The following is a 60,948-nucleotide window of genomic DNA, read 5'->3' on the forward strand; positions in this document are numbered from 1 at the left end:
AATCAATTAAATATCTATATGATTAAAACTTGTTATTGGTATTTTAACCGGTCTTTATATAATTTCGTTCACCTGTTGGCCGATTGGAAGGGGAAGAGAAAATACCTCCATCGCCCTTCCCATCTTTGAGTGGGGGGGGGGCGGTTCTACTTTTATAGAGAAATCATAGTATGTGAACAAAATTAGTCGAATATCTATATAATATAAACAGGTGGAAGTGCGATACATGCAATCACCTTCCCCCCATCTGAAAAACCAATAATTTTTCTTTTTGTATTATAGTAAGAAATTACAAAATTAAAAATATCCATCACTAATATAATTTATATATGCTATAAAGTAAATTCTTATATCGAGTCGCCCAACCCCTATTCTTTAATGCAAAATGCAATCATTAGCAGAAATTATAAAAAGGAGCGAAAATTAATCGTTTTCATTTTACCGCCCTTCCCCTTTCCAGACAGAGTTTGTGTAATTTGACATGAATTTATCATAACTATTTTAAGAAAGACTTTGCTTTGGAAAAGTTATAATTCAAACGAAATTTTTCAATATAACAGTCACGGTTGAGATGAGTTCAAAAGTCAGATAATCTTTTCCTAGTCGACTTTTTCCAACCTTTACTCTATCTCATATGTTTCTAGTTAAATACATTTAGGACTATAACTCACAATGTATACTAGAATTTTATTGAATATTATTAATCGAAAATTTTTTTTTTCGGCGGCGATCCTCAAAACCTTAATCTAAATATGTGGGGTATCTAATCTTTTCAAAGAACAAATCGATTTTATTTGCAATGTATTAAGGGACTATAAATTCATATTAGAATATTTTTCTCATTATTCAAAAGGCACTTTATAATAGAATGAATAATGAGCTGTAGGGCACGAGAATGCGTTATTGCAGTGAAGAATGCCAGAAAACGCTTTTAGCGTCGAGGCTTCGCCCCGAACCTCACTGATGAATAATAAGCTGTAGATGTCAGGAGAATGCGTTTCTGCAGTGAGAAATGCAAGAAAACGTTTTTGGCGTCGGGGCTTCGCCCCGAACACCACTAATAAGTAATGAGCTGTAGATGTCAGGAGTAGGCGTTTCAGCCGTGAAAAATGCAAGAAAACGCTTTTGGCGTCGGGGCTTCGCCCCGAACCCACTGATAAATATGAGCTGTAGATGTCAGAAGAATGCCTTACTGCAGTGAAAAATGCAAGAAAACGCTTTTGGCGTCGGGGCTTCGCCCCGAACCCAACTAATAAATAATAAGCTGTATATGTCAGAAGAATGCGTTTCTGCTGAGAAAAATGCAAGAAAACGCTTTTGGGCGTCGGTGCTTCTCCCCGAACCCCACTGAGGAAGCTTACAGCGCTCTCCCAGGCCCCCAAGCTTGCAAGAGAAAGACTGTTTTTTTTTTTGTTTTTTTCGCCGAAGATTGAGAAACAGTCTTATTTTATTCTCATATATCGAATATATATATATATATATATATATATATATATGCTGTACGCACGTTTATGCATAGGGTTAGGGTTTACTGGGCGTTAGGGTTAGGGTTTGGAAAAAAAATCGCCCCCCCCCCACTCCAAAGTTCTGGATCCGCCAGTGCAACCGCCCAAGGCCCGCGCCTGAAGGGGTGGGCAGCGATAGGAGATTTCCTTGTCACCGCCAGGTTCGAAAACCAGACCAGTTCTCATAAATTAGGACTTGTCAACATTTCCTGGCATCTAAATGATACCAATCATAGGCGTAGTCGGAGGGGGGGGGGGTCGGAATTTAGAGACTGTTTTTTTGCGACTCCTAAAGGGGAGAAGACGCTACTAGTTTTGTGTGAAATGTCTGTCCGTCTGTCCCATTTAGATCTCGTAAACTAGAAAAGTGAAAATCCGAAATCATTATATTTTAGTCCATTCAATGTTCTGATGCAACGGCTACTTTTTTCTTTTCTAAAAGCGAAAAATCTAATTTTTTAAAATCATTTATGCAAGCAGTTTTATCATAAAAATACACCACTTTTACAACGATTCACTATTAATAGTAACAAACAATAAAGGCTCTTTAGTAGGGAAGAGGAACACTTGCCATACCTTTAACACATTTATGGTAACGGTTTTTAATTTTTTGTAAAAACATTCTTTTTTCTACAATTGTATTGCTAAGTTAAGTAAGATCTGTCATAATAAATACTACAATTAAACGGAAAAAAAAGGGTTACTTTTTTAAAGAGAACAAATCTATTTAGTATGCATATAAGTTGGACATAATTTAAAACAACAATTAATAAGTAATTTTTCATATTATCGCGTGAACTGCGGCGCTGATCTATAATTGTAAGACACTGAACTAAAGGAATTTTTTTTTTTTTTACGAAATGGTTTTTTTTTCCTTTTTTTTAAATTGATGAATTAGAGATTGACCCTTTACAAAGCAATTAGATCAATTAGATATTCATTATAAGACATCAGTTAGGTCAGGTTCACATTCACTTTCACCTATCCTTTGGATTGCTGAACCGCTGGGGCGCCACACAAGATCTGTCAACCTTCTTTCCCAATTCTTCATTTGTCTTTGATCGAATTTAATTCCGAAAATATTGATACCGGCCTTTATACCAGCCTGGGTAGACCACGTCGGGGGCCGATTTTGAGTTTGTGTTTCCACACAAACTGTCTTTGTAACCTTGCTTGCTTTGATTTTGTTTATTTTAGGAGAGATTTTAATATTTAACCATCACTTGCCCCAGCGCAGCCAAAGGGATTTTGAGTTTAAAACCCCCTACCAGGGGCTTTGCTGTTAAATCCCCCTCTTCTGTAAACAAAAACAAAACAATAATGTAAACGACAATTCCCAAATTCTAAGAGCATAGCTAATTTAGGATAAAACCGCTTCTTCAATATACATCAGTCACCAGATTCTATGATCGTAGCCAAGAGGGGTTTCGTGTTTAAAACCCCCCTGCAGCGGGTTTTCAACTAAAAACCACCTCGTCAATATAAAAAAAAAGCAAATTACACACTCAAAATTCTATGAAAGTAGCCAAGCCAAGGGATGCTTTGAGTTTAAACCCCCTCCTCCAGAGGGCTTTTTTAAAAAGTTTAAAACCCCTCCAGATGGTTTTGAGTTTAAAATCCCCCTACAGAGAGTTTTGAGGTTGAAAACCACTCTCTTCAATATTATTCTAAAGCAAACTAAATTCATCTAATTCTATGAGCGTAGCTAAGTGGGTTTTGAATTTGTTAAAAAAACAACTCCAGATATTTTTTATCAGATAAAATCTAAAGCAAACTAAAGACTAAATGTGGCTCAACAAAGATGGCTAAGACGGATTTTAGGAGTCAGTCATAGAGATCGGGTCTCAATCAAGGAAATCCTTTGCCAAACTGGGAGTCGATCCCATAGTAAGGTTGTGACAGAGCGTCGCATGAGGTTTGCGGAAACAAGATCTCCGACAAAATGAATTACGCATAATAAGAATTGGGATGACATAGAGACCATTACGAGGAAAGCGCAAACAAGGAAATCCTAGTATAACTTGGCCTGATGCCACACTTTCATGGAGGACCTCAGAGCAGGTGGGAAGAAGCTTCAGACATTGCCAGTGACAGATTTTTGTCGAAGCATCTTGACGCCCAATGCGCCGAACGGCTCCTGGGGATCTAAGTAAGTGAGAATAGCAGATTAGGTTTTTGAAATAAAACTTTTTAATAGCGGAATAATGCACTGTAAATACCTCAGAATATGCATTTTGTTAGCTTTCAGTACCGGAAATAGTGTTTGGCTGCGGGGCTCCGAACCCCGCTGTGGAAGCTCGCAGCGCTCCCTCAAACCCCTTGCTAGCAAGGGTGGGGAGTCTACAATTTTTTCCACTAACTACAGGAAGAACCTATTCTAGGGTACAATAAACGTCTTCCGAAAGAATAAAGGGTAAGAATGTAATAAAAACTAAGTATGTACACACACACATACGCGCGCGCGTGCACACACACACATAGGCTACATACATAAATACATACATACATACATAAATATATATAGGCCTATATATATTTGGCGAAAAAAAATCCTGGCTCCGCCCATGATACCAATTACAATGTAAGCTCTTAACATGGCATTTTTGGTTTCGAAATACCGTTCAGTTTCTGTAACGACAGCATCCCATGCTCCTATCACTGTTTAACATTTCATCTTGGCATAAAAAAAAAACAACAGCTCGTAGCCGGAAGCAACCAATCAAAATTGTTGGTTTCGTTAATAAAGAGTCATACAGTACTGTTATGTCGCATAACAGTTTAAAAAGAATCGGTACGTATATAACAAATATACTGTTGCATTTGTCCGCCATAGAGATCAAGGGACGCGGGTGTGAGAGAAAGATTCCTTGTTTTTTTTTTACTGTGGGCGACTGTGGCCTAGCTCGTAGAGTTAATTCGGTCAATCAGCATATGACATTCGCCCAAGCACCCACGCACTGCTAAGGCCGCCTCTGCCATTGACAAAAAGTTAAAATGATTAATTTTTAGCAGCGGTAGGGCTAGATTGATAGAATTGTATAAATCATTTTATTGTTCTAATTAATGCCGAGTAAAGCAAGTCTTTTTGATGTATTTATTTAGAAATTCGTTAAATATTCACGAGGTAAAGTTGTCTTTGTAAACTTACCTTAAAAGTAGGAACTTTGGTATTTACAAAACTGCAGCAATGACTTCTTCCTGGAACTCTGTACTTTTATACTCTCTGACGCAATGTTTTTTTCAGATTTCAGAGGCACGTGACTTTTTTTGTTATAAATTAGTCTACTGTTTGGATGGTCATTTCTTATTTTAGTTTGCCATGATCAATGTGGACTTTTGTGAAGGTCAAGGCCCTGTGTGTAAATAGTCCCTGTTAAATTACGCAGATTTTTTTTCAGGTAAAATTCTGTTTAATCTTTTTGTTACTTAGCAAACAAGTCAATAAGAGATAAGATTCAAAAGAGCATATTTTTAGACAATGACGTAATGCCTTTCTGAGAATATTTTTAAATAACAGAGCTGCTATAGTACAAGTACTGTAAGGCAAAGTCTATTTATATCTACCCTCCGTACCCACAGTGATATAGGCCTATAGTGACCTATATACACACACACCTACACTCTCGTACACATATCTCATTACTTTCAAACAACACAACAAGGAATGACAAATATTCTTACAGGATAAGAAAACATATTTATTAATACGAAATTCTGTGAACTATCAAACCTTGACCCCAGATCAAATGATATACATCTCATTCTATTAGTTCTGTATATACATCTCATTCTATTAGTTCTGTATATACATCTCATTCTATTAGTTCTGTATATACATCTCATTCTATTAGTTCTGTATATACATCTCATTCTATTAGTTCTGTATATACATTCTCATTCTATTAGTTCTGTATATACATCTCATTCTATTAGTTCTGTATATACATTCTCATTCTATTAGTTCTGTATATACATTCTCATTCTATTAGTTCTGTATATACATTCTCATTCTATTAGTTCTGTATATACATCTCATTCTATTAGTTCTGTATATACATCTCATTCTATTAGTTCTGTATATTCATCTCATTCTATTAGTTCTGTATCTACATCTCATTCTATTAGTTCTGTATATACATCTCATTCTATTCTGCCATGTTTTTGAAACAATTTTATTTCAATTGGGGCAAAGTAACTGAGGACAAATATAGAGGCACTACTATTGGTTAGGGAGGCGGAAAGGGGGGGGGGCATTCTGTCCGGAAAATAAGAAAAACAAATATATGTATAATACAACGTGTATTCCCAGTTATTGTACCATAAGAGTGTGAGGAGACACTAAAATTAGTAATAACACACTCCCCTCTTATCAGGGGCGGACTGGCTATATGGGCAAACGGGCAAATGCCCGGTGGGCCTGTACCAAATGGGCCGGTCTGGTCGCGACCAAAGAAAAAAAAATTCAATGCAGACAACTTAAAAAAAAAAAGTGACAGCAGCAAGACACAAAGGCCGAACACGTTTTCTTTTCTTTTTTTTTTAATTCTTATTACAATTAATTTTGTTTGAAATTCAACAAAAATAAAAATAAAAAAACACTATTCACTGTACGTATCATCATTTGCAAAACGTTAGACTGTACGTTCTGCTATGCACGAGCGGCATGGACCGGCGCCTTCGACATGTCCATGTCTCGGTGCCATACAGAAGGGTTGAGAGAACCACCGCCTGGTAGACACTGATTTTTGTAAGCAGGCAGAGCGATCTGTTCCGCCAAACTCTCGCGAGTGACCGTGTCGAAAGCCTTGGTGAGGTCCACAAAGGCAGCGTATAGGTTTAAGTTCTGCTTTTGCATTTTTTTTGTAATTGTCGCAAAACAAATATCAGATAAGACCTCGTCTACTAAAGAGTGTGTTAGTCGTTCGAGCAACTTAGTATGAAGTCATTAATGATAAAAATTATTACAATAATTTATATAGCGCTATCACATCCGATATTTAATGAATGGAGATTTATATTTTAAATAATGGGCCATGGTATATTCATATACAAATCGCGTTTTTGAGAATGTACTAGGAGTAAGCCAGAGCTTTTCACATTAAGTAAGTGCGTCTCTAACCGTTCTGCTTTCTCTTATCTTTTAATAGAATGGGTTGCCTGAGTCAGCCAGGAAAACCAATGATTTAGCATATTTTAAGTCAAAGATCAACATACATGAATAGATTGACACATGAAATGCGTAAGACGAAACAATCTTATTTTTTTGAAGAAACGTCTGTAATCTATAAGTAATACCAAAAAGCTTCAAACTCATTAGGCTGCTATTGTATTGTTTATAGTTTTCAGACAACATACATGTTTAAATAGAATACGTTATGTAATCCTACGAATGCATACACCCAGTTTTCGATGCGTTATCAAACTTTATATATTTTGTAGAGAAGTAGGCTTACACATATAATATAACACATGGGCGTAGCCGAGAGGGGACGGTCTTCAAACCATCTCTTGCCTCAGACCTCTTTGTCTGCAAGGGAAACTTTACTTACTGCCCCAGTGCAGCCAACTTAAGCAAACTACAGTCACCAAATTTTATGAGCGTAGCCAAAAGGGTTTTTTTTGGTTTCCCTTCCCCCTCCAATACAAAAACCAAAGCATTTTACCATTTTCTATCAGTCGCTGGACTCCATTGAATAGCAGATTTGGTTTTTTAATTTTTTAGCGGAAGAGTAGCAGGCTAATTGCATTGTAGATACCTCAGAATATGCATTTTTAAAGCTTAAAATAACGGAAATAATGCTTGGTTCTGGGGCTTCGCCCCGGACCCACTGTGGGGAGCTCGCAGAGCTCCCCGGACTCCCTAGCTGCCATTCGGCGGTGTGTACTGTCTTTCCACTAATCATAGGAAGAGCGTATTCTAGGGTAGAAAAAAAACGTTTGAAAGAATGAAAGATCAGAATGATTAATTACATATACACACACACTAATATATATATTGCGGAGTAGGGTAAATATCCCGCCCACACCGAAAATATATGACATGCCATTTGTGGGCCGGTTTATATGGTAATGCCCGGGCCGATTTTGATACCCAGTCCGCCCCTGCCCCTTATATTCATAAATTCTTTTACCTCTTTTAAATACAATTCAGTGGCTTATTTAATAGCAATTATAGTAGTTTATAATAACGCAAAAGTGGGGAATATCCATATGATATATGTGTAGGGCATACGTACATGTATCTACAACAGAGAAAGTTAGACAACCTAATGATTATGAAGTAAGTAAGTAATTATATGACCTCCTCCTTGCCCAAACTGGACAGCAGGTGGTGACGAAGGGAAAGGTTCGAACTCGCGATCTTCATGACGATAGTCCCAAGGTCATGAACAACCAGCATTTATAAATTGTGGATTTTCAGAAAAAAAAGTAAAACAAACAAGAAAAATAAAAAGTTTATATTAAGTGTAATTGTATTAATTAGCTTGGTTCAGTCATGTAATTACACTTGTAATAGATCTACACCAGTGATGCCCAACCTTTTTCGGCCGGCGGGCCATTTTAATTTCCGAAACTCGTGTCGCGGGCCACATCATCGAATAGATAAAAATGAAATAGAGAATAAACCATTTCAAATAGTTTAATTAGAAACCCGTAGCACTACTTACACAAATAATTAGATAGGTCTGCTCAATGAAGTGCATGTAAACATTGTGATCGTCCTTAACACTTAATTTCGGAAATTCGAAAAGTTTCTTCATACAACACGGCAAAGAAATCAATTGTTTGCATCGCTCTAAATTTCTCAATTTTGGATGTTTGGCTTTGTAAGTCAATCAGTTCCAGTTACAGATCTGTCGTAGCAATCCTCAGTGGCAATAGAAAACAATTCAAAATCTGCTGCTCTATCATTGAGTTTTGAATGGATATTTGTACTCAAGACAGCAGCGGAATTCTCCAAGAACCTAAAGCAACTGTCAACACTTGTCACCGAAACAAATAGACATTGTGTTCATTAAAAAAAATAATATGAAAATTAGAATAACATGGATTGGAATGAAATTCATCAAAGAAAAAGTATATGAGTCTGTCACAGTCTTAGTTGACATTGCATGATCTAAAGTTCACGTCATGTTAAGAGTTTAAAAGACACGTGGAATTCCTGATGTAGAAAACAGGAAGTAGAATGAATAAGTTAGACTTTGAGTTCAGTCAGTCAGTCAAGTCAAGCAGACAAGTGAAGTCAAGCTAGAAGTCAAGTGTTATTCTTTGGACCGAGTGGTCAAGTATATTTTGGTCCGGGATGGACAGTAGCGACTTAGAAAAGTCTGTAGTAATTTCAGTTAGAAAGTAACTTGTGGGCAGTTGTTGCCAGTGGTTTTTGAGACATGTATTAGTTGATCTATATTTCTACACAGTGTTACCCGCGGAGATGCGGACGTGATTTGTAACTAACATATATTGGATACTTTTGATACCGCTGTTATGCGGATAGGATTGTTTATTATTTCTTGACTTGTAGCACTAACAAGGAGTGCAGTGTATTATTATTATTATTGTAGTAAAATAAACTTCATGTTTGTCTGCTGAAACGGACTTAGGTCAGTTTATACTATTTGTCTTGTCACGTGTCAAGAGTACCTCAGGAAGCAAGAACTCAGTAGGCTATTACACGACATTCGCATTCTGCAACCTTACACCATTCAACATTCATTGACAGAGTCCTAAAGTTGGGAAAATACATTTTTCAACATTTTAAAAATTTTTCTTCATTTTGTGCAGGATGGAACCACGTCGCGGGCCGGATCTGGCCCGCGGGCCGTAGTTTGGGCATCACTGATCTACACTAACAATAATAAATTTGTGCGATTAGAAATAGTTTTACCAAAAGTTTTTGTTTTGTTTTCATGCTTTTAGCATTCTCAGTGCGCTATGATCCTTTTCAATTGTCTGGATCAGTTGGGAAAGGTGTTGGGGGGGGGGGAGGAGAGAAAGAAAGAAGTATCGCTGTAAATGTTGCCGTGATCGCCTTTTAAATGTATTGATACCAACTGGAACTCAAGTCTCCTCAAGCCAATACACTCACCACCAAGACAGCGAAGTGCGAACTCAAGTCTCCTCAAGCCAATACACTCACCATCATGACAGCGAAGTGCTTATGAAAATGAAGGTTTTATAGTTATCTATTGTTATTTTCTAACTACCTCTACACAAAATATAAAGGAGACTAATTCAACTTATACCATCACATCTGCTAAGTACAATTTCTTTACCTTGTTCGCTACCAAACAAAATAATTAATTAACAATAGCTAAGTAAGTAACTGTTTTTTTTTTATGCTCCTTTTGTCTGGTATAAGAAAATAATAGTTCAAAATTTCAACTTGATCCGAGGTTGGATCAGTTAGGCTTACTTATCTATCATATACATTAATTATTACCTTCTTGCGTTGAGTCGTAGCATCAGACATGTGACGTGCCCACAGGTGGCGACGTCCAAATTAGTGCTGAGGCCTACATAACGATTGGTCTCCTTTAAACTGATGTGTCAAATAGTTCATTTTAAAAACTACAATTTTTTTTTCTAGTATTTTCCCAACGAAAGTTTTCTATTTTGCAATGTGTGACGTGCTCCAAACATAGACAAAGAATAATATTTATAGGTCTGTGGACTGGAGTGTGTGTGTGTGTGTGTTTGTGTTTCTATGGTAATGGTGGGAAGAGGTTAACTATTGGTTGTGAATGATGCAAGATAAAAAGCATTGTCGTCAGTGGTCTTAGGTTGGATAGACGACTCCATATTGTCAGACTTGAAAAGACGTGTTTTTGTAGTGATTTGGATTTTGTTCAGAATATCATTTTATAGTATTACTAAAGTCTACTACACTTATTTATTCTTTTATCTCAAGTTGATTTTGTCTCTATTGTAATAAAATTTCTATTTAGTTTTGTTCACAAAGAAGTTATTGAAGTTATTTTAAGTTTTAAAATTTAAGATAAAATATATAAGATATCACGCCTATAGCGATTTAGTTACCGGCAGTTTGATGCTACAAGTCAACAGCCCTCAACAACAGGTTCCTAACTTTATTCCTTTTTGTTTTCTGTTGTATGTCAAAGACCAGTTCATGCCCAGGTATTACCTGACCATACGGCCCACACCACAAATCGATTGCCATATGATGTACATCTATTGTTACTTGACCTGTTATCTTTGATTCAATTCCGGTAACAGTGAATCTATAGATTACTGTATACAATACTGCCCCATTTTAACGAGAAATTCGTGACTAATTTATAAGCTAGGCGTCTCGTTATATATTCACGCGAGTATGTTCAAACTTATGCAACCAATACAGGACTATACAAAATATGTATGTTGTTTGTTAATCATCACTTAGTGTATAGTCCTATAGAGGGTTGTTTATCACCAGTTTCATCGTATGCGGATATAGGTAATTCCATTATTACGAGAGTATGTGGCTAATACTACACACTGGTAAGTTTGTAAGGTTCTTTTATGAAAGGTATAAGAATGCCAATTATATTTATGCAACAAATTGTCATTCAAAAGTGGCCAGTTCGGATACCCCACAGGCTCATATGTGTACCACCCAACAGGCATTTTCCCGGATGCCCATATAGCCAGTCCGCCCCTGAGCTGCCTGGTCTAATCTTTTGTCAACATGAGGGACGAGAAGGGTGTCTTTTTTTTATTCCAGACTAGATTTGAACTCGAGCTCCTCGATTTGGTAGCCAAGCGGTCATAGTCACATTCCCCACTTATAAAACATTTTTCATTAGATCTACAACTAAAGGCTACATTATAAAAACACCTTATAATTTCGTATTCATAAATTTATAATAGGGGATTTTCTTCAATGGATACCGGTGTATCAGGGGTAGAGAATATGAAAGTATTGATACGTTATGTATTTTAAAAAGCATATTTTACCATTTTACCTTTACCTATTCCTTTGTCTGTTGGACCGTTGGGGCACCATGTAAGATTCGTCGACCGTCTTTCTCCATTCATCTCTGTCTTTTGCCTTAGTTAGAACCTCTTTCAATGGCAGGCCCGTCCATTCTTTTATGTGTTCCTCACATCGCTGTATCTGTCTGCCTCGTCTTCCTCTATAGGCCAACATATAATACATTTTTTGTTCACTATTTAACATACACCGCATATTTAATTTTCTAAGATCTTATGGATGCAGCACAGAGTTGGTTTTTTTTTATTTAGATTGCAAAAATGACCTTATGTTGTAGCGTCCTTGACATTGATTATTTGTTTCAAATCTTCCGGAATCTTCCACTTTTTGTTTACTTACTAACTTTTGTCTTTACATTTCACGATATCTTCCCCACATCTCTATATCTTCTTTTTACAAAGCTTATGTCAACTCCCTCTGTCTGTCTGCTTGGCAATAAGTTTGTACACGTTATTTCTCCGACACACAATCTCGGATCAAGCTGAAATTTTGCACAATTATTTCTTTTACCTGACAACACAAGAATCAATTTAAAAATTTAACCAACTAGTTAATTAACAATTGTTATTAAATTATTTTGTTTGGTATGTCAAACAAGGGAAAGAATTAGTACTTAACTGAAGTGATGGTATAAGCTGAATTATTCCCCTTTATATATTGTTGTCCGAGGTTTAGTGAACACAAACATGAAATAAAAACAATAGATAAACTATACAATCTTCCAAGTTTATACACTCTTCGATGGTAAATTAGTTACTGTGTTGGCTTGAGAAGGCTTGAGCCCACAAGTTCGAATTCAATACAAATAAAAGGCGATCACCCAGATACCCTGTTCTCCCCCTACCCCTTGCCAACTGGTCCAGACAAGTGATAGGAGCATAGCGTAGTGAGATAGCTAAACAAATGTAAATGCGCTAAACAAAAATAATTTGTAAAAATATTTCTGCAGATTTATTGTTGTGAATCACGTGGGACGGAGAGGCCAGATCAGACACAATGGTGACCTCTCTGATCACTTCCCAATAGAAAATGGCGTGAAGCAGGTTCAAGCAGGGCTGTGCACTTGCTACTACTCTATTCGCTATCTTCTTTGGTGAAATGTTGGGTCAAATGAGGTAGCGATTGCACGAAGGCATCTACATTAGGTTTCGTTCGGACATAATGTGTTCAACCTTTGACGTCTACTATCCCATAAAAAAAACAAAAGAAATTGTCATAACGGAGCTTCTCTATGCGGCTGATTGCGCCCTGCTAGGGCGAATTTGCATATGCCGCCGCCTCTTTCGATTTATCCATAAACCTTGGGAAAACAGAACTCACCCAATAAAACATACTCAGCCCCAAAGATCACCGTAAACGGACAGCCCCTTAACGTGGTAGACCACTTCATATATCTAGGAAGTATAGTGTCAAATGACGTCTAGCTTTCAAGAGAAGTTGATAACCGTCTGGCTAATGCTTTTGGACGCCTTCAGGCGAGAGTTTGGCGGAATAAATTGCTCCGCCTGCCTACAAAAATCTTATGGCCCGACAGTTACGCTTGGCAGGGCACGTAACTCGTATGGGAAACGAACGTATGCCGAATGCAGTCTTTTTTGGTGAGCTAAAAGGTGGTCAACGTAACAGAGATGCCACACGAAAACGCTTTTAAGACCAGCTTAGGCGCCAAATGACATAAAAGAGAGCAGCTGGTTGAATGCGGCCTCAGAACGAGACAACTGGAGGTCGCTCACAAAGGCCGCGGGATACACATTTGAGACCAAAAGAAAATCCGCTGCCGAGGACAGACGCAGACGGCGAAAAGAAAATCTTAATCGACCACCGGCGGACAATGATTATGCTTGCCCTGGATGTGGCAAAATATGTAGGTTACAGCTGGGGCTGAGTAGCCACGGGAAATACTGCATTTCTCATTAATCTTTGGACTGGAAGACAAGCCTTATTATTATTATTATTACAAATTTAATTACATGATTGACCCAAACTAATTGATACATTTGAATAAAGCTTTTTTAAAAAGTATTTTGTGTGTAGCTTCCCTTGTTTCTCTCTGTTTTTATTGCTCACAAAACGTAAACCGGGTTTTAGAAAATCTAAATGTAAACAAAAAGGGAGATAAATAGAAATGAAACTTGCTTTTGGTGAGTATGTACATTTAGCCCTATTATTATAAGAGAAATAATGTATGTTTTTGTAACTGCATGTTGGTGTTCACATTTTTATAACATCACAACTTTCAGCTACATAGAGAGATTACCTAATTCATCACTTGACAAATACAATATAGTTACGTTATGAACCAAAGAAATGTTGCACAGTTACACGCCCGCAATTTCATAGGACCCGCGCTAATTCTCGGTGTATAGATTATCACATTAAACCATATTATAACTTAAAACGGATTTCAAACTAATGAAGAATTACTTGAGGTCAACAATTGTCAAAGATAGATCGAAACAATTGGTAATTCTTTCTATTGAGCGTGATTTATGTAGGAAACAGAATTATTTTGATATACTGTATGACTTTGTTACACGCAAGGCTCGTAAAGTAATTCTGAACGTGGTAAAGAATGAATACAATGCATAGACGAATTTATTTTCTTTTACAAACTCTTAAATTTCACTTATTATCCGCTTCCCTACCGAAACTTGGCCCCGCGAAATCCGTTTCGCATAGGGCCCCACAATTGTTAAGTCCGGCCCTGCTATTTAGTGACCTGTAAATATACATAGTAGATTACTTGTTCTGTTTACATGACTTCTTGGTCACAATGGTTAAGTCCCGCGCTGCTAGTTAGTGTATGTAAAATGTTTGTTAATAAATGTTTTACATGTTTCGGATGTGCCTTCAGAGTTGACGATAGTTTACCTCCTAGTCCAAACCTCCAACAGGACGAAGGGGGATGGGACAGTCCAGCGCACAAGCCACACGACCAGGCAGCCATCCGTAGCGAAGGGTGAAAAAATACTTGTTCTCCCCCCCCCCCTCTTTTATCCCTGAGTCGTGCTCTCTGTCGCCTCGATAGTTCCTTCAGAGTAGATGACTTGTTTCCCCCCCCCCTTTCTCTTTTTCGCGTCAGTTAGAAATAGAAAAAAAGAGTGATCTTTCTTGGTTACAACGGTCCGGCCCTGCTATTTTGTGAATACTTGATCTTCCCCCCCCCCCTTTCTTGTTTTTTCGTAGGTTGACTATCCGCAGAAATAAGAGAGTATCTTTCCTTAGCTTCTTGCTCGTCCAAACTGTTGAGCAAAGACGAGAATTATATAGATAGATATTACAGACATGTTGGAAAATACCGATACATAACATTAAAGATATAAAAGTTTAATTTTGACAAAAATAGCATTTATAGTCTATGGTATTATGAGACTATTAACATCTAGATCTAGGGTTAGCTCTAAAAATGATAGAAATGATACTAACAAAAAGAATTAGAATAAAACATTGTTGTTGTCAAGTTTTTTTTATTCGTTGAAGAAAAGTTTTCTGAAAAAAAAAGAAAGAAAAAATATACTTGTTAGTCCATAAAGACAGAACAATGGTCTGCATAATGTTTCCCCATCCATTCAACCATCTTTCCAGTGCTGGAGTTACCCATAGTCAACGTAACTTATAGCTTAGTGTCCCCACTGGCTTGGGGTCCCTAAAAAATAGTACCAGGGATATTTTCAACTGTTTAGAATACAGAGCAAAGGAAAAAATTGCCTTGCGTTGATTACAGGGGAGGGGGCTTTATCTCAAATAGATTAAGGTCAAAATCCAATCCTACATCTTCCTCTTTTCTGATAGACTACATTGGTTGTGCAAGCTGGAATCTGGATCTTCACATCTGATTGATAGTTTACACTTGTTATATAGGTCATATACTTCTAATTTGAGAAACAACTCACCTTATTTATTTTTTCGGTGCTTGATAGCGTGTGTTGCTTGGATTGAGTTGGTTGCTGTGGTTATTTAGGTCAGACGTGGTTCCAGTTCCCTGACAAGAAAATATGAATAAACTAAACTTTATGTGAGCTATCGACCGTATTAAAGATTTTTATTTATAGCGGATTTCTAGAATCAGCTAGCTGTTTGATATATACGCTGTACAGCAGATGTTCTCCAACTTTTTTCAGTTCACGGACCCCCTTTTACACGCCTTATGATATTGGTGGATCCTGACACAGCCTAATTTGTCTGCCCAAATCGCATATTTCTAAAGCCTCTGGCATAATCAAACTCTCCGCAACCTTGTGTGCTTTTTTGCTCTGCGTTATTCACAATGCTATAATAAATGAAGCTTTAAGAACTTTTTCATTCACAGTTGTCAAATGGCGAATACGTTTCTGCTGATCTACATACACTGACGTTTAAAGAACTCTATGGGTTTGTCTTTTGGTTCATTATGATTTGATGCTTCAGTTTAGCAGGTTTCAAACTTTCGCTTTTTAACGCATTGAAACATATAACACATTGTGGCTGATCACTGTTGCCTTTGTACGGTAGAAATCCAATTCGTAAATATTCAGGAGCATATTTACAGTATTTTGTGCGGCCTCTCAAACGGCATCGTGTCTCAGTTCATTGCCTCTAATTCCATCAATTACACTCTTGCTCTTATCAGATGCCTGCTTACATTTTCAAATATTTATTCCTAATCTAACAGTTAGATGAAAGTGTGAACTCTATACTTCCACTAGAGTCACTACCTGTGAACTCTATACTTCCACTAGAGTCACTACCTGTGAACTCTATACTTCCACTAGAGTCACTACCTGTGAACTCTATACTTCCACTAGAGTCACTACCTGTGAACTCTATACTTCCACTAGAGTCACTACCTGTGAACTCTATACTTCCACTAGAGTCACTACCTGTGAACTCTATACTTCCACTAGAGTCACTACCTGTGAACTCTATACTTCCACTAGAGTCACTACCTGTGAACTCTATACTTCCACTAGAGTCACTACCTGTGAACTCTATACTTCCACTAGAGTCACTACCTGTGAACTCTATACTTCCACTAGAGTCACTACCTGTGAACTCTATACTTCCACTAGAGTCACTACCTGTCTTCGCTTTTACAAAATACTAGACACTGATGAATCGTTTTTTTTTTTTTTTTTTTTTTTTTTTTTTTTTTTTTTTTTTTTAAAGATTTTTGAACAGTTTTGGTTTTATTGATTTTGAACAATTCAATCTAGATAATGTGGCCTAATCTAATGTAACATATATTAACTTGCATGGGTTCAACCCCCCCCCCCCGAAATGAAATTAACGGAATTAAGTGACATATTTTTGCTTTCATTTTGTTTATTTTAGGTGAGATTTTAATACTAAATCATCTCTTACCACAGCACAGCCGAGGGGGTTTTGAGTTAAAAACTCTCTACCAGGGGGTTTTGAGTTAAACCCCCCTACCAGGGGGTTTTCAGATTTAAAAAACCCCTATCAGGGGGTTTTGAGATACAAATCCCTCTACCAGGGGGTTTTGAGTTTAAAACCCCCTACCAGGGGTTTTGCAGTTAAATCCCCCTCTTCTATAAACAAAACTAAAAAAATGCAAACGACAATTCCAAATTCCAAGAAAACAGCTAAGAAGATTTTAACTTTAAAACCGCCTCCAAAAATTACGATAAACCCCCTCTCAATATAAAAAAAGCAAATTACACACTCACAATTCTATGAGCGTAGCCAAAGGGGTTTTGAGTTTACCCCCCCCCCCTTTTTCCAGTTGGGGTTTGAAGCTAAAAAAAAATCAAATTACATACTATAAAATCTATGAGCGTAGCCAAAGGGGGTTTGAGTTTAAATCCCCCTCCTCCAGATGGCTTTTTCTTTAAAGTTTAAAACCCCTCCAGATGGTTTTGGTGTTTAAAATTCCCCTACAGAGCGTTTTGAGTTGGAAACCTCTCTCTTCAATATTATTTTAAAGCTTCAGTTACCAAATTCTATGATCGTAGCTAAATGGGGTTAGGGTTAGGGTTAGAGATTTTTTAGTTTAAAACGCCTCAACAGATGATTTTGACGATAAAACTTTCCTTTTCGATATAAAATCTAAAGCGAAATACAGGCATGTAATTCCAAGAGCGTAGCCAAGAGAGGTTACAAATTTCTACCAGTGACTTGGGCTCTATTAATAAAGTGTGAATAGTGTGAATAGTGTGTAAATAGTCTTCTGCCGAAATTGAAAAACACTAAATGTGGCTCAACAAAGATGGCTAAGACAGATTTTAGGAGTCAGTTATAGAGATCGGGTTTAAATCAAATAAATCATATGCCGAACTGGGAGTCGAACCCTTAGTAAGGTTGTGACAGAGCGTCGCATGAGGTTTTGCGGGACATGTTCTCCGACAAAATGAATTATGAGTTGCGGAAACAGCTTGCCGGAAAATGCGCCGAACGGCGCGAGAGGATCTAAGCCAGTAAGAATAGCACATTAAGTTTTTGAAATAGAACTTTTTAATAGCAAGATACTGCAATGTAGATACCTCAGAATATGCATTTTGTTGGCTTTCAATACCAAAAATAGTGCTCGGCGGCGGGGCTTCGCCCCGCGCTGGGGGAGCGCTACGAGCTCCCCCAGACCCCCTTGCTAGCAAGGGCGGGGAGTCTACAAGTTTTCCACTAATTCCAGGAAGAACCTATTCTAGGGCACAATAAACGTCTTCCGAAATGGTCAGAATGTAATAAAGATTAATTATGTACACACACACACACACATATATATATATATATATATATAATTTTTTCCGCGGGGGGGGGGGGCGGAACAACTTATCGTTCTAGATTTATGAGAAGTCATTTTCACATTGATGCATCAAGATCCGCACAGGAGGTTTTAAAAGTATTATCAATAAGCGACATTTCGATTCAAACATTTATAAAATACATTTTTATTATTAATAGTTTAATATTTCATTTACAATTAAACGAATCAACATTTATTGATAATTCTTCATTGAGATTTGTTTATGTAGGCTACGATATTTCATTTATTCATGAGAACCTTTTTTTTTCAGGATGACTTATCTGTGACACAAAAAGTAAAACTATTTGACTGTTTACTTTTTAGTTAACAATTTGGTTTTTAAATTACGTTTTCTCAGACATTGACACTGCATACACTTTATTTTGTAGATGTACTGTGCCTATGAAAATGTGTTTTAAAAAAGCCGATAGTTTACATAAAAGTTACATACGAAGTTTTATGACATAAAGGAGGTTGGTTATATTTAGTACGTTTCCATTGAGAATGAAAATTAAATAATTTAGATATAGTCTATAGATTCAGTACATTGTTTACTTGGGAGCTCATAAAACATGGTCATTGTAAATAAATAGAAACACACTGATATAGGTCTGAGCATTAACTGATTAATAATGGATGGAGACAGAATTAGATTAAATATTTTAGTCAATATTTAACAGTTCTGACATATACTATTCTCTAGAATATAAATTTGAATAAGAAAATGTCTAATGTCGAATAAATCATCGGTTTGTTCACGGGAGACATACGAGAGTCTCTTAATACGTCATTTGTTTCGACATGGAGTGTAACTAGACTATTACGTGTAAAAAGTATTTCAATGGAGTGTAACGAGTCTGTAGCTACTTCTTGCCTGAAAGTACTTGCATTAGAATGGCTCATTGGCGGATCCAGAATTATGAATGGAGGGTGCCCTTCCTCCTTTTCGACAGAAAGGGGTTTTGGCATAGCGATGTGGCTCAGCCCCGAAGCAATGCGTTTTTTTTCATTCTTACACGCTCACTCCAATGCATTCTTTTGGTGTCTACAGTTCATTCTCCAACTATTAAAAAGGGAAGGTCAAATTAAATGAAATAAAGTAAAGTGGGGGAAAGCTCTCTTACTGGAGTCACAATAGAGACACATGTAGCGTAAATGTCTTTGTTTGGTTTGGTATATTCATCGTAAGAAAATCTTTATGTTATGGGAAAGTGGAGAGAGCGGTAGAATGTCATCAATTAATCAGATACAGGTACTCTCTCCATTTTATATTTATTTATTACTAATGATTGTATTTGGCATTAGCGGGGGGGGGGGGACTCGACCTAATAAGATAATATATTGCAAGTAAAATTTATATTATTGACAGTTTTTTTGACCTAAATTATATAATTTCTCAACTAAAACATGCCCTCATCCCCAAAGAAAGAACCTATCTGGAGGTGGGAGGGGGCGATTGCATAATACTGCCCCTCTCACGGTTCATCCTGGTAACGACAACCCGACGTAATATACAAATGGGTGAAATATTCATAAGTAGCATACATAGATACCTATATAACTACCTCTATATAGCACTAAAACCAACCCCCCTACCCGAAGAGTTAGGGTGGGCGGGGAGGATGGGGAAGACGTAATCGACCACTCCTTCACCCCACAGAATCGGTCAACATATCAGTAGTGTGGGAAGGGCCGACATAAGAAAAAATGAGTGATCGCCCATAGTCCCCCAGATCCGCTAGTGGTCAATGGCTTTATAGGTCTAAATATCATACAGTATGGCTCGATATTGTTTCTGTTAGCGGGCTGTTATATTCTTGAACTCAGGCGCACGGGTATCTTGCTAGGCCACTACATCTTCTTGATCTCAATCCACATTTGGTATTCGTGACTTAAATAACACTCTCTAGAATCTGAATTAATTTGATTAACGTGATATGAAGATCTAGTTGTACAGATCTATACTATATATGTATATGGACAAAATTACATGGTGACCAGAAAAACTGATATGATATTGTTCAACACTGGTGTTTATGATTTATGTATATGTTAAATAAATTACCTGGTATCCAGGCTGATGACCCTGGTAATTTGGATTGTTTGGATTGCATTGGTTGGACTTGTTGTCGTTGTTAGCTTGGTACTGTTGACTTCCGTGACCGGACATTGTGACACTATTGAAACAAATGGACACAGGCGTGTTAGCAGACAAACCAGTATCAATGATACTATTTAGGTTAGGAAAAACTTAAATTATTCTGATACTTTTTCACCCTCATATTTATTAATGATTAACTTGAAAAAAAAATTAACGTATCTATATGGACGACACGCGGGGTTATGCTCTAGTTTCAGCTCGATCTTAGTTGTATTTATTGTATTGAGTAAAAGAACTGTAAAGTAACATACAATGGAACAATAAGAAATAAAATGACGCGAATGCCTGGGAGACACTTAGCACAACCAATATTGATATAAACATATTCAACTACATGTTGACCATATACTAATGCATCCCTGGATTCTACAATCGACGTGCACATGAATTGCATATCACAATAAACGCATAGCATTATTATTAGAATTAAGAAAGAAAACAGGAAAGTATTTCGATATTTGATAAAAATACCATAAATTAACGCACAAACACACTCAAACACATTATTTTGATATTAGCTATGAACACTGACTTCAGTGAAATTTAAACAGAAAGAGAACAGAGTGATAATATCAAATGAACTGAACTTAAAATGTGAAGTTGTTGTCTTCGATTGTGTAACTATGTTATTTCCTGAAACAACTCACGAATCATGTTTTCATTAACGACAATCACGAAGTGACGAAGGAAAATAAATGAATACAATAAATAAAAACATTCGCCTTTTAAAAAAATGTCTTGATTTTGCTTTAGCTAAAACCAAAGACACTATAAAATGAAAGTGTTTGGCTAAAACTATGTTTCTAGGAGTTTTGAAAATCAATATTAAATGACCACATTGTTTTTATGTATACTGCGGACAGAATATTTTTTTTGAATGATCCAGATATTGCATAGAGATCTACATTTAATTTAGTTCTAATAATTTACAGAAATCATTGATGCAAAAAAAAAAAAAAAAAAAAAAAAAAAAAAAAAAAAAAAACAGGGGGGGGGGGGGGAGAAAAAATAGTTTTTAAAATTTTTTTCAGTCTTTAATTTAAAAAAAAACTTACGATATTTTGTTTTTTGTTAAGAATAAGATAAAACGTCAGGATCAAGTGTACTGACAATGATTGCCCCTGTAGCGCTAGGAATAGGAGGTAACTCTTATAGTCATGGGGATTGTTTGTCATGTGATTGGTTATCTCATTTCGCAGAAGTTGTTCAATTTTCAATTTCATTCTAGATCTATACTGAAACACTAAAACAAGATAGCATACATAAGAATGTCAAGTTCAAGGACTATTTGGGGCAGTCCCATGACCAGCTTTTGACGTGTCGATAAATTTTGGAAATTTGGGGACATGGGCGTCAAGTCAATCTAAAGATAAAAGGTAACCTTAAGAAATTTTAGGTCAAGAATTGTTGAGAAATACTGAAATAAATGGAAATTATTTATTATGAACGTATTCGTATCGCTAAGCAACACCCACACACAAACTTATCTAAATGCTTACTAAGTTCTATAGAAAATGTTGGCCTATATTTTAGAATTGAAAAGAGAAAGTTCAGCTTTTGCTTTCAACTCTGACAAATATTTAGGTCTCGTTAGTAAAACAAATTTGAACCAGGGTTTTTGATTGCATGATTTTTTTTTTTAAATACATTTTTCCGACCCTTAGTTGCCTGTTTGTTCTACCTTACAACTTTGGCGTAGCCAGGATTTCTTTTTTTTTTTGGGTGGGGGGGGGGGACGAGGCCGATTCTCCACCCTTTTCTTTGCATACGCAACCACACATACACACACACACCATATCAGAGAATTTTTTCAGAAGCTAGTAGAGCGACATTTGATACTCCTCCCTTGTGAGCAAGGGGGTCTGGAAGAGTGTTTTTGCCTTCCTCTATGGGCTCCATGGCAAATCCAAAAGTTTTTTCTGTGTTTTGAGTTTCATAAAAGGCATTTTCTGAAGTGTCTAGACTCTAGGGCTTATCCTGTGACTCTTCTAACACTAATGGTACATAGCAAAATAAGATGTCTGCTATTCACTGCAATTTGATAATATGTTGCCATTGATTGTTAAGTCAACAGATCAGTGTGTGAAACTTGACTGTAGCTTTACTTTCGTCTTGTTCATGTTTGTTGCTTGAATTCTTGTAAATTTACTTTATTAATGGAGTCCTGTTACTTTTTTTTAAGGGTCGGGGAAGGTACCTCACATCCATCTCCACAACCATCCGTAATTTGGTAAGTGTAGCTTGCTTTAGTTTTTCTCAGACTGTTGCTTGCTTTTTGTATACTGATAGACAGAAAACAGATGACAATCATCAGCCCCATAGACGGCAAGCTCTAAACGGAAAATTTAACTTTTTTGTTTTTTAGCGAAAGAGTTAAAACTTTGATACTACGGAGTTATATAGTAAATAGTAAAGCTCCCCATTCAGAGCTTGCGATATATTGGGCAGATGATGTAAAGTTAATCTGTTTCTGTGGCATGTGGCCAGCACAAAGACGAACCGCCTTTACTTTTCTCCAACATTAGAGGCACCCTAAAATCCCAAAATTGAAAATCCCAGTCATCACCAGGATTCGAACCTGAAACCCTCGATTCGGAAGTCAAGCGCCTCCAAGTTAAATAGTGCTTACAAATATTTATTCGCTTTATTTAAAAACTTCGCCAATTAAATAGTTCCCTTTTCTGCACACCGGATGCATCAAAGAGCTAGATGTTAAATAGACTTCCCACCAATAATGACAATCTCTAATACTTCAAGCTTCAGTCTGGCGTGTTCAATGAACAGTGAATATAGAAAAGAGTTCCACCAATTCCTATGGATAACAACATCACGTGGTTTGTGTTGAAGTACGTACATATGTCAAGTTGTACCCTGATTAGAAAGATGGCCGACTTATCAGCATTCATCTAAATTTTTTTGACATTAGCTGTTTGTATCTCAGAAGTCCCTTACCAAGATGCAATGACTTTATCTCATGGTTTTTATTGAGATAGCTATAGGGCCTATATCTTTCTTGTTTATCTTTGAATGTAGTAGAACTTGTCAGAACTCAACTAATAGCTAAGAAAAATGTTTGATTTTCAGCATTAAATGTTACACTTAGTAAAAATAAATGTAACAGTTATATAATACTGATAATACAGAAAAGTGAATAGCAACTTTTGAAAATAAAATTGATACCTCGAATGTCTCTCACAGTTTATTATCAACGACCCAAACTTTCTTATTTCTATTTGATTTGTCATCTTCTAATGAGAAACATAATACGTTGTAGACGCCAGGAGAGTTTCTATAGCTCAGAAATGTAGACAAACACAAAGACTTAAGCCCCCCTCCCCCACGCCATTCGACACATAGTGCTGCAAGCTTCCTCGACAGAAATCAGTCAAAGGCGACTTTCACAGCCACTTCTCAGCTGGTGCCCACGAAAGTCAGCACTTCTAAAAAGGTGTGATGCCATGTTAGACGTGGACGGCCATGTTTTTGCGTTCTAGTTTTCCTGGCTAGCTCAGGCAACCCATTCCATGCTCTAATAGCACTAGGGAAGAAGGATCATTTGTGCAAATTTGTCCTAGCATATGGAACGAGGAGTGTGCCTTTATCTCTGTGTCTTTCTGAGTATTTTATTAAATTTTGTTTCTGGTTTAGTGTTTTATGTATGACTAGTCGACCGGCGGCGTACCGGCGGCGTAGCATACGCCGCTATTTTGCAGAGCCGGCCTTAGGCCACTGCAACCTATGCGACCGCGTTGGGCCACTCACTTTCATAGGACCCGCGCTAATTCTAGGTGTATAAATTATTAAATTAAACCATATTATAACTTAAAACAGATTTCCCGCGCCCTCCTGTCGATTTACCAGGAGATCCTGGTAATCTCCCGAAATTACAAAATATACGAAAAAGTCCTTAAAATATACGGAAATGTATAGACAAAAATTGTCATTTTGGGGTGTCATTCAATATTTAAAACGCCAATCCTACGCGCGATAAATAAAAACGGCATTATGCATTAGCCGTAATTGTGTAATCTGGTGAGAGAAGCTTCTCGCGCCTCAAACTAATGAAGAATTACTTGAGGTCAACAATTCACAAAGATAGATTGAAACATTTGGTAATTCTTGCTAGCAATGTGTGTTTTGAAAATGCTTGACAGACCAGCATAGGCGCCATCTTGCTTATACTGACATAGACAAGAGCACGTTGATGCGAGCAAATTATTCAAATAATATTATTACTTATTTCATTAACATAGTGCTGTTAACAGACGCTGTGTACGTCTATGGCGCTATCATACTGTTAAGAATCTCATTATCCAGGCTCTCTGCAAACTGCACCTTACACCACCAACTTAAAGAACTTGACAACTCAGGGCTCCAAAGTAACGTAACACTTTAATAGTTGAATAAATAACAGCCAATACTGTACAATTGGCAACACGTACACTACAAATATCTCTCCGATAACACCGTTCCGCCGTATCAACTCTAGCACTGGCCTCTCCGTCTCGTTCCGGGCTTGCACTGGGTTCAACAGTTCAGGACTGACTTCACACACTAGGCTCGTTGTGTCGGACTCGATCGCAGACCAAGATCAAGACGCCAGTCTTCTCAACTGTACTTGACAGTACTCCGCACTGAACCGTCGTAATGCTCCGTACAGAACCACACCGCTGAACTGTGCTGTAGTCGACCGGACTGTAGTGAACCGGGCTCTGAACCCCTGTCGTGAACCACACTGACTGCGACACCTCCGCTCTTTATATAGGGTCCCTACTGGCCTTCTATAACCGGACAGAACGCCGCTCAACGTTTCTAGGTGGTCAGATGACTACAACTTTCGTGACGCTCCAGAGCTCTGTTCACGACGGCGATCCTTCCCGAACTGTCCTGTTGACTCTCGACTCGGCTGACCGTCGTAGCTCGTCACGGTTGACCGCTCGTCTAGCGCTGGCGTGGTGCGATTTGCGTCGGCTGACTACTATTATTTGAATAATTTGCTCGCATCAACGTGCTCTTGTCTATGTCAGTATAAGCAAGATGGCGCCTATGCTGGTCTTTCAAGCATTTTCGAAACACACATTGCTATGCCTATCAACTTTCATCTTGCCAAAAAAAAAATTGCCTTTGGCTCACGGTCGTCCCCCTCAAGGAAAAGAAAAGTGATCTAGTGGCCAATGGCTATAAGGCCTCAGCATTTTGACATTCAACATCATGAAATGAGATAGTGGTGTATTTTTTTTAATGTAAAACCAAACTTTAGGTGGGGGCCCGGAGACCCCGCCCCCCCCCACCCTAGCTACGCCACTGGTAGTGGCGACAATTGTTATTTTTTTACGTATACTGTGACGAGTATTTCAGAAAGACAAGCGTCCTGTTCAACAGGTTAACCGACCTTTTCAAATGGATCGCACAGAAAGATGATTTTATCTTGGCAAAACTTTCATAAAGCCAGCATTTATTTAAATTATTTTGTGTGTATATTATATGTAAATTGTGTGTGAGTGCGTGTGTGTACATTGAGGTGTATTGTACTAACGTCTAAGTTGGGGAATTAAATATTTCTAAAAAAAAAAAAAAATCTAAACGTGTTCCTTGTACGTCCCCTGATCGACACGTGTCCCGCCCCCCCCCCCCTGGTCTCCTTATCTTGACTGTCATGTACAAGTTATATTTTGTTTTGTTCATAAAGAAGTTATTCCAGTTTGTAATTTTTTTTTCAAGTTTTAGAAGTTAAATTATACTTTAATATAGGACAGGGGCGGACTGGCTATATGGGCATTTGGGCAAATGCCCGGTGGGCCGGTACCCAAATGGGCCGGTAGGGCCACCGAAATGGCCTGATCGAAAGTCACTATGGCACATATCAAGTTGTTAAAGGTTTTATAATATCCTTATTATGTTATTATTATTTTTTTTTATAAAAGGCCTTCTGAGCGTCGTGTTTAAACAAAAAGTCTTTCACAGACATTACAGTGTAATATTCTTTTAATCAAACACATTTTCCGAAAATAAAATGTAGAATGTAGACAGTGCTACTAGTAGGCTTCATCTTTTTAGGGCCTACATAATTGCTGATTTTAAAAGACGCTATATTGCTTATTAAGATATAATAGAGTTCACTGTATGCATGCGTATCGATACATTATCAAACTTAACAATGATTTTTAAGTACCGATACACCTAGACATGGATGCCCATCACATGATAGAGAATTTGTGGGCCAAATTTTATAGAAATGCCCGGGCCGATTTTGACACCCAGTCCGCCCCTGATATAGGAACTATATCAGCCTCTGGCAGGTTTAGTTATAAAAAGTAAAAAAAAAGTAAAGTACCCCTTTCAGACCGTGCGATGCATGGGACAGATGATGTAAAGGTCATCTGTTTCTGTGGCCCACTGTTAACGAGGGTTTCACAACGACCAACCACCTTTACTTTTCCCCAATTAATGTCAGGTACCAATTAGAGCTGGGTGGACTCAGAGGCGCCCAAAGATATCAAAATTAAAAATCTCAATCTTCACCAGGATTCGAACCCGGGACCAGTGGCGTCACTAGGCAGTTGCGGGGGTGCGGGCGCACCGGGTGACATCCAACAGGGGGTGACACCCAAGTCGGAAAAATGCACTTTTCCAAAATGCAACTGTTTTATGTTCTTATTTGATTTATAGAAATTTCTTTTAAAAAACCCTAATGCTTTGTTTGATTTTTTGATAATGTCATTACCCGACAACACAAAATAACATTTCTGGACCCACAGAGCTTTCGTTAGCTCTGCATAGTGAGCTTTTTTCACAATAAGAAATGTATTTATTTGAGTAAACAAGAGAGCGAAATGTTTTAACTCAGTGATGCCTAAACTACGGCCCGCGGGCCAGATCCGGCCCGCGACGTGCTTCTATCCGGCCCGCCAAAGCATTGGAACAAAATGTTAAAAACAAAGGTAAAAAATTATAATGTTGAAAAAAATATTCTCTTGAAGTTATGATTCTCCCTCATTCTTTGATGAATTCCATCTTTTTGTTTGGTATTTTAATATTCATAGTAAATATTTTTTTATTGTAAGAACACTAGTGTTGTTTTTTTCAATGGCGATAAAACTTGACAGCTATTTTTAATTCTTGGAAAATTCCGCTACTGTCTTGAGCTAGCCGTGTTCTTGACAGCTTGTGTGTGCAACACAGAGCATCATTGATGCATCGTTTGGGGTCGTGTTCTTTTCATATCAACGCGATAGGTACCGTCAGTGTTTCACGTTTATGATTGAATGAAATGAGAGAGAAACGAAATGTGGACTCTGAATGTAGAAACTTTCAGGAAAAGTTGGACAGATCTTTACTTTTGTTGTGGAATATGATAGTAAGCCAACATGTTTGATTTGTAAAGAAAGTGTGGCTGTTTTTAAAGAACATAAAAGGCATTATGAGACCAAACATATAAACACATATGGTGGCATTCTTGGTTTGAGCCCCGAAGACAAGATTGCCAAGTTACGACTAGAGATTGGGGGATTGACAAGAATATTTAACAAAAAGAGACAAGAAAATGAGTCTGCGATAAGGGCCAGAGTTTCTCACATCTTAAGTAGAGCAATGAAGACTTTTTTCCGATGGCGAATGTGTAAAAAAAAATGCTTGCAAGCAGTGATGGAAGAAATGTGTCATGAAAAAAAGAATGCAGTAGAAGCTGTTAGCCTTTCTCGCATGACAATTACAAGGCGAGTGGAAGATATGGGGGTAAATCTTCATTTACAATTAAAAGACAGAGCAGCAGAATTCGAAATGTTTTCTATTGCTGCTGACGAGTCCACTGACATAACTGATACTGCTCAAATCTTGTTTTTTTTTTTTTTGCGGAAGAAATAGCAATTTTGATATATCAGAAGAGCTAGCAGCTATGAGGAGCATGCATGGGACTACAGCTGGAGAAGATCTGTTCAAAGAAGTGTCAGCCATCATAGAGGACCTTGCTCTTCCTTGGAATAATTATTTGGAGTGACTACTAATGGTGCTAGAAATATGGTTAGATGTCACAGCGGACTGACAGCAAGAGTTATTTAAAAAGTTGTTGAATCAAATGGAACTGAACCCCTGCGGCTTCACTGCATCATTCACCAACAAAATCTCTGTGGAAAGGTTTTGAATTTGAACCATGAGATCATGATTGTCCTCAACACTGTAAATTTTATCAAATCATAGGCGTTGAATCACAGAACTTTCAAAGATTTTCTGACACAAATAGAGTCCGAATATGAAGACGTTCTATATCCCAGTGAATTGCGGGGTTAAGCCAAAGGAGGGTATTAAAACGTTTTTTTATAATATGAGACACGAAATTGAAATATTTATGACCGATAAATCAAAACAAGTGCCACAAATGAACAACTCCTCATGGCTGTGGGATTTGGATATTTTATGCGAGATCACATCACATCTAAATGAACTCAACACCAAACTACATGGGAAAGACAAATTAATTTCGCATGTGTATGCAGACATATGTGCTTTCCAAACAAAATTGGAACTCTTCATTTAACAGGCGGAAAAGGTGCATCTTGTCCACTTTCCAACCTGTACCACTCTACAAAATGATAAGCAGCTAAATATGTCTTTCCCTAAAGATAGAATGATCAAACTTCTGAGGCTCTTGATGGATAATTTCAGTGAAAAATTAGTGGATTTTCAGAATGTAAAAAATGAGATCCGTCTTTTTGAAAATCCGTTTGCTGCCGATGTGTCAAGTGCTCCGACAGATCTACAACTGGAACTGATTGACTTACAAAGCCAGACATCCCTGCTTGTGTCAAGTGCCCCGACAAATCTGCAACTGGAACTGATTGACTTACAAAGCCAGACATCCCTGCTTGTGTCAAGTGCTCCGACAGATCTACAACTAAAACTGATTGACTTACAAAGCCAGACATCCCTGCTTGACAAATTTCAAGTGATGCAGACCATTGACTTCTACTCTATGTTACCTGCAGAAACTTTTCCAAATCTTCGAAATAAGCGCTAAGGATGATCACAATGTTTTCAAGCACTTATTTGTGTGAACAAACTTTTTCAATGATGAAACGGGTGAAAACCAAGTTACGTAATCGCCTCACGGGTGAACATCTAGATTCAGTGCTCCGACTTTGTGTTTCATCTATGCAGCCAGATATTCAGAAGATGGTTTTGGATAAACTTCATGCATCACATTCATTTATGTAAACTATTAAAAATAGCTTATTGTATATATTTTTTTACTTATTGGTGATATGGCCCGCGACACGAATGCCGAAAATTAAAGTGGCCCGCAGACCAAATAAGGTTGGGCATCACTGTTTTAACTGACTGCACTCGATAACCAACAAGAAGAATTACTATACCTCAATTAGAAATGTTTGAATTTAGCAATGCTAATGAGCTTTAGCTGCAATGGATTTGATATAATCGCTAATTCCATTACTTTGCAAATGTTTTCAAGACATGTCTTCACACATGTCTCCTTCTGAACACTACAATTATAATAATAATAATAATAATAATAATAATAATAATAATAATAATTTTAATTTGTTCGGTAAGGATACTCTTTTTTCCTTCAGAAGGAGGGAGTGGGGAAGTTGTTATAATACATATTTGATAGTTATTTGTGTAGTAATCTCGGGACTAAAGGAGTAGATAGAAGTAGACACATAATGCGACATATTTAGAGTAAAAGACTCGACGACCATTTTCCCCTGTAAATCAATATTTTAAAGGTGTACTAAAATGTCATCCAGTTCTTTAAAGAGAGTCTGAAAAACCGAGCAGCTGTACGAACTCGCATGTATGTTAAAAGTCTTGATTGGAGCATAATAATATTTTGTATATAAATAAATAATTACATATATATATCAAAGGCAAACAACTCAACTTTCATCCAAAAACAAAGATGGCATACTTCATCCATTTAGAAGGGCTCTGTATCTATGTTCGACATGAGCCAAAATAAAAGAAACATGCTAGCACAAGTATGATATTAAACTGCATTACAGACAGAAGGACACATAAGCCAACACAAAAGTTTAAAGGAGAAAAAGTTTATTTAGAAAGATAAATCAACATTTATCATTTATTAGAGAGATCTTGGCTAAAAATTGTTTTTAATAGTTTCATGTTGTCAAGATGTTTGCTGTCAAGCAAAGGTTTCTGAAAAAAATAAGAAAGAAAAAAACTTGTTAATACATGAAGGAGGGGAGGTGGTTAAGCGATTGGCTTCAGAAGTGAAAAGTCTTGAGTTCAAATCCTGGAGAAGACAGGAATTATAATTTCGGGATCTTTACGGCGCCTCTGAGTCCAACCAGCTCTAACGGGTACCTGACATTAGTTAATGAAAAGTATGAGCGGTTGATCTTTGTGTTGGTCACATGATACCCTCGTTAACAGTGGGTCATATAAACAGATGTCCTTTACAACATCTGCCCCATAGATCGCAAGGTCTGAAATGGGAATTTTACTTATTGATACATGATGACAACACTTTTCTGCAAGATGTCTTTCTACTGATGAAGTATATTTGATGATAATATGTGCACAAAGGAACTTATTGATAGTTAACACTTTTTATATAGGTCATATACTTCTAATTTGAGAAACAACTCACCTTATTTATTTTTTCGGTGCTTGATAGCGTGTGTTGTTTGGATTGAGTTGGTTGCTGTGGTTATTTAGGTCAGACGTGGTTCCAGTTCCCTGACAAGAAAATAAGAATAAACTAAACTTTATGTGAGATAGAGCTCCCCCAAGTGACCAAGGGGGTGCGGATCACTCCAGGTGACGCCCATCAAGGGAGAGATGGGGAAAAATTATTGGCCTTTGATGCTTTCAATAGGGCGTCTCCAAGTTTGTCCATCTGGCCAATGGTCTATTTATATCATTGTCATTTCAGTAGCCTCTAAAGCACGAGGTGAAATAACTGCAGATAAGCTTAAATATACATTGAGTGTGAGGAGGAGGAGGGCTTATGGGATAGAATGTCACGTGATTGAAGTTGATACCGAATAGTCTTGTAACGTTTGCAACCTTTGCGCTGATATTCTACTAGATCATAGATCAACTGTCGTCAGCTCTTTGTTGTATTTTAATCTGGGAATGCTTCCGACTTGGGTCTAATTAACCAGCCATCTCATCTAGCGCTTTGCTCCTTATTTCCGCCCCAAATGTTTGTAAAATGTTTTACATATTTCGGATGTTTCTTCAGAGTTGAAGATAGTTTACTTCCTAATCCAAACCTCCCGCAGGACAACGGGGGATGGGAGCGGGCAGGGTTTGAACCCGGGACCATCGATAAATCCAAACGACAGTCCAGCGCGCAAACTGCACGACCAGGCAGCTATCCTAATGACTTATAAAGCTCGACTTTGTCTAATCCTCTTTTCATTGGGACAGCAGGAAGTGATCGTCCCTAGCAGCTAAATACTCTTGTATTCATTATTTCACCTTGGAATTACAAAAGCGAAAGGATTGAACAGCACACTATTCTCTAAATCAGTGATTCCCAAAGTGGTCTATATAGACCTCCAGGGGTCTACGAAGACTTCCAAGGGGTCTACGAAAGTGAAAAAAATAAATTGGGGGTCTATGAGGTGTCCATGGGGGTCTACGATAATGAAGTTGATAGTTTGTGAGCGTCTTACAAGATCTCTTTACTTATAGCCAAATACAGAGACACCACAGGGTAAGCATTGATTTTACCAGCTATTGAAATATTTTTAAAAACTGTTTTACATAAACCTCCTTATTTTTCCTCAGGGTTGACCAACGAAACATTTCCCATGTTTGGGTATAGCTGCAAAGCAGCAGAGGTTTGCATTCAGTTTTCCTCCTTCTAGGTGGGTAGCAGGTCAAGGCTTATGAGTCCCTCCTGCCCGAAGCTTACTGGTTTAGGCACCAGTTACTCGCCTTCGCCCCTTCTGTTAGTGGAAACAGTTCCGCGCACCCATTATTTGAGCCACTCGTAAATATCAAGAGATACACGAGAAACCTCTTTTTACAAAAACTTTTACAATGATACTTAATACAAATTAATTAATTAATTAATATTTAATGTTTAATTGACTACTTCATAGAAAAATGAATTCTTATATGAAACATAACATCCGTAGCCACGCATGATGAACCTACAAAAAACATAATTTTCCTGTGTGTTTGGTGATTCCAGTAATACATATTAATTGTTTTTTAATTGGTTAAAACTTGAATTTTATCAATAAAAAAAGATAGTTCTCTATGGCTGAAAATGTAGCTACCTTTTCACTCTTCGACTCACTACAGTTAGGAATTATTTTTTTTTAAATTGATGTTGATGAATTTGCAAAAATGCAATATAAGTTAAGCAGGGGGTCTACCGAAAACTAGAAAACACGCCAAGGGGTCTACGAGACTAAAACGTCTGGGAACCACTGCTCTAAATGATGAAGTGTATTCATGTATGTTATGTATAATTTCTCACTTCTGTAATTATGTGAAGATTTGACCACTACCATTTTACTTATTTTACCACGTGGGTGTTTGTGTCATATGTTACTGTATGTACATATTTTCTTGTACTTTTCAACTACATTCGACTCGTGTTAACACTATTCTTCTTTCTATATTGCTTGATTTGCGATCAGCAATATTTTTTTTATCAGTGTCATTGACCATGACACCCGATCACTATGTATATATTTGAACATCATATTTTATGTCCATATCTGTTGTGATAGCCCTGCTCCTTTCTAAATACATTGACTCACACACACACATACTTTTTTTATTCCCTTCACAATGTGTTTCTCCTAAAACGAAACTCTGTTTATTTATTTTAGGTCTCTATCGTTTATGGCTAGTGGTGATATCCACGCCTAAGACAGCGTTAACTATTTCACTTTTCCATTCTCATTATTTGTTGTCTTACTTGCTGCATTATTTTTACAAAGTTTATATCAACTCATTCTGTCTGTCTGTCTGTCTGGTAAAAAGTTTGTACATGTTATTGCTCCCACACCCAATTTCGGATCAAGTCCAAATTTTGAATAATTATTTCTTGCACCTGACAAAACTAGAATCAATAAAAACAAAGATACAAAGACAGTTTGTATGGAAACACAAACTCAAATCGGCCCCCGAAATCCACCCAGGCAGGTAAAAAGGTAGGTTTCAATATTTTCAGAAAGAATATCAGAATGAAATTCTACAAAGGCAAATGACAGAAGAATGGAGAAAGAAGGTTGGCTGATCTTGTGTGGTACCCCGACGGTCCAGCAGACCAATGGATAGGTGAAAGTGAAGGTGAAGTTAGATGTGAACCTGGCCCACTGTTGTTCTATAATGATTATCTAATTGATCTAATTGTTTTGTAAAAAAGTCAATCTGTTATTCAAAGCCTCAAAACAAAAAAAAAATAAATGAAATTCTCTAGTTGGGTGTGTTACCTTTAAAAAGCGACCATTGTAACATTCACTCAGACATCACAGTCTTTCTTCCTCCCCCTTTTTTTTCTTAATCGGTCCAAACAAGTGATAGGATCATAGCGTACTGAGACAAGTGATAGGATCAGAGCGCATTGAGAAAGTGATAGGATCACAGCGTACTGAGACAAGTGATAGGATCATAGCGTACTGAGACAAGTGATAGGATCATAGTGTATTGAGACAAGTGATAGGATCATAGCGTAGTGAGACAAGTGATAGGATCATAGCGTACTGAGACAAGTGATAGGATCATAGTGTATTGAGACAAGTGATAGGATCATAGCGTACTGAGACAAGTGATAGGATCATAGTGTATTGAGACAAGTGATAGGATCACAGCGTACTGAGACAAGTGATAGGATCATAGTGTATTGAGACAAGTGATAGGATCATAGCGTAGTGAGACAAGTGATAGGATCATAGCGTAGTGAGACAAGTGATAGGATCATAGTGTATTGAGACAAGTGATAGGATCATAGCGTAGTGAGACAAGTGATAGGATCATAGCGTAGTGAGACAAGTGATAGGATCATAGTGTATTGAGACAAGTGATAGGATCATAGCGTAGTGAGACAAGTGATAGGATCATAGCGTACTGAGACAAGTGATAGAATCATAGTGTATTGAGACAAGTGATAGGATCATAGCGTAGTGAGACAAGTGATAGGATCATAGCGTAGTGAGACAAGTGATAGAATCATAGTGTATTGAGACAAGTGATAGGATCATAGTGTAGTGAGACAAGTGATAGGATCATAGCGTACTGAGACAAGTGATAGAATCATAGTGTATTGAGACAAGTGATAGGATCATAGCGTAGTGAGACAAGTGATAGGATCATAGCGTAGTGAGACAAGTGATAGAATCATAGTGTATTGAGACAAGTGATAGGATCATAGCGTAGTGAGACAAGTGATAGGATCATAGCGTAGTGAGACAAGTGATAGAATCATAGTGTATTGAGACAAGTGATAGGATCATAGCGTAGTGAGACAAGTGATAGGATCATAGCGTAGTGAGACAAGTGATAGGATCATAGCGTAGTGAGACAAGTGATAGGATCATAGCGTAGTGAGACAAGTGATAGGATCATAGCGTAGTGAGACAAGTGATAGGATCATAGCGTAGTGAGACAAGTGATAGGATCATAGTGTATTGAGACAAGTGATAGGATCATAGCGTAGTGAGACAAGTGATAGGATCATAGCGTACTGAGACAAGTGATAGGATCATAGTGTATTGAGACAAGTGATAGGATCATAGCGTACTGAGACAAGTGATAGGATCATAGTGTATTGAGACAAGTGATAGGATCACAGCGTACTGAGACAAGTGATAGGATCATAGTGTATTGAGACAAGTGATAGGATCATAGCGTAGTGAGACAAGTGATAGGATCATAGCGTAGTGAGACAAGTGATAGGATCATAGTGTATTGAGACAAGTGATAGGATCATAGCGTAGTGAGACAAGTGATAGGATCATAGCGTAGTGAGACAAGTGATAGAATCATAGTGTATTGAGACAAGTGATAGGATCATAGCATAGTGAGACAAGTGATAGGATCATAGCGTAGTGAGACAAGTGATAGAATCATAGTGTATTGAGACAAGTGATAGGATCATAGTGTAGTGAGACAAGTGATAGGATCATAGCGTACTGAGACAAGTGATAGAATCATAGTGTATTGAGACAAGTGATAGGATCATAGCGTAGTGAGACAAGTGATAGGATCATAGCGTAGTGAGACAAGTGATAGAATCATAGTGTATTGAGACAAGTGATAGGATCATAGCGTAGTGAGACAAGTGATAGGATCATAGCGTAGTGAGACAAGTGATAGGATCATAGCGTACTGAGACAAGTGATAGAATCATAGTGTATTGAGACAAGTGATAGGATCATAGCGTAGTGAGACAAGTGATAGGATCATAGCGTAGTGAGACAAGTGATAGAATCATAGTGTATTGAGACAAGTGATAGGATCATAGTGTAGTGAGACAAGTGATAGGATCATAGCGTACTGAGACAAGTGATAGAATCATAGTGTATTGAGACAAGTGATAGGATCATAGCGTAGTGAGACAAGTGATAGGATCATAGCGTAGTGAGACAAGTGATAGAATCATAGTGTATTGAGACAAGTGATAGGATCATAGCGTAGTGAGACAAGTGATAGGATCATAGCGTAGTGAGACAAGTGATAGGATCATAGCGTAGTGAGACAAGTGATAGAATCATAGTGTATTGAGACAAGTGATAGGATCATAGCGTAGTGAGACAAGTGATAGGATCATAGCGTAGTGAGACAAGTGATAGGATCATAGCGTAGTGAGACAAGTGATAGGATCATAGCGTAGTGAGACAAGTGATAGGATCATAGCGTAGTGAGACAAGTGATAGGATCATAGCGTAGTGAGACAAGTGATAGGATCATAGTGTATTGAGACAAGTGATAGGATCATAGCGTAGTGAGACAAGTGATAGGATCATAGCGTACTGAGACAAGTGATAGGATCATAGTGTATTGAGACAAGTGATAGGATCATAGCGTACTGAGACAAGTGATAGGATCATAGTGTATTGAGACAAGTGATAGGATCACAGCGTACTGAGACAAGTGATAGGATCATAGTGTATTGAGACAAGTGATAGGATCATAGCGTAGTGAGACAAGTGATAGGATCATAGCGTAGTGAGACAAGTGATAGGATCATAGTGTATTGAGACAAGTGATAGGATCATAGCGTAGTGAGACAAGTGATAGGATCATAGCGTAGTGAGACAAGTGATAGAATCATAGTGTATTGAGACAAGTGATAGGATCATAGCATAGTGAGACAAGTGATAGGATCATAGCGTAGTGAGACAAGTGATAGAATCATAGTGTATTGAGACAAGTGATAGGATCATAGTGTAGTGAGACAAGTGATAGGATCATAGCGTACTGAGACAAGTGATAGAATCATAGTGTATTGAGACAAGTGATAGGATCATAGCGTAGTGAGACAAGTGATAGGATCATAGCGTAGTGAGACAAGTGATAGAATCATAGTGTATTGAGACAAGTGATAGGATCATAGCGTAGTGAGACAAGTGATAGGATCATAGCGTAGTGAGACAAGTGATAGGATCATAGCGTAGTGAGACAAGTGATAGGATCATAGCGTAGTGAGACAAGTGATAGGATCATAGCGTAGTGAGACAAGTGATAGGATCACAGCGTAGTGAGACAAGTGATAGGATCATAGCGTAGTGAGACAAGTGATAGGATCATAGCGTAGTGAGACAAGTGATAGGATCACAGCGTAGTGAGACAAGTGATAGGATCACAGCGTACTGAGACAAGTGATAGGATCACAGCGTACTGAGACAAGTGATAGGATCACAGCGTAGTGAGACAAGTGATAGGATCACAGCGTACTGAGACAAGTGATAGGATCACAGCGTACTGAGACAAGTGATAGGATCACAGCGTACTGAGACAAGTGATAGGATCACAGCGTAGTGAGACAAGTGATAGGATCACAGCGTACTGAGACAAGTGATAGGATCACATCGTAGTGAGACAAGTGATAGGATCATAGCGTAGTGAGACAAGTGATAGGATCATAGCGTACTGAGACAAGTGATAGGATCACATCGTAGTGAGACAAGTGATAGGATAACAGCGTAGTGAGACAAGTGATAGGATCACAGCGTAGTGAGACAAGTGATAGGATCATAGCGTAGTGAGACAAGTGATAGGATCATAGCGTAGTGAGACAAGTGATAGGATCATAGCGTAGTGAGACAAGTGATAGGATCATAGCGTAGTGAGACAAGTGATAGGATCACAGCGTACTGAGACAAGTGATAGGATCACATCGTAGTGAGACAAGTGATAGGATCATAGCGTAGTGAGACAAGTGATAGGATCATAGCGTAGTGAGACAAGTGATAGGATCACAGCGTAGTGCGACAAGTGATAGGATCACAGCGTACTGAGACAAGTGATAGGATCACAGCCCATTGAGAAATAAAAAAGCACGAAGCTGCGCTAAACAAAAACAAATGTTTAAAATATTTCGTATATTTATTATTGCTGTCTAGATCGATTACAAATTTACTCAATGAACGATCGAAAGTAATTGATATAATTACACTTACTATAAACTTTTTATTTTTTTTTAATTTAAAAGAAAATTCTTGTTCATTTTGTTTAGTCTCATCTACTAGCATCGTTTCTATTTCAAACATTATGTGATTCTCTCTGCTGCAGTCTGCTTGGCTGCTCTAAGCACAAAGTAGGTTCACGGATTTTTATTATGTACAGCTTGGTTCGCGGCATGGGCGTAGCCGGGTGGAGTAGGGCTCGGGTTTCAACCAGTGGCGTAGCATCCATGGCGCGAAGGAGTTGAATGAACCCGGGCCTACGACCATTTAGGGGCCCACGCCCGATGGTTTAACAACCATGGGGCCATGGGCGGATTTACCTCTATGCAACATAAGCTCTAGCTTAGGGCCTCCAAGAAATATGTATTAGTTACGGTACATACAATATCTGGACTTATATGGGCCCCCATATCTCAAATAGCTTAAGGCCTTTTTAACTCTAAATAAGGCGCTGCATGGCGCGTAGGGGTTTCTTATCGCCTGGTCCCATGACTTATGACCGATTGTGACCTACCCTACAAGGCAATTTTGTAAAATAAATGGTTAAAATTTTTAAAAGTTTCCTTAAAATATCCTAAACGTCACAACAAACTTTACATTATTTTCAAAACATTAACCCGTGTTTTCACTTAGAGTAATTGTAAGGAACTGCTTTCATCAGGTTTATTTGTACTGTAGTGACTGCGTTGAGGGGGACATTTGGGTTCCATACTATACCATTCTTTCTTCCCCCCCCCGCTTAATTGTTAATTAATTTGTTAATTAATTAATTAATTTTTTAAGTAAGCATATTTTTTTTTCCATTTTTCTATTAACAAGATTTAGATTTAGACTTCAAATTAGACAATAAACAAGAAAAAGAAAACATCATTGAAACGTATTGGTATTATATGTACAATTGCACACTAGCGCGTCGGTGCGACACCGCTTGTGTTTACGTCGTAAATGGAGTTCCTAATAGGCGTCTTCCCTCTAAAACAGTCTCGTTTGTTATGTGTGTAACACAAATATTCTACAATCATGTCTCTGTTTGTTACTTAGGGAAACGTCAAAGGTGTTGAGCTACTTATCGTGACTCAAATGGGGGGGGGGGGGAGGGGGGAGGCTTATAACAAAATATTTTAAGATAGAGTGATAATTAGCCTACATTATCATGGAATAGTGTCTTTCACTTGAATGACTGCTTTGGCGTCTGGTATGTGCACTGGAAAGTCGTGCGGATGATCTCGGGTTTACACCCTGACACAGCACCAAGGTTGTTTCCCCACCAAATAAAAAAAAGATTGGCCTACTAATGACTTCATCAACAAGCTTGTCAAACCTACAGACACCATGAACGACTGAGAACTGTGGATAGTGTAAACAAGCTTGTCAAACCTACAGACACCATGAACGACTGAGAACTGTGGATGGTGTCAACAAGCTTGTCAAACCTACAGACACCATGAACGACTGAGAACTGTGGATAGTGTAAACAAGCTTGTCAAACCTACAGACACCATGAACGACTGAGAACTGTGGATAGTGTAAACAAGCTTGTCAAACCTACAGACACCATGAACGACTGAGAACTGTGGATGGTGTAAACAAGCTTGTCAAACCTACAGACACCATGAACGACTGAGAACTGTGGATAGTGTAAACAAGCTTGTCAAACCTACAGACACCATGAACGACTGAGAACTGTGGATGGTGTCAACAAGCTTGTCAAACCTACAGACACCATGAACGACTGAGAACTGTGGATGGTGTCAACAAGCTTGTCAAACCTACAGACACCATGAACGACTGAGAACTGTGGATAGTGTAAACAAGCTTGTCAAACCTACAGACACCATGAACGACTGAGAACTGTGGATGGTGTCAACAAGCTTGTCAAACCTACAGACACCATGAACGACTGAGAACTGTGGATAGTGTAAACAAGCTTGTCAAACCTACAGACACCATGAACGACTGAGAACTGTGGATGGTGTCAACAAGCTTGTCAAACAGACAGACACCATGAACGACTGAGAACTGTGGATAGTGTAAACAAGCTTGTCAAACAGACAGACACCATGAACGACTGAGAACTGTGGATAGTGTAAACAAGGAGCACATTGAAGAAGTTGACCATTAGTGACTGAAAGTAACCCATCGCATAGTGGACGTTAGTTTTAACTTCAGCATGCAACAACCTTTCATTTAGCGGTCATCGCGAAGAGTATCAATTAGGTGACACAAGTAACAACGAAAATGTCTTAGCAGTACATAAATTCTTAAGAAAAGAAAAACGCAAGCCTTTACCTCGACCCACAGATTCAAATTGTTGGGCAATACAATTTAAGTAAAAATAGCCTACTAAAGGAGGTCCAATCTGCGCCATTTTTCTCTCTCATGGCTGACATCGCTGAAAGAGAATTAAAAATTTAGCTTTTTTTTTCTGAACATGTTTTGTGAACTCCAAAGAAATTTCAATCAGAGAGTCATGTGTAGGTTTTCATATTGGTGAGAACCAGAAGTCTGCAGAATTGACTAAACAAATACTATTAACCAGGGCTTTTTTTTTTGTGACGGTACGCACCGGTACGGCGTTCCGGCAGCTTTTTCAATGTGGGGAAAAATTATTTCTTTTCTTGTATTTTAACGTTTATTATTAATTTATTAGTAGTTAAAAGTTAGGCAATCCATTACTGAGTACCGGCACCTATTTTTTTTTTACAAAAAAAAGCACTGCTATTAAGTACTAAAATATCACTATCTTTCTTTAAATTACTTACAAATTCCAAGGCAATGATGGTTTTTCAATATGAGCGGAGAGTACAATAACTTTCATTTATTGTTTCAATAAAAGCAGCCACCTGCGCGATATGTTCACTGTGCTCAACAGTACTTAAACATGGAACTCAATGACTGTCAGCTGTGCTCATGGACTTGCTCTGGAATGTCTTTTAGTAAATGTACCGATACACACAAACTACTGGATTTCTTTGTCACACAAAAATATTTGTAATTCTGAGGGGGAGAGGGGCCCATCAACATATTCTTGAACCCGGGCCCACGGGTACCTTGCTACGCCACTGGTTTCAACCCACCCCCTCCGGAATGAAATCCCCTGTCTGTTGTTTTGCTTTAATTTTGATTATTAGAGGGGAGATTTTAATGCTAAACCGTCACTTGTCAAAAAAAATAATTCCATGAATGTAGCTAAGTCATACCCCCCCCCCCCCCTTTACATGGTTTTTAGTTTAAACCCCCTCTCCAGTGGATTGTGACGTTAAATCCGCACTTTAAAAAAAAATTAAGAAAACTGGTCACCAAATCTCATGAGTGTAGCATTGCAAAGCAATGGACCAGAACCTCCCAATATCGACACTATCATCATGGCGTCATATAATATAAACCAACACTATGGCACCGCGGTAATAATGCAGAGGGCACAGAATCACATAGATGATTGCTGACTACTAGTCGTACCTGACAGGAAAAAGCAACACCCACCGAGAAGGCGGTGAGTTTCCACCATGTCTTGGCAACAATTCAAAATAAAATATAAAGCAGTAGTACTAAGCAGATGTAGTTGTAAAGGTCAGTGCTCTCTATGTCTTTGGACAAAAGTCCTTGGTTACCAGAGAAATGCTGCTAGGATATATTGTGGTCGATGTGCGTGTCAACGTATGTGCAGTCTATAGGTTAACAAAGTACCTGGTTACCAGATATGTGTGGGTAGGATTATAGTAGGATATATTCTTGTCTATTTATGTGTCAGCATAGGAGCCATCTCAAGGTGGATAAAATTACCTGATAACCAGTCTGGTGACCTTGGTAAGAAGAATTGTTTGGATTGCATTGGTTTGACTTGTTGTCGTTTCCAGCTTGTCCTCCGCGGCCAGACATTGTAACACTATTAGGAGAGATAAACTCAGACGTATTAGCAGACAAACTAGTAATAATAGACAAAATAGACAAACTAGTAACAATAGACAAACTAGTAACAATGGACAATCTAGTAACAATACCATGAAAAAGTAAACTCTACCAAAAATAATGGTCCTGTGATTGTTCTGGTCTCTCTCTAATCAATTAATACAAGGCGATTGAAAAAGATTGCTCTAAAACAATTGCGCTATATTTTGTTTTAAAATTGATTCCTAGCTGGACCCATCAAGGATTGTATATGACTTTAAGATTTTATTTCATGCTTTTTAAATAATCAAAGTGACCACCACCACCAGCGACACGGACAACATCAAGTCGATATAAAAATTCCTCCCAAACGTCCTTAATAATGTTTCCGTCCGCTGTGTTCATTGTAGCTGTTATTCGATCTTTCAAGTCATTGATATTTACTGACAACAGTGGGACAAAAAACTTTGTCTTTAACTTACTCCCACGGGAAAAAGTCGCATATAGTTGAGGCTATTCACAACCGAGGCACGTTTTCATTAAGTAAAAGTTGGAATCCCGAGATGCCAATGTGCTCCATCTGGTTGAAATATAAAGTCCTTTGAATCTGCTTGCAATGAAGCCAACACTCTGTTTTGGAGCATCTCGAGATAGGCTTTCCCTGTAACGGTGTCTCGAGATAGGCTTTCACTGTAACGGTGTCTCGAGATAGGCTTTCCCTGTAACGGTGTCTCAAGATAGGCTTTCACTGTAACGGTGTCTCGAGATAGGCTTTCACTGTAACGGTGTCTCGAGATAGGCTTTCCCTGTAACGGTGTCTCGAGATAGGCTTTCCCTGTAACGGTGTCTCGAGATAGGCTTTCACTGTAACGGTGTCTCGAGATAGGCTTTCACTGTAACGGTGTCTCGAGATAGGCTTTCCCTGTAACGGTGTCTCGAGATAGGCTTTCCCTGTAACGGTGTCTCGAGATAGGCTTTCACTGTAACGGTGTCTCGAGATAGGCTTTCACTGTAACGGTGTCTCGAGATAGGCTTTCACTGTAACGGTGTCTCGAGATAGGCTTTCACTGTAACGGTGTCTCGAGATAGGCTTTCCCTGTAACGGTGTCTCGAGATAGGATTTCCCTGTAACGGTGTCTCGAGATAGGCTTTCCCTGTAACGGTGTCTCGAGATAGGCTTTCACTGTAACGGTGTTTCCTTCAAAGAAAAAGGGAAAACATGTCGCAGAGAAAGACGCGAGGGAACGGGGGGTGGGGGGAGCAATAAGTCATGAATCAACCACCAGTTTCAGAAAAGATCTTAGAATATCCTCAAAGTAGAAGAACTACTCAATGCCTCAAACACAGACGCTAGCAAAGCGGCGAACATGAAATAAGGATAATGAAGGAAACGTGGAAAGGCGGTAACTTTGAGTTATTCATCAAAAGGCAATGCGCTAAATCCGATTTAGAAACAAACGTATTGATCGACTTTTTAAAAAATGAAAGCGGAACATTGGCCATCCCGCCGGGAGATTCTAAGAAAAAAGTGTGACAGATGTTTTAAAGCGTCAGGACGTCTGGTCACCTTAACTGTGCAGTATAACAGAAGGGGACAAACAAAAAAGATTGGTTGGTATTATTGAATGATGAGAATACTAGACATAGAAATAGTCAATGGCATGTTGACCATTTAACAACGATGTATGATCTCATCAGTTGCAGTGTGTACTTACAGAAATACTTACACATCTTAACTTACCTTTTGTATTGTATTTATCAATTACAATTGAAAAAGAAAACATGAACATATTTTGTTAGTTGTTAAGAACTCCCTAACTTAATACACAATCACCGATTATCTTGATATAAGTTATGAACTCTAACTACATTGAAATGTAAACCTAAACAGAATCAAAATATTCAATGAACTAAAGGTTTAATATTATTATTATCTTTTAAATTGTATAAATATATGTTTTTGATAATTTATTAAAGAACTAATTTTGTTTCTTTTTTAAATGATTAACACAAACTAACAAAGCAATAAGTAAATAAAAACATACGCATTATTTAAAATAATAGAGTTTTACTTTTGCTAAAACCAAACGAGGTATAAAATCTAAGTCTTTGACAAAATCAAAGCATGAACAAAGTTTCTAAACATTTCATTTTGAATAACAATTTCTTGAAATCTTCAGATGCCACTTTTGCCCACATTAAAAAATAATCTGGAATAATGTCCAAAAATAAATGAGATGACCTGCGATCTAAATTTACTTGCAATTATTTTGTACATAAATTGCTAGAAAACAAACCAGGAGGTACAATCATTGAATTTTTTACATGCATTGATGAAATACGTAAAAAAACAAACAACTTACAAATGTATTTTTTGCTAAGATTAAGTTAAAAACGTCAGGATGTAGTGACAATGATTGCCCTAGTGGCGCAAGGAATAGGAGGTAGCTCTTATAGTCTTGGGGATCGCTTGTCACGTGATTAGTTTTCTCATTTCGCAGAATTGTTAGCTATTTTCAATTTCAATCTAGATCTTTACTGAAACAAGGCAGGACACGTAAGAAGATGAAGATCAATGACTATTTAGAGCAGTCCCATGACATGCTTTTTACGCATCGATGGTTGTTTTTTTTTTTTTTGTTTTTGTTTTTTTTATAAGTGTGGGGTCATGACTTCTGGAAAAAGTATGAAATGAACAATTATTTATTTTCACCAAATGCGTATAGTCTAAGCAACACTTCCCTACACATGTATACCGATGTAAATACTTACTAGATCTTTACTTTCGATTAGTAGAGTTCAGGGAAAGTTTTTTTTTTAGAATGGAAAAAATAAAGTTTACATTTTGATTTCATCTCTAACAAATATTTAGGTCTCGTTAATGGAACAAATTTAGAACAAAAGTTTTTGTTTGTGTTTTTCCAGACCGGAGTTGTCTATTTGTTCAATCTTACTGTTCATCTTACTGTTGATTTGATCTCTATATAGTCTATACCTTAGTTTCTTACCTGTACTGACACATGTCTGCACATTTTCTTCTACGATCTAGACCGTGTTCTTTCAAACTGAAAGCAATAAATATTTGAAGTCAGGTTTGGATGTCAAAGTTCGTTGACTTTTGTTTTTACTACAAACTGTTTCATTTGCGAAATTAAATAAATGACATTTGCTACTTCTATATCAGTTTAAATTATATTTTATTTACCTATTTATAGAACTTTATGCTTTTTTTGTCCACTGAAAAACATTTACATTAATGTTCATTTGGGATTTTCACGGAACAATTCAAATAGTAATTATGTCGTTCTCGTTTTCTAGAATCTGGTTTTCTATAAAAAAAAAAAACTTAGGCATAGAAAAAAAAAAGAGAAAGCGCTATAAAGAAATTGGAGGGGGTGGGAATGAAAATAGGTATGTTTTTGAAATAGTTAAACTAAATAATATCAAAGACGCTTTATTCAAAAGTCACTATTGCCAATGCAATAGTACAAATCAATTTGGGCTACAAACCAACGAGTTTACAATAAAAAGTGAAAAAAGAAAATTCTCCTTTTCGGGGATTTTCATTCTAAATGTTAATCTCTCTGTTTACAATTTGACTTTCTAAGATCCAATTTATGATTTTAAAGCAATAAAATAGAGTGAAAAAGAAAAGAAGACAAAGTGATATAAAGAAATGTAATCAAATAAAAATAAAATAAAAAGCCGACAGAGAGTGAGTTTCAAATAAATAGACACAAGAAACAAAGCCTTGAATTGAAAGAACACTGTTGTCAAGTCCAGAATACACATTACTACGTGTCACAAGGGAGACTACTTAGACATTTCATTCTACACAGTAGATAAGTGCAGCTAAATAATGATATGGTTTATTTGAATACTTCCCTTTTCAATCCTTGTGGCATTCGAACACAGGATACACCATAAAGCTTGATATCTATATATATTACCCACGTATTCATATCTCCCATAGATATATATTACCCACGTATTCATATCTCCCATAGATATATATTACCCACGTATTCATATCTCCCATAGATATATATTACCCACGTATTAATATCTCCCATAGATATATATTACCCACGTATTCATATCTCCCATAGATATATATTACCCACGTATTAATATCTCCCATAGATATATATTACCCACGTATTCATATCTCCCATAGATATATATATATATATTACCCACGTATTAATATCTCCCATAGATATATATTACCCACGTATTAATATCTCCCATAGATATATATTACCCACGTATTCATATCTCCCATAGATATATATATATATATTACCCACGTATTAATATCTCCCATAGATATATATTACCCACGTATTAATATCTCCCATAGATATATATTACCCACGTATTAATATCTCCCATAGATATATATTACCCACGTATTAATATCTCCCATAGATATATATTACCCACGTATTAATATCTCCCATAGATATATATTACCCACGTATTAATATCTCCCATAGATATATATTACCCACGTATTCATATCTCCCATAGATATATATTACCCACGTATTAATATCTCCCATAGATATGTATTACCCACGTATTAATATCTCCCATAGATATATATTACCCACGTATTAATATCTCCCATAGATATATATTACCCACGTATTCATATCTCCCATAGATATATATATATATATTACCCACGTATTAATATCTCCCATAGATATATATTACCCACGTATTAATATCTCCCATAGATATATATTACCCACGTATTAATATCTCCCATAGATATATATTACCCACGTATTAATATCTCCCATAGATATATATTACCCACGTATTAATATCTCCCATAGATATATATTACCCACGTATTCATATCTCCCATAGATATATATTTTTACATGTGTTCTGTACACCAGAAACACCTTAATAGATATGTATAGCTAATTAGCTATCCACCATGGATGTAAAATTATACTCCAAACATTAAAAGTTGGGAGTCAGATGAGCATCGAGGTTTTACACTCTCACTAAACAATGTCAAGGAGGTTACATGGAATGAAACTAGTTATATAGTTCTATTATTTTTGTTACTGGCAAATTTCTGGATCGTGTTCTGATAACTAAAGAAAACATCGGTGCCGTTGAATTTTCTAAAGTCATATTATAGAATTGATTGTTCACTTTTGTTCTGTAGTATAGCCATGGTATAACTGTTACATTTATTTGTACAAAACTTCTATCAACTCACTCAACTGTCTGTTTGGCCAAAAGTTGGTATACGTTGTTTCTCCCACACCCAATCTCGGATCAAGCTGAAATTTGGACAATTATTTCTTTTACCCAGCAACACAAGAATCAATAAAAAAAAAATAATAACCAATTAGTTAATAACTATTGGTAATAAATTATTTTGTTTGGTATCTCAAACAAGGGAAAGAATTAGTACTTGAATGAAGAGGTGGTAGAAGCTGAATTAGTCCCCTTTACAGGTCGCCGTCTGAGTCTTAGTGAACACAAACCTGAAAAATAGGACGAGACTATCGAAACAATAGATACCTATACAATCTTCCATGTTCTTAGGCTCTCCACTTGCAGAGTGGTTAGCGTGTTGGCTTGAAAGGGCTTGTGCCATGTTTTCCAATTCAGGTCGTTCACCCCTTTTTTATTTTTATAAATGCTTTTTTATTGTTAGTGTAGATCTATTACGATTTTAATTACATGACTGATCCGTGTGATTGTCGAAAGAGCTGAGCCGAAGGCTCTTCGAGCTCTAGGCATATAAGCCTTCTTGAACAAACCGTTCTGTCTGGAAGAGATCCAAGTCAATGTCTATGTAAAGCATTGCTATTTCCGATATATCTGGCATCCGAGCGCATGGACTAGAATTCATGGCCGAAGGCCGAGTACACCGGGAACCTCCGCCATTTTCCTATGTTGTACCAAGCTAACCGTGCAGGACTCGCCATAACAGTCCCTTGAGGAACGGCGCATGGATTATCGACAGGGACGTGGAAGCTCTCTTTCAACTCTGCACAGTGCAATGGGAAGGCTCTCGCATTCCCTTGGACACAGGAGTTTTGTTTTGCTATTCATTTAGCCTAATTTAATTACTTCCTCAAGTAATCGTTTCCACCCGTGTGCCAGGTTGAGGCAGAATAGCGTACCCGGGCATGACTGATCCTATATAATGGATACAACTACCTAATATTGGTGGGTTTTTTTTCTTTTTTTTTTCGTGTAACTTGTAATGATGTTATAAGTGTTACTTAGTAGACAATAAATTACATTTCGTTGCAAATACTGATTATATCACCAGTTTATGTGTACACACACTATTTACTGAGTGTCATAGTATTCTTGTTGACAGTGACGTCAGTCACTAGGTTTGGTGTCACCCGGTTTAGTTAGCCATGACTACTGCGCCCATGCTGACAGCCATCGTATTTCTTTGACAGAAATGAGTAGCCTAAATCTAAGGCTTTGTTGCTAAAATTATCAAATTTTTATGATTGCATTTGGCAAAGTAGGTGTATTCTGAACTCTTTTATTGTGTGTTTTATATGTATAAATGAATATCAAGTCCAGCATTTAATTTAAGGTTAACTATTTCATTGAAAAAAAAAGGTAAACCTCTGGCTTGCTCACCACTGTCAAAAAACGTAAACTTAAACTCTATGGCCACATCACAAGGTCCTCAGTGCTCGCAAAGACCTTCCTTAATGGAACAGTACCAGGAAGAAGAAGGGGAGGAAGACAGAGAAAGTGATGGGAAGACAACATCAAAGAATGGAAGGGCCTGTCAGTGAATGAAATTCTATGCAAGGCAAAGGACAGAAAGGAATGGAGAAAGACGGTTGACAGATCTTGTGTGGTGTCTCAACGGTCCATCAGACTAAAGGATAGGTGATTGTGAAAGAAATTCCACCCTTCGTCAACCCCTAACAAAATATCTGGTAAAGGCGCTACATTCATTCTGTTTGTTACCGTGTTGTTGACCAAAAACAAAAGTAGGACACGACAGTTGTAAAAGAAAAGCGAATCTCAATGTCCCCTCCAGTTGCAATCTACAGCATTACCTCAATCAATAAAATCAATACACGCTCAGAAAACAAAGTTTGTAGGTGCTTCTGGGAAGTGCTAGAGGCACGGACAATGTCACGTGTTGTTTTTGTACTTAAAACAAATTAATGGTAGCGAATAATATTTTCTACAAACATATGGCTACTAATATAGATCGGGATCTATTGCACACACAACATTACACATAAATACTAGCATAGAACGTATATCTTCCCATCCTATTATTAAGGCCTACATATCGATCTAGGTCTTTTGTGTTTCTTAACTTATGCAACATCCCCTAATTATTCCCTTTTTTTTCTCCGGTATAATAAATTTAGTACTATATCATATCGTAATAGGACATCATTATGACACTGCAATACTAGGGTTTTAAACTACGCGTCACATAATATATACACCAGCGAATTTCCGATCAGATTTTACCTGGAAAATGACGTGTAATGTAACTGTTAAAATAAGAAAAATAACTTTCTGTTTTACGCTTTCTTGTTTTCAGTTTCACAAAAATCCAACAATTGACTTTCTGTTGCAGAAGGGGACATACAGTTACGTTGAAAGCTTCCTAGAAGTTACCGCCCTGTAGGTTCCACCGTAGAAACGCAATTCTACGTCTGGGAGGTATTTCTCTACATGAATCGGAATTGACATGTTATAAACCACACGGAAACAAAACACTTTCACCATCTTATCTCGTTTTCCCGGGCCCCTGACATTCAACAGGAACCTTGGTGCTCACAATAAATAAGTAACTCACTGTTAACAATGTAATTGTTTTATGCTATGACTATAAGTTATGATGACAAACTGATGGAGTAATGACATTGCATTTGAAACATAATTTCTTAGATCTGGACATATTTTTTTTTATCGTCGACACATTTTTTTTAACCCTAACCTTTACGTGTAGACCTACATGTCACTAACATGTATACAACTTTGTTTCCAGACAGTGGCGCACCAAGGGTGGATGGAAAGCAAGGTCAATAGTGCACGTCAGTGTTTCAAACTTTTACAAGTGGCGCCCTCCCCCCCCCCAAAAAAAAAAAACCCAACTGTTTCGCACCCCCATCCCCCTTAGACAGCTAGGGTTCTGGGAAAGTGCTGTAGCGTCCTATAATGATTAAGAGTGGGTTTTAAGAATGTCATGAAAAAAAAAAGACATAAAATTATAGTACGATTTTTTTTTAAATTCTTTCTAGATCTATAGATAATAATGTATATATATATACTTAAGACGTTCCAAATTGACGTTATAACCGGGAATTTGGTTAGGGGGAAGCAAAAAAGCAATTTTTTTTTTTTTTTTAGGACTGAAAATCTATTGTATTTACATTGCAGTCATGGATATATATTTGATAATTGAAATATTAAAACGCTATTTTTACTGTTACAGCTGAGCATCGATTACTTAGGAACGTGGCCTGTCCGGATAGTCGCTAGCCCGGATAACCAAATGAGGATTATTATAGGCCTAAACGTTCTATTTCCCCAAGACTAAAATTTCTGTGAGGGCATCGCATCGCAGTATAGAATAGAAGTGCAATATACAGGAAGACAATGCGTTATACTTAGTAGCCAACCATTATTGAGAGAACTAAAAGCTGATCTTATCACTGCACATCAGAAAAGACTTCGATCTAGATACCGTTCTGTAAAACAAACAAAAACAATAAACACTTCGGATAAACGACGTTCTTCTGTATCTTTACTTTTAAAATTGAGAGACGACCTTTCACCTTAGCAGGGAACTTTGGCATTCTTTTCTTTTCAAGACAGTCGTGTGCAACAGGATCGACACATGACATTCTTTTGGAGACATTTCTCTTGGAGATATTTCTACCAAAGTGATTCTACCCGTCTTTCTCGCGTAGTTTTCCCGTACCATCGTTCTTGTGACGTATTGTTTCGTAACCCAAACAGACCCACTAAAAGAAAATGATTTTACGATGATCAATCACATGAAAGATGTACCAGTGCCTGGAATATTTTTGACATTTCAATTTGGGAAAAACGTCTATCTTCAAAAATGGAGGAGCTTATGGTGCTCCCGCTTACACCTTGGGTCGCTTTGTTAGGGCGCTTGGTGGCATCCTTTTATTTCTGAGAAATACTGTAGCATCGTAGCACTGCCTTCCTCTCATATTATCTTCCACCATAATCGTTGGTTCAGGGCGGGTAAGGGGGGGGGCGAGATGAAAAGCAAAACAATGACGTCACCAACCTGTTGTTGACGGTCGTTGACTTATAGCCTCACACTGCGGGTAAATAATTGAGCCGCTGTAGGCGTAGTATAATTTAACTTATAAAACTTGAAAAAAAAATTACAAACTGGAATAACTTCTTTATGAACAAAACTCAATATAACTTGTACATGACAGTCAAGATAAGGAGACCAGGAGGGCGGGACACATGTCGATCAGGGGACGTACAAGGAACACGTTTAGATTTATTTTTAGAAATATTTAATTCCCCAACTTAGACGTTAGTACAATACACCTCAATGTACATACATACATACATACATACATACATACATACATACATACACACACAATTTACATATAATATACACACAAAATAATTTAAATAAATGCTGGCTTTATGAAAGTTTTGCCAAGATAAAATCATCTTTCTGTGCGATCCATTTGAAAAGGTCGGTTAACCTGTTGAACAGGACGCTTGTCTTTCTGAAATACTCGTCACAGTATACGTAAAAAAATAACAATTGTCGCCACTACCAGTGTCGTAGCTGGGGGGGGGGGGTGACGGGGTCACCGGGCCCCCACCTAAAGTTTGTATTTACATTTAAAAATACACCATTTCATGATGTTGAATGTCAAAATGCTGAGGCCTTATAGAGCTACGCCATTGGCCACTAGATTACTTTTCTTTTCCTTTACAAAGAGTAGTAAAAATGACATTATATAATAATTTCTTTTATTAATTTTATATTATAAAATTTTGAAAGAAACAAATTTTATTGTATTTATTTATTAATTTTTTAAAAATGTTTTAACATTGTAAATTTCTATTTAAAACCAATTTTACATTTTATGTATTCTCATAAATACTTGAAGAAATGCTAATCAATATTTCTGAAGATGCATACTCAATATACTTTAGAAGAACCCTTAGTCTTAACTATTTAGAAACATATAGACTACAAATTGATATGAATATAAAACAAAAAGTTAAAATTGATAAGCAGCTAGTTGGATGTCGATTTGTACTTAAAATGTTCCTCTTTATTATTTGTGATTTTAACAGGGTTTTTTTTTGTTAATAAAAGGAATTATGTAATCTAGCTAACAATTATGTTTACCAAAATTAAACCCAATGTTCGATAAAGTTATAGAAGAAATCCATAGAAGTACTTCAAGAGTGCATTCTCTCCTTGTCAGAGATGTGTAGTAAGATGCTTTAAGTTCGACAGTTATAAGCGCTAGGCGGGGAGGGGGGACGTCCGTGCGCCAAAGGCAATATTTTTTTGGCAAGATGAAAGTTGATAGGCATAGCAATGTGTGTTTTGAAAATGCTTGAAAGACCAGCATAGGCGCCATCTTGCTTATACTGACATAGACAAGAGCACGTTGATGCCTTAGGCCACTGCAACCTTTGCGACCGAGTGGGCCCCACACTTTCATAGGACCCGCGCTAATTCTAGGTGTAAATTGTTAAATTAAACCATTATATAACTTATAACAGATTTCCCGCGGCCTCCTGATTTACCAGGAGCTCCTGGAAAGTTCTGAAATTGCAAAATATACGGAAAAAGTCCTGGAAATCTCCGGAAATTATTAAAATCTTTTGAAAACATACAAATCTCCTGAAATATATAGAGAAACATTGTCATTTTGGGGTTTCATTCAATATAGAAAACGTCAATCCTACGCGCGATAAAAAAAAACGGCATTATGCAATACCCGTTGTTACAAATGAAATGAGGTTGCTTGTAAGAGTACCCCATGTTACATAGTAATGGGGATTGATTCTAAAAGAACACCCCACTCAATATAACAAAATTTTGATCAAATAATTTACCTATTAGCGGGTATAGCTAAAAATATTCAATTAGAATTATAGCTAGATTTAGGTACTTAGATCAACAGATCAGTGTTAAAAGTATGCTGGCACGTTCGTCCAAAGGTGTATTGGTCCCTTCTTGTACTGCCTAGGTTATTAGGTATAACCTCCAGGTATACAATTAAACTAATGTATGCAACAAAAGACTATACAAAGTCGCAGGTAAACATATATACAAAGTTTATTTACATGAGTAAAATAAATGTGTAAATAAATGGCCATCAACTCACAGGCCGACACAACAAAAAGTAAACAAAAGATACTCAAAAATAGTATGGCACACAGACCTGGTCATATGTTACATTATCGTCACATTCTGGAGATCACTTTTACATGAGTAAAATAAAGGTCACGGGCCTCAGGTCAACACATGACCACTTTTGACCATTCTGGGGTTACAGGCTTCAGTCTGACACTAGCCACTTTTAGCCAAAAAAAAAACAACAACAAAAGGGTCATGATGAACTATAGGCTTCAGGGAAACCTATGAGCCTTACAAGCTTCATAGAATCCCACCTATTGACATCCGTTCAGTAAAGCCCATCTGATGATTCAATACAGGTTGAATCCCTCAGAGACAAGGCTATAAAAATATGTAAAGCCCATCTGATGATTCAATACAGGTTGAATCCCTCAGAGAAAGGTTACAAAAATATGTCACGTTTGGGAGTATCCCAGGATGCAGAACATCAGGGTAAAAATATACTGCCTGGAAATCATTTGAGGCTATATCTACTAACTAATACATTATATAAAATACAATAATACTAAAGACATACTTAGCCCAAAGATCTCCAGAGCAGGGAGTACCCCATGACACACGACCACTAAGAGTAAAAATACTATTCACAACACAGGTCAAGTGGTCAAGCTGGTACTCAGGAGCAAGTGGCAACTAAGCACAGTTTGCAAGGCCTTATATAAACTTTATAAGGGGAATCACTCTTAACTTTACAATTACTCAAAAAAAGTTATTTCCCCATTATGTCACACCCGTGATCTATGTAGGAAACATAATTCTTATGATATACTGTATGACTTCACTACACGCAAGGCTGGTAAAGTAATTCTGTTCGTAGTAAAGAATTAATAAAATGCTAAGACGAATTTTATGTCTAATACAAACTCTTAATTTTCACTTATTATGCGTATCCCTACCCAAACGTGGCCCCGCGAAATCCGTTTTTCACAGGGTCCCACAATGGTTAAGTCCGGTCCTTCTATTTAGTGACGAGTGAATACAGATACTTGTTCTCCCCTCTCCCTCTTTTTTTTTTCGCCGCTAAAGTTACGTTGGGTAACTGTAGTCCGACTTGCAGAAATAAAAGAGTGATCCTTTCATAACTTCTTGGTAACAATGGTTAAGTCCGGCCCTACTATTTAGTGACGGGTGAATACTACTTGTTCTCTACCTCCCACCCTCTTTTTTTTTTTCGCCGCTTAAGTTACGTCGGGTAACTCTAGTCCAACTTGCAGAAATAAAAGAGTGATTTCCATTTTCTTCTTGGTGTCAGGAATGGTTGAGCCATGAAGAGAATTATATATATATATATATAGTCGACCCAGTCTGGTCATGGCCACATTTTTATATGCTTGCGAGTCGTGGACGTTGAATGCAGAGCTTGAGAGGAGGATCCTAGCAATGGAATTGAGATGCTACAGAAGGATCCTAGGCATCACATTCAAAGACCGCATCACAAACCAAGAAATCAGAGACAGGGTTACTGTAGCGATCGGAGCCCATGACAACCTGCTAAGTGCTAACTATTGTAAAAAGACGAAAACTTAAAACCTTTGGCCACATTACAAGATCTATGGGGCTCGCAAAGACCTTCCTTCAGGAAAAAGAAGAAGAGGCAGACAGAAAAAGCGATGGGAGGACAACATTATAGAATGGACAGGTTTGCCATTGAGAGAGCTTCTAAACAAGGCAAAAAAAAAAAAGGGAGGAATGGAGAAAGACGGTCGACAAATCTTGCCTGGTGCCCCAACGGTCCAACAGACTAAGGGATAGGTAAAGGTAATAGTCGACCCACAGCGTAGCATACGCCGCTTTTTTGCAGGGCCGGCCTTAGGGCACCGCAACCTATGCGACCGCAGTGGGCCCGCACTGTTATTGGCCCCACGCTAATCCTAGGTGTAAATTATTAAATTAAACCTATAGACTTGTTCTCTTTCCATGACTTCTTGGTCACAATGGTTAAGTCCGGCCAGCTATTTAGTTACGGGTGAATACTACTTGTCTCCCCACCCCCTCTTTTTGTTTCGCCTCTAAAATTACGTGGGATAACTCTAGTCCGTCCGACTCGCAGAAATAAAAGAGTGATCTTTCCATTACTTGGTTTCCAAATTCTCGAGCCATGAAGAGAATTATATATATAGATGCTCTCTCAGTGAATCTGAACCCAGTACCTCTGGCTTAAAAGGCCAACATTCAACGTCAACGCCATACTGGCGATAAATATATAAACACACTTTGAAAATATTTTCTTTTTTAAAGTGATTTTTTTTTCTGCAGTAATTGACATATATTTCTTCCAAATTTATATAAATTTAAACGTTCTATAGGATTTAAAACAGTAGGCCTATTAGTTAATATGTTTAGAAGTCCCGACTTCTGCGTGACAGTCCCGCTTTGAACCATCTGTCTCGTTTTTCATAAAATGTCCGGGGGGCGGCTAATGTTCCGCTTTCATTTTAAAATAAGTCGACCAATATCACCCTTTTAATTTTAAAATCTTTCGTAATATTTGTTACTAACGACTTGGAAGTCAGTAAGGCTTTTCCTTTTTGATCCTTATTTCAAGTTCGTTGCTTAGCAGGCTCCTGTGTTATAGGCATGGGTAGTGCTTTGCAGCAACCTGACTTCTTCACAGAAACTGACCTCAGCGCGTTTTCTTTCGACTTTTGGCGTGTTGTCGCCCCGCTTGTTTCTCGCTGATTCTGTTAATCACTTCCAGCATACAGTATTCCTTGGCTTGGCTTTCTGTTCAAGTCGATGACAGAGTCAGAAATGTCGTAGACAAAACAAACATTGAAGTTCATACAGACCTACAGAGTTCCCGTTTAGAAAGAGGGCAAGAAAACCACCACAGTGGAGTGCTATGCTAGAAATGTCGATTACAGTTTTCTGTCGCACGTGTGGATTAAACCAAACATCTGAATGCAGATCTGACTTTCAATTGGAAGCTTCTGTTAAATTACTTCTCCAACATTTAAATAATGGTTTGATACATTATTTCGCAGCCGCTTAAGGAATTTTTGCCTATTAGGCCTACGCAGTTTCCAAATCTCTAGCTACGTCACTGCATTGAGGATTTTAGTCTGTTGATAAACTTTTAACATGAGTAGAAAAAAGATGAACTACAACGTCGAGTTACAAACACACAGGCTTTATCAACCCATGAGCTTAGCCAGAATTGTTTTTCTTGGAGGGCTTATAGATACCTTAAATTATACGTAATTAAGCTTCATTACATTCTGGCCCTTCATTCTTTCGGACGTTTGTTTTTTTGGTACTATAGAAAAGTTATTCCTGAAGTTAGTGTGGGAAAACAGTAGAAACCACGCCCTAGCCAGTTATGGGGTCTGGGGGAGCGCAAAGCATAATTTTCGGTATTTGAAACTAAAACAAAAAATGCATATTCTGAGGTATCTATAGTGAATTATACTTCATCATCATCATCAAACTCCATTTGAGTGAGGGCTTGAGAGGCTTAAATCCTCTTTTGCAAAAGCCCTGGACAGAAACACTGCTGTCTTGCGTAGTGCATACACGTCACCATACAGGTCGAGAATTTTTGGTTTCCTAGACCTGTCGAGGCGGCAAGTCTGGGGCAGTCAAACAGAATATGAGGCTCGGTTTCCTCTTCTTTCCCGCAGCGGGGGCACCGTGAATCGAAATTTAGCCATAGCCATGAGAAATATGAGCCAACAGGACAGTGGCCTGTCCTGCACTGTGCTATAATAGCTTGCTCAGGCCTGGAAAGCCTCCACCACGGGGAAGTGCGGTCAGGGCGCCTCATGCGCTCCCAGACTCCACGGGCTTTTGGGACTTGTCCCAGCACTCAAACCACTTTTCCATTTCTGTTTTTTTGAATTATAGCCAGGGCATGATGAAAAAGTACATCCCGACTCTTCTATTTTGTCAAAGGTCCAATCTCTCAATCACTGCAATTTATTACTGATGCCCAACGACTTGCAAAAATTGGTAACTATATTTGTGCTTTAGTTTATTACTGGAGGGAGACCACAAAACCCCTTTTGGCCACTCTCGTGGAATTTAGTGAGTGTTACTTTTTTCTTTGTATTGGAAGAAGGGTTTTAACCTCAGTGTAGAATATTCGTGTTACACAAATAACAAACTAGTGTTTAAGAGGGAAGACATTTTAGGAACTCCGTTTATTACGTAAACACAAGCGGTGTTGCACTGACGCGCTAGTGTGCAAATGTACATATAATACTATTATGTTACATCTCTCTTCTTTAATTTAGAAAATCTATTTATCAGAATAACTAACAAACTAGTCAACTAAAAAGTCTAATCAGTTCATCACAAATCAAGTCTCTTGGGTTTGTTAACTATTCTGCCTGAGCGTGTTACATAAGGTTCATTTGGTCTAGAGGTGTTAGAAGAAGCAGTGTGTAGTGGCGGCTCAAAATCTAGTGTAGTTTGTAATCTTGGACTCTCTAGATCTAGTGGTTCTGGTTGTTCTGAGATGTCATCTGGAAAGTCATAATTGTTGTCAAATCTGTTTGCTTTCTCAGAAGACTTTCTGATGTGTTTTCTGTTTCTTCTGTAGACCTTATTTCCACTTTTGACATTATATGATCTAGGCTTAGAATGTTTCGAAACTACTGTTCCTGGTTTCCACTTAGAATTAAGTTGCATTCTGACTGCCGTTCCGTCTTGTAGTGGATTATGACTCTTAACTCCTTTCCTCTTATCATAATAATGTTTCTGAGACTGTTTCTCGGAGTCAAAGTGTTTCTTCACCACCTTGAGATCCGGTGTCTTAGGTGTGAGTATTTCCTCGCTAGAAGGTAACAAATTTCTGGGTCGGCGTCCCATGAGTAATTGTGCTGGCGACAAATTAATATTACTCAGTGGAGTAGTTCTGTAGTCTAATAGCGACAGAAATTTGTCTTCGCTTTTCTTCCAAAGTTTCTTCACTGTTTGAATAGCTCTTTCAGCCTCACCATTAGAACTCTGAAAATGAGGACTCGACATTTCATGCTCTATTCCGTATGATTTACAGAAGTTCAGGAATTCCCTTGAAGCCAACTGTGGCCCGCTATCTGACCTTAACCTTCTAGGTATTCCATGGCATGCGAATATACTCTTCATTGCTTCGATGATATCTGATGTGGTTTCCTGTGACAGTTCTTTGACATCAATAAACTTTGAGAAGTAGTCAACTAGAAGAACATACTTTTTACCCTCAAAGTTAAACAGATCACACCCAACCATGCTGTATGGAAGGTCTGGTCTTGGTAGGCATTAGCGGTTCTGACACATTTTGATTCTGATGTTCAGCACACCTGCTACAATCCCTAACTGTCACTTCAATGTCTGCATTCATGCCTGGCCAATACATGACTTCTCTGGCTCGCTGCTTACACTTGACTATTCCTAAGTGAGACTTGTGAATCAGATTTAGCATGTATTTACGTAAGCTTGGTGGCATGACTATTCTCAGACCTTTGTATATAATACCATCCGAAGTTGATAACTGGTCTCTTGAATCCCAATATGGCCTGACTTCAATTGGAGTCTCGCTTCTTGTGTCTGGCCAACCAGTCATAATTACTTCCAGAAGCATTGAAAGTTCCTTGCTTGTACAGTCTTTAATTTCACTGTATTTCGAATCACTTACAGAGATCATATGCACTGAATCATCTGTAAATTCACATGTCTGTGTATCAGTATTTGGTAGATGTGCACGAGAAAGTGTATCGGAGATAAACATTTCCTTGCCTTTTCTGTAACAGACTTTCAGATCATACCACTGTAGTCTTATTAGCATCTTCTGTATTCTCATTGGTGCTGACAATAGAGGTTTCTTGAAGATTTGCTCCAGAGGTTTGTGATCATTATAAACTGTTACTTCTTTACCATGTAGCAGTGAAATTTGCTTGTATTATACACAATTGAGAGCATTTCCTTCTCCCATATAAGGTACTCTGTTTTGCCTTATCTTGCACTTGTCATAGTTCAGCTTTAGATTGTACTTCGTTGCTCTTTGCATGACTTGTTTCAAAATGTGATCATGATGCTCAACATCTCTACCAGCTACTAGAATGTCGTCTATGATGACATATGCTCCTTCAATTCCTTGAAGCATTTCATCCATAATTCTTTGGTAAATTTCTGGCGCTGATTTGATTCCAAAAGGTAATCGTAACCATCTATATCTTCCCAGAGGTGTGTTGAAAGTTGTGAGAAATGAAGATTCTCTTTCAAGCTTTATTTGCATAAACCCTGACTTGGCATCGAGAACTGAGAATATCTTCGAATCTGGAATATTAGTGATCACATCTTCAATAGTTTTCATCGGGTGATGTTCCCGTCTGATTGCTTTATTGAGATCTTTTGGATCAATACATATTCTCACTTTGTCATTCCTGAACGAAACAACCATGGAGCTAACCCATTCAGTAGGTTCATGTACTGGAGTAATAAATCCATCAGCTTGCATTTCTTTAAGTTTTTCTTCAACTTTATTGCGTAGCGATGCTGTTAAGCGACGTGGTGGATGGATAACTCCTTTAGCATTTTCCTGTAACTGAATCTTGTATTCTCCTGGCAGTGTTCCAGTTGTTTTAAGCATTTCAGGAAACTCTCTTTGTAACTCGTCTTCTGCCTTGGATTCTATGCTGTCAATCCGTTGTAGTAGTCCTAAACATTCTGCTGTGTCACCACTCAAAATGTTCTCTTGACTAATGTCTACTACCTCAAACCTTGCTTTCACCTCTTGGATATTATTTTTCAAAGGTAGCACTACTGCTCCTAAAGTCTTAATAACATGATTAGAGTAAGACTTGAGCGACTTTGCTGAATAAGCAAGTTTTACTTTGTCTTTGAGCTTTTCAAACTCTGACTTGACAAGAATGTTACATCTTGCACCAGTGTCGATACGAAAAATTAATGTCTTGCCATGCACGACTAGTTTTACAGTCCACTTGTCTTCAACGACATTGATGTTCTCAATTTTACCCTTTTTATACTGGCTACTTGCAGTACTAACAGGTATAATATTTTCATCACTGTGACTGTCATCTTCTACTAGATTGACGTTGCGTCTTTTTCTGCACATTTGAAACCAGTGGTTTTTCTTTTTGCAGAAATTGCATGTGGTTCCTATTGCTGGACATTTTCCCTTTTCGTGGTTCTTGCCGCATTTACTACATAATTTATCTGAGTTGTCTTTAGACTTCTGCTTTAGTACATTGTGTGACTGTCTCTTGATTGCTAGAACTTCTTGGCCCCTAAACATTTTCACTTGGCTTTGTGACAATTCATATTGTTGTCCAATTTCTATAGCCTTGCTAAGGGTCAACTTCTGTCCCTGATCAAGTAGTCTTAATTGTACCTTTTCGTGTATGACTCCACTAATAATCAAATCAATAAGCATATCGTCTGGATTGTCATACTCACAGTCCATAATGAGAAGCTTTAGGTCTTTAACAAAGTTATGAAAACTTTCTCCTTCTACCTGCTTGCTCTGATGTGCTCTAAATCTAGACACTCTCTTATTTTGTCTTGGCCTTATGTAGTCTTCTATTTTCTTTAATAGCAATTGCGGATCTCCCTCTTCACTATCAGTAATATTTAGAGTTTTGTAAACTTCACGGCCTTGTTGACCTAT

The 60,948-nt window shown here is 37.7% G+C and overlaps 2 long non-coding RNA genes across 2 annotated transcripts; both read right to left on the reverse strand.

Annotated features, from left to right (window-relative positions):
- Nucleotides 1–14,943: 14,943 nt before the first annotated feature.
- Nucleotides 14,944–21,609, reverse strand: LOC129924586 (uncharacterized). Its single transcript, XR_008776568.1, has 4 exons — nucleotides 21,452–21,609; nucleotides 20,301–20,412; nucleotides 15,390–15,478; nucleotides 14,944–15,142 (listed from the first exon to the last, which is right to left on the reverse strand). It is a non-coding gene; the product is annotated as an uncharacterized LOC129924586 (long non-coding RNA).
- Nucleotides 21,610–30,444: 8,835 nt separating this feature from the next.
- On the reverse strand, nucleotides 30,445–44,435 carry LOC106062193 (uncharacterized). The gene is made up of 4 exons (XR_008776569.1): nucleotides 44,281–44,435; nucleotides 41,813–41,915; nucleotides 31,024–31,112; nucleotides 30,445–30,569 (listed from the first exon to the last, which is right to left on the reverse strand). It is a non-coding gene; the product is annotated as an uncharacterized LOC106062193 (long non-coding RNA).
- Nucleotides 44,436–60,948: the final 16,513 nt, after the last annotated feature.

Source organism: Biomphalaria glabrata, chromosome 2, assembly GCF_947242115.1.
Source record: "Biomphalaria glabrata chromosome 2, xgBioGlab47.1, whole genome shotgun sequence".
NCBI lineage: Eukaryota > Metazoa > Mollusca > Gastropoda > Planorbidae > Biomphalaria > Biomphalaria glabrata.